The 72,089-nt window shown below is 43.0% G+C and overlaps 1 long non-coding RNA gene across 1 annotated transcript; it reads right to left on the bottom strand.

Moving 5' to 3' along the window:
• Positions 1–3,597: 3,597 nt before the first annotated feature.
• LOC138921224 (uncharacterized) lies at positions 3,598–41,153 on the bottom strand. Its single transcript, XR_011433636.1, has 3 exons — positions 41,012–41,153; positions 13,998–14,224; positions 3,598–7,660 (listed from the first exon to the last, which is right to left on the bottom strand). It is a non-coding gene; the product is annotated as an uncharacterized lncRNA (long non-coding RNA).
• Positions 41,154–72,089: the final 30,936 nt, after the last annotated feature.

Genomic DNA, 72,089 nt, shown 5'->3' on the forward strand with positions numbered 1-72,089 from the left:
ACCTAGACATTAATTTTTGTTATTTAATTTTTTAACGATGAAGCACTCAAGAAAAAGTTGCATGTAAAGTAAGTGTTTGGCTCTTTATCTGTAGGCACCTAATGACTTCTTTTTTAATTTCAGAAATATTTGCATAAAAAATTTTGACCTTTCATATGCAATAAAATGTCTACTCGGGAAGCCACAGATACTCTTGCAGGAGAATTTTAACATCACTGCGCTTATCTGTTGTATTAATTTTCTAGGGCTGCCATAACAAAATACTACAGACTGGGTGTCTTAACCGCCAGAAATTTATTTTATTTTCTCACAGTACTGGAGGCTAGAAGTCTAAGATCAAGGTATTGGCGGTTTTGATTTCTTCTGGGCCTTTCTCCTTGGCTTGAGGATGGCTGCCTTCTCACTGTGTCCCCGAACGGCCTCCCCTCTTCCTTCCTGCATCCCCGTGTCTTTTTGTGTCCAAATTTCCTCTTCTTATAGAGACACTGTCAGATTGGATTAAGGCCCATCCTAGTGACCTCCTTTGACCTTAGGTACCTCTTTAAAGACCTCATCTCCAAATACAGTCACATTCCGAGGTTCTGGGGTTAGGGCTTTAACATGTGAATTTGCAGAACACAATTCAGCCTGTAACCCCTGTGTACTCTACGTACTGTCTTCTTTTCTATAAGCCTTAAGTACTTGTGTAAAACCACATGTGAGGCAAGTGTCACATCACTGACCACCAAGGCCAATGGGACCCGTGCTGCCGGTGGGACAGGTGTCCTCATCTACCCCACCTTCTCCACGAGAGGAGTTTAAATTCCTCCTCTGGTGAAGGGCTTACTAACGACTGTTTCCCACAGTTCAAGCCTCCAAGTAAGTTTTCGAGGGTAAGTCTGGCCCAGCATAGGTTAGTCATTTAAATATTTTCAGCACACTACGTATGTTTAAAAATGAGTGGCAGGAGAAGATAGGGGGACCACTAACCTCGATGTTCAACCATGGGGGATTGATTAAGCCCATTATCGTAAAGTCATTGTGTGGAATGTGATGTAGTCTTAAAATATGGTTTGCCAAAGAATATTTAGTGACCCTGAAGGTTCTGGACAACATTGTGAAAGGGAAAAAAAAAATGCAAGCTACAAAAAATATTTATTCACTCATTTAATAAATATTTATTGAGCACCTATTATGCACCAGGCAGTGTTCTAGGTTGTGGGGATTCAGTGGTGGATAAAACAAAACACCTGCCTTCTTGTCACTTAAATTGCCATGGGGAACACCCATAATCACCAAATGCTGTATAATGTGGCATCAAGTAGTGCGGAAGTGCATTGAAGGAAAATAAAGCGGAGCAAGGAAATAGAAGAATGACAAAGGGAAGCAATGATTTCAGCTGGTGGGATCAGGAGATCCTCTTGGAGGAGGCGACATTTTAGCAGTGAACTGAAGAAGGGGAGGGAGCTGGTCACTGGAGTCTCCAGAGGAAGAACATTCTGTGATGACAGATCAGCAAGTGCAGAGGCCGTGGGGTACGCATGCTGGAGTATCTGGAGAATCTCAAGGGGGCCTGTGTGGCCGGAGTGGAATGAAGCAAAAGCTTTTGCACCAGGAACAGCCTAATTGCAACTCTGTAGAGCTAAAAAGCAAATGCAGAGACAAAGAGTTTAGAAGGACATATATTAGATTTGTGGCATTCTGGGTGATTTTGCTCCCTTCCTTTGGATTATCTATAGTATTCTAGGTTTTCAACTACATGTGTGTGTTATTTTAGAAAGAAAACAATGGAAATGTTTTGGTGTAAAGCTCTCCATGGGGCTCGTTGCCTTTGCCCTGGAAGAGCTCACTGATCTCCCAGCGCCTGGGTGTTTAGACAGCCATTTGGGCTGGGCATCCTCCCAGAAACAGAGGAGAACCCCCAGCTGGAAAAGCCAGCGGGAGGTGTTTGTGCAGATGCTCCCAGACAACCAGAGCAGCCCCTGATTTACAGTTAGCGGTAAAGGTGTTAATGTCTTCTCTCGATGGCATCTCTGCCGTCAATGTGGTGGCTGAGTCTAATGACGACCTAATTGGCAACAGAGACCAGAACAGATGTCTCACCTAATAAAAAGGCTTCATGTCATGGGCCGACCCCTTTCGGGCTTTGCTGGGCTTCAGTACTGTGCGTGATCCCTTTTAGCAATTGCCGTTCATCACACACGTTCATTGATAGTTGCTTGCCGTGTACCAAGTCTACCGGATAAACCTGTGCCAACTGAGCATGCTCAGACAGGCTTTCCTTGAACTCTGACCTAGGCTTTGTCCTCCAGCATCTCATTTAATACACACATAGGTTAGACTATTCACCCATCCATTTACCCTGTGAGTCCTTGATGGATTTACCATGGACCCTCCATCCCCAGATGGAGGCAAGGGAAGACATTGTTATGGGTTCTTAGCATTCTCTTTAACAAAGGGTGGCTGTGTGCGATGTGAAGTGAACTGGCCTGAGTTTCCATCCTGGGGCAGAAGTGAGACCAAGGACCTCCTGTGCGGGGAGGGAAGGGAGGAAAGTGCTTCGGAGCATAGACAGCCCCTCTCCTTCCTCCTGAGTGTACCGTCAAGATGACGGTTATTGGCCTGCAAAGGCAAAGGCATTTAACCTTCCAAATTTCTGGTTGAATTAAGTATATCGATGAACAGAATATATGTTGTTCGGAGAATAGCCTCTTTATGGACTCCTGAACAACCAGCCAACAGAATTAAGGAGCACTATATTAAGGCTAAATACCCAGGAGGCAGCCTTCAGAACTCAAGTAGAGCCTTCCAGTGAGAACTAAAACCTTGAAAAGTTTGTACTCTGTAATCCTAATTCCAAAATTCATAAGTAATCACAGAAAAAAAGAGAAAAAAACTTCCATGGTCAAATAAATTTGGGCCTCACTAAGTTAGACAAATTTAGCCAGATTGCTTTTCTGCAGGACTTATCAGGGCCTTCAACGTAGAATATTGTCGGTGGAAATACATTATTTTGACTCTACCTTTCTTACAAAGAGTTGTACTAGGTATAATATAGGTCAGTCTTTATACAAAAACTGACATGCTTATCTTTTTTCTAGTTTTTGGTATTTGATGTTTCACAAAATTTCTGATATAAGAAGAAAAGTTGAATTTTTCAGGCTCCCTGTTAGTCTCATCACTTACAAACATAGTTTTCTGAATCAATTCATAGTTTTCTGGATCAATGAATGGATAGATAGATGGATGAGATGGGATGGGATGGGCTGCGGTGGAATGGAATGGGGAAGGAGAGCAGCAAAAATGTTCTCAAGAGTTTTGTTGTTTCCCCTCTGGCTCTATTTTTATTATAGTGTGATTCTGGGCCATTTCCTGTTATTATTACACTTGTTGTTGTCAGAGGAAGCCAATTCATTTTAATATTAGCCTGAGCAAAACATAATTAGGAAGAGAATCTGCTCCCAAAAAGGAAAGCTGTATCTACCGCTTTGCATTCCAAAGCCCGGTACTCAGATTAAAAAAACACAGAGGAGTGCTCGCCACACGGTCTCAAAACATCCTGTTAGGCCAACGAAAAATTCAGTCCCTTCGACGAAAAACAGCCTGAGAGACAGACAATTTGCCAAGCTTTTCACTAGTCCTATTTTTATTTTAGAACAAGAAAGAAAAGAGGCGATAGAGAAGAGGAGAGAAAAGGAGAGGGTCGGAAAGGAAAGAGCTTGGAGCCCTGAGAACGTCACCAGCCCCAGGCTGAAGATGCAGTGCTGGCCTTCTCTCCTTAGATCTTCCAGCACGTCCACGGCCACTACTGTCATTTTCCTCCCGTGAACTTGAATGTCTGTCATCTCCGCGTCTAAGGCTTTTTTTCTCCTTTCTCTCTCTCCTTCGCTTCCTCCCTGACTAACAGAAGTATTTCCTCTTAATGGTGTGTGACGTGTGCTAATCTTGGAAGGATTGCTCTTTCCTGCACATACACATTCCGGATGTGCTTCCGGAAAGGTACAGAGAAGAGGAGGAACAGGGACCTAGCTGGTGAGGAGTCCAACTTTGCCAGGCCGTGTCAAGTCTTTTTATTTCATACTCACAGTAATAGTCTGAGGTTGGTTCTGTTATCATCCCCATAAATCAAGGCTTGGGGACACTAAGGAACTTGCCCAAGCTTCCAAGGCTAGAAAGCGTTGGAGGCAGGATTTAAATATGACAGGTTTGTTGACTTTAAAAGCCAATGTTTTTAACCACAATCCCAGTGTTCTTCACTTAATTTCTTAAAGCTTCAGGGTTCTCATTTACAAGATAGAAATTATTCCTGTTTTTGCCCTTGTCCCCTTATGGTTTATTCTCTACACAGTGGCCTGAAAGATTGTACCAATTAGGACCAGGCTCAGCTACCAGAAACAGAGGCACAAAATAAATGTCTGGAGGTGGCCTCTGTGGACAGGTATGATCTGCTCCATAAAGTCCTTGGGGACTTAAGCTTCTTCCAAATCGTCACTATCCCATCCAGATGGATGGCCTTTCTCCTCATGATCCAATGTAGCAGCTGGAGATCCAACCATCACATCTGCCTTCCAGGCAGAAGATGAAGGACAAAGTAAAGAAGAAAAGGGTCAAAAGGTACATGATTTTTGGAAGCACCATGTTATACTTCCACTTTTTGCCCATTGGCCAGACTTTGTCATACAGCTATATAATCATGGGCCCTCTAGGACCAGTACAACTGACCCCATCTTATCAACAGAGTAATTAAGAGTAGTTTTTCAGGAACTGAGACTCCTTGTCCAGTTCAGGCCAGTTGAGACCACCAACCCATCAGCTGGGCCGTTGCAAGTGCCCAGTAAGTGACCTTTTTGATGTCAAGGGGCTGAAAACTGCACCCTCAGATCATGGGAACACCGCCATTTTGTGAACGGGCATCCGATGACGAGCCGTGAAACTTGACTATGCTTGAGAAGATCATCAATTACCTCCCTTCTCCTACCTCCACTCATCTATCTCCACCTTTAGACCGCCCTGCCCTTCATCCCATAAATTGTGCCCCAAGCCCTGGATCCGGGAGACTGAGGGCACATGCCTCCTGTCTCCTCGCAGATCCATCTCTCCATAAAACTGTTTTCTTTCCCCAAAGCCAATGCCATAATTAATTGTCTTTTAAATGCACGTCATGTAGGAGAACCCCATTTTCATGTGGTAACAGCTATACCTACAAGCAAGAGATGCTGGGAAATAGAGTCTTGATTCTAGGATGCCACGGGTCCAATTAAAAATTTGTGTTTTCCATTATTACGCAAGAAAGAGGCGGGGATGGCACGCAGTCTGTGCCAGAGTAACTGTCTCGAAATGTAAGTCAGATCATGTTCCTCTGCTTAAAATTGTGGGAAGACTTCCCGCTGGCTCAGGCTAGAAGCCCAAGCCCTTGCAGCGTCTGGCAGGGCCTTCCATGGCTCATCTCTCTTATCTCTCTGACCTCATTTCCTAGCGCTCTCTGCCTTGCTCACTCTGCTTCGGCCACGCTGGCCTCCTTGCTGGTTTTCTAACAAGCCGTATGCGTTCCCGTCTAAATGCTTCCTCCGAGCCCTTGGAAGCCTCTTGCCCCAGCATCTGCGATTCTCAGCCCTTAGGGCTCGCCGCAAGTACCCCTTCATCAGAGATCACCCTATAGAAAACAGTGCAGCCCTCCTCTATGACTCTCTATGCCCCTTACCTTGCTGTAATTTTTTCTGCTTTTACCCCCACTGTATCCCATCTGATATATTCTATATTTGTTCCCATTTGCTTACTGGGAACAGAGCAGAAGCTCCATGAGATCAGAAACTTCATCGGTTTTATTCAATGCTTTGTGTCTCCAGGACCTAAAAGAGTGCCAGGCATCCACTGGAGGCATTCAACAAACACGAGTTAAATAGATGAATGATGGATTGAATAAAGCCCGCTTTATCCATCTTCCAAAATTTAGGAGAGGATGAATTGAGGTATCCAATCTAAAAGGGCTTTGAAAATAGAAAGAGTCAAATATAAATTAGTATTTTGATCTTCTTTGATGTCCTCCCATTTGTAAAAGCTCTCTGTTGACTGTGAAGAATAATGCAAATGCTGTTGGCCATTATTATTTTGAAGGAAGGCGCAGTGGGAAAGAACTTCCAGTCGTTTCTTCCCAAAGCACCAGAACTATTAATTCTAAATCCATTTCTTCCCTGCCTTTAGTTTTGAATGAACGCGGCTTTGCTGTGCATAGTTTCCTAATATATCACTTTGATGGTTTATTTCACCTTAAGTAGCATGGAATTGAAGTCTGAGACTGTATCAGGCTGATTTCAGGTCTTCATTTCTTCCCTTTGTGCCATCGCAGTAGGGGAGAGTTGTCAAGCTGTGCTTGGCCAAGTTAGATGAGAAGACCAGATGGTCAGAAAAAAAGGAATTTTGGTGCAGGTTTAGGAGGAGAAAATCCGGGAGCAAAACTCTTGCATAGATTTTGACCAAGAGATCAGAATAGTCAGAGCTGGGGGTGCGTTGCTGAATGATGGGGTTCACCAGCAAATGTTTGCAAGATAAGACTTCCCTTTCATGTTAATCTCCTAGGATTTCCTGCCCAAACTTCAAAATCGTCTTGTGGTGCTGGGGTTTTGGTTATACGTTGCTTTTACTTTCTAGAGATGGAGAAATTCATTTATGTTAAAAGCAACAAAAAGAAAAAACAAACCAGGAAGTAAAGAAGTCACTTTGAGCTTTTCCTTTTAGCCAGCAATTTTAGGAAGAAAACCAAACAAAATCCAAAATTGGGGAAGAAAGGATGACAGGAAACAATGGAGTGACATTGAAAGGTGATTTTTAAGAAGATCTCTGCGCCTCAGAACAGAAAAGGCAGGTGGTGCAGAAACCCAGAAGCCACTCCAAGTTGAATTGAGGAGTGGCATCCTGAACCGTCTGGCGCTGAAGTGGGGTCAGGAGGCAAGAGATAGCAAGTCAGGCAGTGGGAGGTGGCAGGGATCCAGGCAGGAAACAGGCCGGGTGTGAACAAGTGTCTCGGTGGTAGGGACAGATGGAAAAAGGACATTACAGAAACACTGCTGAGAAAGGAAGAGGCTGACTCCTTAATGTCCTCTGAGGAAGTATTTCATCGCCGCCGGCCTTCAGCAGGCCTTGTTTTTATTGTGCTTATTGCTGTGCTTAAAATAAAATGGCAGCGTCTCTGCTCTGCGGCCTCATAGCTTAAATGTTCCCCCAAAGGCCTAAACACGAGACCCTGTCCCTGGAGAACTGGAGTGCCAGCGTCGCCCGGGCTGGCTGCCCTTGTCCACTTTCCGTGCGGATTGTCTCTGGCAGACCAGCGTGACCTAATAACCATGTGGCACGTCTATAGCTGAGACGATAAGTCGTTCCGTGTTGGCTCTCTCATTTGAGCACGACAACAACCCTATGGCATAAATAGGGACTGAATCAAGGCCACCTTTGCAAAGACAAGAGGGCTGAGGCTCGGTGAGGTTGAAAGGCTTGACTGTGCTCCCTCAGCCGGCGGACTGTGAAACGGACTTGGACATGCTGCTCTGTCTCCTGCGTTGCCTTTTCACCACATTATTTATGGAGTTGGTTACCAACGCCGATGACATGCGCTCTTTGCTAGACGCCGTGGGGAGAGGCAGAAGAACAAACCAGATGTGACCCTTCTCCTTGGGACTCTTCTCATCTAAAACGAGAGACAGGACAAAGGCAGATAAATGAATCTGTGTACAAATGCTCCCACGAGCGTCCATTTAACTAGATGTTCAGACATATTCATATATCCTAAGGGTGTTGTTGGAAGCTTCTGGAAATAAATCTCTGGGGATCTGAAGAGACTCAGAAAACTGACTCATTGGCTTGGCTGTGAGGCTATTCCAGATCTTAGGAGCTATCTAAGTGGGAGCCCGGATTGGGGCCAGGAGATGCATTTGACTGGACAAAAGGGATTTGGGATGGAGATTTGAGCAGTTGTTGGGCAGCAAAGAAATTAAACAGCCTTAGAAAACTTCCCTGGGGTGATTTCTCTGCCTAGATAATGGGACTTTTCAGACTCCTTGTAACTGGGATCTAGATATAAAGAGACGTCTGGAAAAATTTGTCCTAGTTGTCATTTGGCTTCCCTTTGGCAACTGTCTTGGTGTGGCGTATGTTAGACTTTAAATGGCTGGAGGCCTTGGAAATACAAATACCATCTGGGTCTGGATAATTCCAAAAATCTCAGGGATGCTGACTAGGGAAAGAGGAGATGGGAAGCATATCAGGAGGGGAAGGGTTTGTCCTTGGGCCACCCTGTATCTTGCCCTGGACAAGCTCGAATGACCTGTACAGAAAGTGTCAGTGGAGGATACTTCAAGACCCATCTTTTCATGACGTAGTGACCTTGTTACCTGGTAAGGACATCCTGACTTGTCTTTGGGAGATCATTCCTCTCCCAATGCGTAGACTTAAGGGTCTGACAACCACTTGCCTCTGGCCAGGGTAGCCTGAAACTTAAGCAGGAACAAGCCCTTCTCCCTGCATCTGAGTCTTGAGCAGAGTGACCTGGAAGACTGGAGCTGGCTGCAGTTCCATCAAGTAGACAGTGCTTCTCCGAAGAGACTGCCCGTTCATGTCTGTTCCCTCCATCCCCAACTCCTCCTTCTCCAGCTTTACCTCCTGTTCGCTCAACTGCTTCCTATTCTCCCTCCAAACTCCTCTTTCGCTCTGGACAAAGTTTGTTTCTGTTGCCCGCAAACAAACAACCCCAAGGCATGAAGAATTGAAATCCTAAACATAATTTCTGGTGTTCGGGATGCTTCTGCTTCTGTCTGTCCTCCAGCCCACCTGATAAGAAGCCCCCTTAGGGGACAAGAGCCCTTCTCATGAGCCAGGGTTCTCAAAAGTGGAATGTGTAACACCAGAGAGTTGAAATGATCGTTGGATACAGTATGAGGCAGGCTTCTACTTCAGAAAAAATTACTAATTAATTGTCCCTTGACCTCCATGTCCATCTTCAAGTATGACACTAATTACAAGGCTGATTTATGTCAGCAGTCAATTTGTATGCCATATGCTTAAGACTGTTTCCAACTCTACGTAGAATTTCTATTTCTATTTCCTTATGTTAAAAGCCAGAGCAGTAAAATGTATTCCCAATGTCACTATTACAACATTTACATCCTGAAAACTTATAATAAATGATCGATATGGTAATGGAATGTCTGGAAACCTATAAAGTCCTTTGCTAAAAAAGTTAGCTTTTTATTTCTATCACATGGAAGCCACATTCTTTGACAGTGATCAGCAGAATATGCCACAAAAATGTTGATGACACTTGACTAGGAAATTAAAAGTTATCCAGAAATGAAGGAGAACTTCATGGCTCTGGAATCGCAAACTAGACCAAGGTAGAATTCAAGCGCCATCTTCAAGGGTTGAGAATGGACAGAGACAGTCTTCAGATTCATGAGGCTCTGAGTCCACCTTCCATTTGTGTGTTTCCTTTGGGTACAATTCCAGGATGCCTGGCTCCAGAGTCTACGGCTTAACCATAGAATCACGCCTAGCACATGCTGGGCAGGGTTGACATGTTTTAATATACCAAAAAAATGTCAAGGAGCGTGTGGAAGATAAACAGTAATGGAAAACTTTAGTGAAAATAAGAATTGATATTTTTTAACTGGAGAACTCGAGGGAGTCTGTCTATTTCTAGCTACCTTTTTTAGCCTCCATGGAATGTTGCTCTTTTCTGCACTCCCGTAGCCAGCAGCTATGGTCTTGCACTGTTGTCTTCCAAACCTCAGTACTTCTTCTTGTATTGTGAGATAACTGTTTTCGTGGGAATATCTTTTGCAGCTCCTTCTAGATTACAGGTTGTGGCAGTCGGGATTCAGTCAGGGAGGCAGAGCAAAGATGAATATTTGGGGAATAAGGGAGTTATTATTAGACCTCTTCCAGGAGTGAGAGGAGCTGGGGAACTGAAGGTATGAAAGGAGGAATAAAAGGATCAAAGAAAGAGACACTGAGCAGTCCTCCTGAAGCATGGGTGCACGCGGACAAGCTGGCACTTGCAGGGAGCTATGAGAGGCCAAGTCCATCCAGCCTTGGCAGCGGACAGCAAAGAGGAGTTCTTCTAGGAGTCTATGGGAAGTTGATGGCTTTGTGCCACTGCATCTCTGAGCTCGTAGCTGAGAACTGGTCAGCAGGTCAACAACCAAGAATACGAACTGGACACAGAGGATTGAAGAGCTAGGACAGGCTGGCACTCACGGAGGACCTCGGCGTCTCTCCAGCACCATATCTGAATGCATGCCATGTATCTGTTGAGAGTAACAGTCATAGATTTACTTCCACCTTCAGAATCTTGAGCAAGTTTCTCCTTTGGCCAGCTCTAACCTGGAGCCATGCAGATTAGGAAAAGGAAGAGAAGGGAATTTTGAGAAAGTTTCTAGCTTAACCAAGTTGACAGTGAACGACTCAGAGCAGGGCAACTCGTATCAACTGAGGACATCTCTCTCTTTTTTTCTACAGTTAGCTTCCAAATAAAGATCATGGCAAAATCATGCTTTCTCTTAACATGATGCAACTGTCCTTCAAACAAAGGAAAGCAGGCTAATCCTCTCCAGGATAGTATACACTTTATTCATCTTTGAGCTACGCTCACCTTCACTACTAGCTGAATCATACTCCTTTTTCAATATCTTATTACTTAAATATCAAGATAAAAGGCTTACCACTTTTATCATATTTTATAGCACACAGTAAATGAATAGGATAAAAGGAAAAAGAAAGAAAAAGAATATATATGTATAAAAACACATACACAATGTACATATAGATACACACAAATACATCAAAGAAAAGAAGAAATGCTCATAACTATTATAGTCATCATGTCAGCAACTGGCTGCATTATCCTAGCTGATATTTATAATTCCTTCCTTCCACTATCCTTCCTATATTTGCTTTGCCCTCAGGAAGCCCTGCAGCTGGTCATAATTTCTTGTCCAGTGGAATGATCCAAATCCTAATTCAACCAGTAGTCTTGTCTCCACTGAGTTGTAGTTTTCCACTAATTTTCATCACAGGACATGGTATTACTAAGAGATGTCCCAAAGATTGCCTGCGTTCCAGACATACTCTTCTCTGCCCTCAGTGTGTAGTGGCAACTCCATTGCCCCTTGATGAGGTCAATCACCCCAGCCGGTACAGCAACCCCTTTCATTGCTTGTTGGTTCTCTAGCCTGAGGACCTCAAAATGGCCAGGTAGTAGTTTGAGTTTATAGTTAATAGAGCTATTGTTAGTCCCTGGTGGACAATCCCCTGTCAGGAGCACCCAAAACATACTCATGTTTTTGCAAAGCCACATATGTCTTCTTGGGCTCTCCTTTTGAGCAACTTCTCAGTTCTTTCTGAGACGTGAGTTTGGAATTCAAAGCATATTAGACCTTTCACAAAAAAAATGCCCCACTTAGAAACCAAAAAAAGGCCTTTCACACACACACACACACAAAATGTTCCACATAGAAACCAATACACAGAGGATGAAGAAGAGGAAGAGAAGGAGGAGGAGGAGGACGAGGAGAGAAAGATGCTATATTTCAGGGCAGGTAGGTGTTTCCAGAGAGGGTTATATCACAGTTGTCTCTTGTCATTGACCCTAGAGCCATCACCACACGTGTTGCTTGTGGATCTGAAGCTCTGTTTTCTGGTTTGACATATCATGAAAAATTTAATATGAGAAATCTATGTTTAAGAGCAATGAGATCAAGTGATTCTTGGGACCTGGAACTGTGTTAATTCAGAAACTTGAAATAATTCTAGAAACAAAAACAGAAAAACTACCTTCCAATCTTGGGCAAGGCTTTTTTTATTTCAATCATTTTTATAAGGCTAAAAATAACAAAAATTGTAGTTTGATAAAACGTTGAACATTTAGTTCAAGACAGAAATTGGTACGTTGGGCAAAGACTTGTATTGGCTGAGTTTTTACCAATAAATCAAGAGAAATCAACAGAGAATTTAATCCAAACACGTGCTGCACATAGTTTCCACTGGCTTTGTGTTACCAAGGTTAGAGTCACGGTTGGATTCACCAGTGAGAAAGTGAAAAATTGATGACATCTGCCCTCTGAGGCTTTTTGCTTTCCTGAGAGCTACTGCAGAGACCTTGGCATTCTGTGGTGAAAGCTTCAGATGTATGATGGGAAATGTCATGTGGGGGTTGAGCAATTTGAAACCAGAACTCTGTCCATACTCCCGGGACTCTTGTGAAGCATCTTCCTCTTGCTACTGACAAGATCAGACACCCTAGATGTTCTGTGGGAGAGGGTCCCGAAGGATGGAAAATCACTAAGATGGCAGCAAACCCTAAGAGTCGTACCAAACCAACAAAAATTAGGCTATCTTTCCCACTAACATCATCTCACTCATTCATTCATTCATTCATTCAACAAGTATCTACTAAACACTGTAGCAGATGCTGTTGGTGTCTACCCACATCCTTTGGACCTTACCACCTTGGTGTACTCCAGCCAACTGCCTCTGCCAGTCCCGGTGGCTCTTTACTGGAGGGATTTCTCCAAGGCTACTCTACCTGTCCTCACTGACAGATGAAGTGATGAGGAATTAATGCTCCCTGGGAGCAGTTCCCCACCAATGACCGATGAGAGTTTACTTATAAATACCTCAGCTCCCCCATTCCTGGAGTGGGATGACACTAAGGAACATTTTCTACATCATTTCCCGGGGTTCCCCTGTGGGATTGAGGTCCAGCGGCCCACAGTTTTAGCTGGGCAGATCACACACCCTTTTACAGCCTGCCTTCCCTTCCCTGCAGACCTCCCCACCTCCTACCACTGATTCCTGCCCGTCCCTTGCAAATGAACTACCTCCACTCCAATCTTTGTCTCAGACTTCTTCTGGGGAACCCTCACACCTACTACGTGCCAGGCACTGTAGTAGGGCTCCATTGATTGAAGAACCACTAGATTATAAGATTTCAGACCCCAGGGACAGGCCAGTGGGATGATGGAAGTTTGAGAGTCTATTCTAACAACTTATTTATAGGATTAGTGTGAGGTTTAACAAAGCACTTGAAATAGCGCCTGGCATATAGCAACGAAGTAATTATTAGTTATTAAATTTGTTATTCTGCTGAACTAAGGCATTGGGGGGTTAGCTGGTTAAAAAATATAAATTCCCACACAAAGGTGGTACATTAAGCTCTTAGAGGCCATCAACTCTTTAGAAGGAATAGATTTGTCAGAGAAGTTTTAGTCACTTTTCTAGGCCTTGACAAAAGGAGACAAAAGGCAAGGTAAGCTTTACAGTGGGAGAGGAAGGAGGGAAGCCGAGTGACAGGGCTGCAGGAGGGGGAGGCATGGGACAGTCCTGTGGGGCCTCCTGCCAGGCAAGGCCCAGCCTGGAGCTCCAGCCCTGTTGGATGGAGAGGGACCTTCCAGGGCAGGTGAAAGCAGGCTCTTCTGAGTCCAAAACTTCAATAGAAAAATGGCAGTGCCAAGATTTGAACCTAGATCACACTCATTCATTTATTCATTTATCGTTTGATACGTTTGTTCAACACATAATTATTGAAATTGGAGTTTCAAAGGTCATCCAAGGACTCCCAGTGAGAGAACACATATTTATTAAGCAACAGTGTGCAATAAAATATCTCAGGTGCTTCGTAGAGTGTGTGCATGGATCAGAAACAAGGAACGGCTCCTTCCCCCTTGGTCAGGAAGACGGAGGTCTGAATTTTGACAGGCGGCCGACCCTGCAGCTCCTCCTCTCTCCGCTTCACCCTCTCCAGCGTGGTCAAATCACTTCATTTCTCTGAACCTCACTCAGATTCTTCACCTGTAACGTGGGGGGATCCTGACCCCAGCCTCACAAGGCCACTCTGAGCAGTGCAGAAGAGCAGGAATGGGGAAGCACTGCAAATGTCAATTTCCTTCCATCTTTCCTCCAGCCTGAAAGGAGCAAAATGCAAATGGGCAAACCACTTCTCAACATAAGGACCGACAGGCTTGTTAACATACCGTTCTGAGAGCAGAAAAAGCTGCCCTGGGCCTGAGGGAGCCCTGACCCGGGCTGCGTAGGGACATCAGCAGGAGGGCACTGGGAGGGAGCAGCGAGCTCTTGAGTTGGACGGCCCAGGTCCAAATCCTGGCTTTATTCCTCATTGTGTGATCTTGGGCAAGTTCCTGGACTCTGTGAGCTTCAGTTGCTTCATCCATGCAACATGAGTGATAACAGTTCTCACCTCCTAGTGTTGTTATAAAAATGAAATGAGATGGTTTAAGTGCCTGGCACATCGTAACACTCAATAGGTGTAGTTACTATTTAGAAAGGATTCCTGGCAGTGGGAGAAATCATGGTTCCAAACTTCTGTATCTCGATGACCACGATTCAACAATTGCTAGGAGGAATGGGGTGGGGTCCGAATGGTCAATGCTTTAGATTTAGGGAGCTTTGCGTTTTGACTCACTGGCTGCAGACATGGCCCTGCCCTGCCCACCTGCTACAGATATTCTCTCCACATGCTGAGGACTATTTTCTGAGCCCACTTGCAACTCCCAATCCAAGACGATGATGCCTGTTCTGCATTCCTGGCAAGCTGAGTGTGCCCTCAACTCATAACAGAGGAGAGTTGATGGATAAACACACCAACTTCCTTGTCCTCTTGTTGGGGTGATCCTGAGGCATTTCTACAATGAACTATACAGTCACTCAGAAGGACTGAGTTCCAGTTGCCCAGAGTAGTAACTAGCTGAACAACACGCCCTTTATTAGCTTCTTTCCCTTCTTCATCTCGCTCCACACCCCCACTTCCCGATCAGTATACTGTAAGATTACACCCTAAGTAAATTATTTGAACTGAAATCTTTCATTCTGAATCCATTTCTGGGGGAGCTCAAAGGGAGACACTTATTGACAGGCACTTTGAGCAGGTTTAACACAGGCCAAATGAAGTGCAAGGTCATACCTGTGTGCAATCATGACCGTCTAGACAGCCAGCTCAGGTCCAAGCAAATTTTTTCTTGCCTAAATTATTTGAGTTGGCTTGCCTAGGCAGGCCTGGACTTCTTCCAAAATTCTTCCAGCCCCCGCTTCTCTTTAGTCTTGGAGACTTAACCTCTGAAGCTGGCAGGCCTCAGATAGGAGCAGCATATGATTCTGTGAAGAGCAAATGTGGGCCAATCCTAGGAGCAAGCCCAAGATAGAAACAGCTTTTCTCTTGTTCTCCAGCTGGAACACCAAGGCCCTCCCACCTCTTCTGAGCCCGGAGATGAAACCAAAACTGTTATTTCTCTGGAGTCAATGCCATTATCAAAGGTGAGATATTAACAAAGCATTGGAGGAATGCGTGGAAATGAGGCTAGTTGTCACCACTTGGAAGCACTAATAGCAGGCCTACTTTGGTCTATAATTCACATCTGGGTTCCTGAGTTACTCTCATGACTCTGTTCAATAGTCATTGTGTGATTCATGCATTTATAAAGGTGCCCAGGAGAAAGACCCTCAGGAGAAAGCTGCCAGCTAAGCAGAGAGAGAGCACCAAATCAATCCCAAATTCAGAGGTGGGGAACCAATCTCAAGTTCAATGATAGGAGCCTTCTCTCTCCTCTCTAGACCCCTGGAGAAGCGTGGGGGAGGAGAGGAACTGAGAACTCAACATTAGGGCATGAATTTCAAAATAAGACAGAAGCCGATGAGCCAGCAAATAAAGGCGAGCATTTATAGAGGACTTCACGTCGGCCAAGAATTGACCTACGTTATCATATTATACGCACAATTGTATTTAGGCCCGCCCTCTGTCTCTCTCTCTCTCTCATATGTTATCCCTCATTTAGTGATGGAGAAATTGAAGTTTGAAGAGAATAGCTTTCTGCCCAAGATCACCTGGCTACTAAGTAAGGAAGATGAGACGTGACCCAGGTTTATCTGATCCCAAATTCACATTCTTGCCCATTATGCTGAGAAAGCCTGATTCATTAGAGCAACTATGAATTGTGATCCTTCTGGTCTTCCTCATTACTGTGATCAGCAATAAATATTTGTGGTGTAGACACTATATGCTAAGAACAGTGCGAAAGATACAAAAATAAATAAAATATGGGCCCTCCCCCTTTGAAATCACTATTGTCCCTTTAATCACCATGTTCAATGATTCAACAAGCTTCTTTCACAAAGTCTCTCGACCTGGCCTTCCTCCCGACTTCCCCAATCACTAGGGGGATGAGTTCTCATCATGTCCTTCCTTGTGGTACCATAGCCTCAGCCTCCTGGCTGGCCTCTCTGCCTTCAGTTTATTGGGGTAAGCTTTTGAAGCATGATCTTTGTAATGTCACTTGGCAGGCAGAAGCTGACATCCATTTCTTCCACTCTGATTGGGGTGTGTATGGAGAGAGGCCAGGACTGGGAAAAGGGAGCCCCAGAATCTGGACCTTGCCCTGCCATTGACCACTAGGTGATCTTGGGCAAGTTACTTCTCTCTTTCTTTGGGTCTCAGGTTCTGATCTGTCAAATGGAAGAACTGTGGGTTTGGGGTTTCTTGGAAGTGATTCATCAGCCTCTTCACAGGATTTATTCATTCATTATTTTTTAGGCTCCTGCTGTATGCCAGGCATTGTTCTAAGCACCGCACATAGAGTGGAAAACAAAACCAGACAAAGGTCCTACTCTGGCTGAGCCCACTTTCTAATAAGGGGGCTGCTGCTCAACAGATAATATATATGTCAGATAATGGCTAAGAAGAAAGATAAACAGGTAAGGACACAGGGAGACAGAGGCCCTATGTTAAATATGATGGTCAGGGCCAAAATGGGGTGATAAATAGAAAGCGGCTTGAAGGAAGTGAGGGAGAGAACCAAGTGCATATTTGGGGTAGAATTCTCCAGGCAGAAGGAAGAGCCAGTGCAAAAACCCCGACGTGGGGATGAGGTTGGTGTATTTAAGTAACAAGAAAGGAGGCCGTAGGGCTGGAGTAGAGGAGTCACTGTAGACTGGCGGGAGGTGAAGTTAGAGAGTTGGTTGGGAACACAATCATGGGGGGCTTGTAAACCTAGGTGGGACTATCAGAGGTCACCGGTGGGTTTGGAGACAAGGAAGGACAATATCTGATTTATATTTTAAAGTATGGTGAACAGGCTATAGAATGTCAGGGAGCAGTAAGGAGTCCAGTGAGGAGATCTGGAAAAAATCTAAGTCAGAGCAAGGTGAGAACAGTGGAAAAGAAGCAATCAGATGTGGAGTAAGACTGACAGGATTTGCTGGTAGATTAAATGTGGGGTGAGAGAAAAAGGAGGCCAAGGCTTATGGCCCAAGAAGCTAGAAGAATTAATTGCCATTTCTGGAGATGTAGAATCCTGGGGAGAAGAGCAGGTTTGGGAGCGGAGGTAAGGAGCTTGACTTTGAACATGTTAAGTTCAATATCTAACGGAGATGTGATGTAAGACATTTGGTTAATGAGTCTAGAGTCAAGAGGAGAAGTCCGAGCTGGAGATACAAACTGGTGAGTCATCAGCATAGAGATGGTGTTTAAAGTCGTGACACTGAATGAGCTCAAGTAGGGAATGAGTGTACACAGAGGACAAGGACAGGGCCCTAGATATGTCGGCATTTAATAGTAGAAGAGAAGGGGAGAATTTCGTAAAGGAGGCTTGAAGGAGCAACCAGCAAGACAGAAGAAGGACTGAGAAAGTGGCATGTGGAAAACTAAGGGGAAAATTTTTCAAGGAAGAGGAAGTGATGAGGTGTGGCTAATGTTGCTGACAGGGCAAGAAAGAGGAGGACTGAGAATTGACCACTGGATTTGGTGACATGACGGTAACCTTTGTATGAGTGGTTCCAGTGGATTTGGTCGGTTGTGAATAAGGCTAGGTATGCAGGGCTCTGGACCCCTTAATGCCCCCAACCAGAACTTGTACACACACACATACCATCCAGAAGCATATGGAGAAAAAAATATCTTAAAGTAATTACCTTTGTTTTTTGTTTCAACACTTCTTTGTACGAATCCATGACTTTTTCCATAATTAGTCAAAAGTGCCCAAATTGCCTCATGGAGTATTTAGAATGTTACAGCAGAATTTAAAAGTAAAAGAACCTGTCAATGTCCAGTTTAACTTCAGGACGTCAAAGCCTGCATTAGAAATACAAATTTAGGAAGCCAAAACCTTTGCTTTGTGAAGCCAAGTTTTCTCAAAAGAAAAAAATATCCTTGATAATCAGGACAGTGGGAGCAGAATGGAGACTTTGTGTATGAACACAAGCTGTAGAGGATGGAGGCAGTCCCAGAGCAGCCATTCCATCACCCTCAGGGGACTATCTGAGGATCAGCTGGGCTAGAGCAGGGCTGAAGGAAGAGGATGGGGCATGATCTTGAAGGATGTCTCTGAAGTTTTAGACAAGAGGATCAAACCTTGACAGTAAGGGTGGAGAGCATATAGAAAGGACCAGAGGTCAATCTCCACAAGGTTGTCAGCACCAAGGAGATTCGTGGGGTCCAAGCCATAGCCTGAGAACCACTTGCCTCCCTTTCATGAGCAAGTGAACCACTATCACATGGAAAAAACCACATGAGCTCCCGTCTTCATTACCATCCTTTTCCCTTTACTGTTTGGTTTTTCCTTATCCCCCGTCTGGCCATTTATGTTGGATTTTCCAGCTGAAAAGACTCCTGCCTATGGCCTAAGACTTTGCTGATTCTCATCCTTACTTTGCCATATGAACACCTCACTTTTTAATGACCTAAGACAATTGAAAATAACCTGAAACACAGCATGGATGAGGAGGGAGTGCCCTAGATACTCAATGGGACTGTGGAAGTGTAGATGGGAAATACTCCAGCACTAGTACTTGAACTGGGCTGGACAGTGATGAGACGCATGCTAGTTACACAAGATTTCATTTGAAAAGAGTTTCTGTTCTTAAAAATGTTTGGAAAGAGGAATGACATCAGCATCATGGTGGAGTGAGTTGTTCCCTTTGTCTCTCCCTCTAGGTTACAACTAAATGGACGTCCATTAATCAATAGAGGATTGACTACACAACATGACAGGATGCCTGAGAGATCAATGCAGCTGTAAATCTGAAGGTGGGTGGACTGGATCCCTGGAAAGCAGTGGAACTAGGGGAGAAGACCCCTCCTCTTCCCAGCAGTAGCAATCCAGGTCACAGATCCTCATACAGCAGCCAGTGCAACTGTGAGTGGAGATGTGGGCAGCCTGGCCCACAGGCAAACACTTTGGGAGTGGTAGCCAGGCCCACAGGTGCACCCACCTACCATGGTGGCCCTGCCTGTGCAAATGCTCCCCACCGAGTGGCAGCAGTTCAGCCTGCATGAAGGTGTCCTGTCTGCTGAGCACAGCAGGCTAGCCAGACCCACCTGCTGAATGCAGTGCCTGGCCCACATGAAGGCATGGCAGCCATGTGAGCACAACCTGCCCACTAAGTTCAGTGGCCCCACTCACAGTAGCACAATTCACCTACCCACTGAGTGCAGCAGCCCAGCCAGACCTCCTGCCAAACACAGCAACCCAGCATGTGTGAAGGCACCCTGCCTGTGCAACATGACCTTCCCACCAAGCACAGCAAACTGGCTGCAACCAGACAGTCCAGCACAGTGGCCCCACCTGCATAAGTGCAACCTACTGAGAGGTGGTGGAAGGTCTTTGCAAATGTAGAGTGGGCCGACAGGCAGAACTATGAGCAGACAGGGTGGGAACAGAAAACACAGCCCCTCCTCCCCTCAGTAGTGGCAGGTAGAATCTTTGACCAGATACTACCACAAATGCACCAGCAGAGCATCAATTCATCAAACATCATGAAGAATTACAATAACACTGCAGAATGGAAGGAAAATGACAACCCTTCAGAAACCAAACCTGAAGTCACAGAAGACTACAATCTAAATGGCAGATAATTCAAAATAGCTGTCATAAAGAAACTCAACAAGTTAAAAGGAAACACAGAAAGACAATTCAGTGAGCTCAGGAATAAAATTAATGAACAGAAGGAATACTTCACCAAAGAGATTGAAACCCTTAAAAAAACCATATAGAAATTCTAGATACGAAGAACACAATTAATGAGACAAAAACTAATGGAGAAAGCATAAAAATAGAGTATACATTACAGAGGGGAGAATAAGTGACATAGAAGATAGAAATTTAGACATGCTTCAGGTGCAGGAGGAGAGAGAACTAAGATTTTTAAAAAATGAAGAAATTCTTTGAGAAATATATGACTCAGTCCATAAAAGTAACATAAACATTATACATATCCCAGAGGGGGAAGAGAAGGAGAAAGGAGCAGAGAGCTTGTGCAAAGAAATAATAGTTGAGAACTTCCCAAACCTGGTGAAAGAACTGGGCATACAAATACATGAAACCAATAGAACTCCTAATTACATCAGTGCATAAAGACCTTCTCCAAGGCATATAATATTAAAATTGTCAAAAGTAAATGATGAAGAAAAAATACTAATGGCAGCAAGGAAGAAGAAAATAACCTACAAGGAACCCCTATCAGGCTTTCAGTGGATTTCTCAGAAGAAACCTTACAGACTAGAAGAGAATGGAATGATATATCCAAAATACTGAAAGACCAAAACTATCATCCAAGAATACTCTATCCAGCAAAATTATCCTTCAGATATGAGAGAGAAATAAAAGCTTTCCCAGATAAACAAAAGCTGAGGGAGTTCATCGTCACTAGACCTGCCTTACAAGAAATGATGGAGGGAGCCCTTCTACCTGAAACAACAAGGCAAAGATTTACAAAGCCTTGAGCAAGGAGATAAATAGACAGACAAAATCAGAAAATTGCACCTCCCTGTCAGAATAGGTTAACAAACAATTATAAGATAAAAGATAAAGGGAAAGAAAGCATCAAAAATAACCACAAACACTTAAATTTAGTCACAAACTCACAACACAAAAAAGAATAACTTGTAACAACACTAACACAGAAGGGGAAGAGGTAAGGGATGGAACCTGCTTAGGCTAATGGAGACAAGAGGCTATTAGAAAACAGACTATTGCATCTATGAGATCTTTTATACCAACGTCATGGTAACTGCTAAACCAAAAATTAGAGCAGAGTCACAAAGCATAAGTAAAGAGAAAACTCAGAAAACCATCACAGATGACCACCAAACTGAAATGGCAATCAGAAATACAAGGGAAAAGAAACAATGGAAATATAGAACAACCAGAAAATGAGAGATAAAATGGCAGTATTAAGCCCTCATATATCAATGATCACTCTAAATGTAAACGGATTGAATTTACCAATCAAAAGACACTGAGTGGCTGGATGGATTAAAAAACAAGACCCACCAATATGTTGCCTCCAGGAAATACATCTCAGCTCTAAAGATAAATATAGGCTCAGAGTGAAGGGATGGAAGATGATAATCCAAGCAAATGGCAAACAAAAGAAAGCATGTGTAGCCACACTTATATCAGACAAAGCAGACTTCAAGATAAAAAAGATAATGAGAGACACAGAGGGGCAGTATATAATGATAGAAGAGACATTCTGACAAGAGGACATAACACTTATTAACACATATACACCTAACAGAGGAGCACCAAAGTATATAAAGCAACTATTAGCAGACTTAAAGGGAGAAATTTACAGCAACACAATGATAATAGGAGACCTTAACATCCCACTTACATCAATGGATAGATCATTGAGACAGAAAGTCAACATGGAAACAGTGGCCTTAAGTGAAACACGAGACTAGATGGATTTAATAGACATATATAGAACATTCTACCTCAATACAGCAGAATACACATTCTTCTCAAGTACACATGGAACATTCTCTAACATAGACCATATGTTGTGAAACAAGGCAAGCCTCAATAAATTTAAGAAGATTGCAATCATATCAAACATTTTTCTGACTGCAATGCTATGAAGTTAGAAATCAACTGTAAGAAAAAGGCTTGGAAATTCACAAATATGAGGAAACTAAACAACATGCTACTGAACAACCACTGGATCAATGAAGAAATCAAAGGAGAAATCAAAAACTACCCAGAGACAAATGAAAATAAAAACATAACATATCAACTCTTATGGGACACAGCAAAAGCAGTACTAACAGGGAAATTTATAGCAATACAGGCCTACCTCAACAAAAAGGAAAAATCTCAAATAAGTAATTTTAAACTATACCTAAAAGAACTAGAAAAAGAAGAACAAACAAAACCCAAAGTCAGCATAAGGAGGGAAATAATAAAAATTAGAGCAGAAATAAATGATATAGAGACTAAAAAAATAGAAAGGATAAATGAAACTACGATCTGGTTCTTTGAGAAGATAAACAAAATTGACAAGCCCTTAGACTCACTAAGAAAAAAAGAGAGATGGCTCAAATAAATAAAATTAGAAATGAAAGAGGAGAAATTACAAGACACCACAGAAATGAAAAAGGATTATAAGAGAATACTATGAAAAACTATATGCCAACAAATTGGATAACCTAGAAGAAATGGATAAATTCTTAGACTCATACAACATCCAAAAACTGAACCAAGAAGAAATAGAGATTCTGAGTAGACCAATATATCAGTGATCACTCTAAATGTAAATGGATTGAATTTACCAATCAAAAGACACTGAGTGGCTGGATGGATTATAAAACAAGACCCACCAATATGTTGCCTCCAGGAAATACATCTCAGCTCTAAAGATAAACATAGGCTCAGAGTGATCACAATCACAAGTAAAGAAATTGGGACAGTAATAAAAAACCTCCTCAAAAATAAAAGTCCAGGACTAGACGGCTTCTCTGGAGAATTCTACCAAACATTTGAAGAAGATTTAATACCCATCCTTCCCAAACTATTCTGAAAAATCGAAGAAGATGGGACACTTCCTAACTCATTCTTTGAGGCCAACATTACCCTGACACAAAAACCAGAAAAGGACAACGTGAAAAAGGAAAATTACAGGCCAGTATAGCTGATGAACATAGATGCAAAAACCCTCAACAAAGTATTAGCAAATCAAATACAGCAATACATTAAAAGGATCATCCACCGTGATCACGTGGGATTTATTCCAAGGATGAAGGGATGGTTCAACATCTGCAAATCAACCAATGTGATACACCACATTAACAAAATGAGGAATAACAATCAAATGATCATCTCAATAGATACAGAGAAGGCATTTGACAACATCCAACATCCATTTATGATAAAAACTCTCATTAAAATGAGTATAGAAGGAAAGTACTTCAACATAATAAAGCCCGTATATGACAAACCCACAGCCAACATTATCCTTAATGAGGAAAAACTGAAAGTCATCCCTCTGAGACCAAGAACAAGATAGCGGTGTCCACTCTCATAATAATGGAAGTTTTGGCCAGAGCAATGGGGCAAGAAAGAGAAATAAAAGGTATCCAATTGGAAAGGAAGAAGTAAAACTCTCACTGTTTGTGGGTGACATGATTCTATATATAGAAAACCCTAAAGAATCCACCAGAAAACTATTAGAAATAATCAACAACTACAGAAAAATGCAGGGTACAAAAGCAACATACAAAAATCAGTTTCATTTTTATACACTAATAATGAGGTATCAGAAAGTGAAGTCAAGAATTCAATCCCACTTACGATTGCAACAAAAAGAATAAAATATCTAAGAATAAATTTAACCAAGGAGGTGAAAGACCTATACAGTGAAAACTATAAGACATTGTTGAAAGAAATCAAAGAAAACATAAAGAAATGGAAAGACATTCCATACACATGGATTTGAAGAATAAATATACTTAAAATGTCCATATTACCTAAAGCAATCTGCACATTTAATGCAATCCCAATAAGAATCCCAATGACATTCTTCACAGAAATAGAATGGAGAATCCCAAAATATATATGGAACAACAAAAGACCCTGAATAGCCAAAGCAATCCTGATAAAAAAGAACAAAGCTGGAGGGCCTGGCTTCCATCGCATAGTGTTTAAGTTTGGCATGCTCCACTTCAGCAACCTAGGTTTGCAGGTTCAGATCCTGGCACAGACCTATAGCACTCCTCAGCCATGCTGTGGCAGCAACCCACATATCAAATGGAGGAAGATTGTCACAGATGTTAATTCAGGGCTAATCTTCCTCAAGCAAAAAAAAAAAAAAAAAAAAAGCTGGAGGTATCACAATCCCTGACTTCAAAATATACTACAAAGCTATAGTAATCAAAACAGGATGATAACGGCACAAAAACAGACATATAGATCAATGGAACAGAATTGAAAGCCAGGAAATAAAACCAAACATCTATGGACAGCTAATCTTTGACAAAGGAGCCAAGAACATACAATGGAAAAATGAAAGTCTCTTCAATAAATTGTGTTGGGAAAACTGGACAGCAATGTGCAAAAGAATGAAAGTAGGCCATTTTCCTTACATGATACTTAACTCAAAATGTATTAAAGACTTGAATGTAAGACCTGAAACTGTAAAACTCCTGGAAGAAAATAGAGGCAGTATATTCTGACATTGGTCTTAGCAGTGTCTTTTCAAATACCATGTCTACTCAGGCAAGGGAAACAAAAGAAAAAATAAAGAAGTGGGATTATATCAGACTACAAAGCTTCTGCAAGGCAATGGAAACCATGAACAAAATGAAAAGACAACCCACCAACTGTGAGAAAATATTTGAAATTATACATCTGACAAGAGGTTAATTTCCAAAATATATAAAGATCTCATACAACTCAACAACAAAAACCAAACAACCTGATCAAAAAATGGGCAGAGGATATGAACAGACATCTTTCCAAAGAAGATATACAGATGGCCAACAGACACATGAAATGATGCTCAACATTACTAATTATTAGGGAAATGCAAATCAAAACTACAATGATATATCACCTTACACCCATCAGAATAACTATATTGAACAAGACAAAAAATAAGAAATGTCGGAGAGGATGTGGAGAAAAGGGAGCCCTCATACACTGTTGGTGGGAATGCAAATGGGTGCAGCCACAATGTAAAACAATAAGGAGACTTCTCAATAAATTAAAAATAGAAATGCCATATGATCCAGCTATCCCACTATTGGGTATTTATCCAAAGAACATGAAATCAACAATTCAAAGAGATTTGTGTATCCCTATGTTCATCACAGCATTATTCACAATAGCCAAGATGTGGAAGCAACTCAAGTGCCTATCAACAGATGAATGGATAAAGAAGATGTGGTATATATACACAATGAAATACTACTTGACCATAAAAAAAACAAAATTGCGCCATTTGCAACAACATGGATGGACCTTGAGGGTATCATGCTAAGCAAAACAAGCCAGACAGAGAAAGACAAACACTGTATGATTTCACTCAGAAGTAGAAGATAAACAAACACATGGATAAAGAGAACAGATTAGTGGTTACCAGAAGAGGAGGCATTGGGGGAGGATGCAAGGGATAAAGGGGCTCATATGTATGATGACAGATAAAAACTAGAAGTTTGGTGGTAAGCATGATGCAGTCTATACAGAAACTGATATATAATAACATACACTTGAAATTACACAATGTTATAAGCCAATATGACCTCAATAAAATAATTAAATAAAAAAATGTTTGGGAAGACTTCTGGTTTCAGTTCCAACACGTAAAGGGCTTAGAAGGTGTCACTCCTGTCCTTACATCAAGAAAAAAGCTGAACAAACTGAAACTCAATGACATTTCTTAGACGCATCAGAGAGCTTAGGTTGCAGGGGAAACCTAGAGAGTTCTGAGGGAAGCCCAATGCCAACAGGGGACACAAAACAAGGATAGCAGAGGAATTTGAAGCCTATGGCACCTACAGCCACAGTAAACATTAAACACATCCCAGCTTTTAGCCAGATTAACATGAATCCTCACACTAAGGGCCTATTTACCTCAGTTCCTATTACCTGATGCAACATATCCAGTTTTCTACCCAAAATTACAACACATGCCAAGAGGCAAGGCAACACATAGTCTAAAGAGTCAAAGTAAACATCAGAACCAGACTTAGATGTAACACAGATTTGGGAATTATCAGTCAGATGATCAAGGTCAACATCAACAATGATGAGTCAAGTTGATAGTACATACACTTGATATAATGTGACAAAAATGGCACTTTACCCCTGTAGTCTTCCTCCCAAAAGCACATAGTTCCAGTCTAATCTGAGAAAAACATCATATATAACCACTGAGGGACAGTCTACAAAATACTCTACAAAATGTTCTTCAAAACTGTCAAGGTCATCAAAAGAAGAAAAGGCTGAGAAACTTGCACAGTCAAGAGGAACCTAAGGAGACCTGACTATTAAATGTAAGGAAGCATTCAGGATGGGATCCTGGAACAGAAAACGGACATTAGCTAAAAACTAAGGAAATCTGAATAAAGCATGAATTTAGTTAATAATAATTATGAATATTAGTTCATTAATTGTATCAAATGTACAAAACTAATATAAGATGTTAAAAATAGGGAGACCCGGGTGTGGGGTATATGGGAACTCTCTGTACCATCTTTACAATTTTTCTGTAAACTTAAAGTTGTTCTAAAAATAAGATTTTTTAAAAGAAAAAAATTGTTTGGCAATGCTTAGGCTAATGATCACCAAGGTATTTTCAACTCAAGCTATGTTTTCTGCTTTATCTTTCCTGTTCTGTCCAGGAAACCCAGAGGCCCAACTTACCCCTGGGCCACCATAGAAAACCCCTGTGTGGAAAATGGTGGTAGGACATGAGCTATGGTACCAGGGATGGAAAGCCTGCCCAAGCTGCATTTCAGAAGGCAGAAAATTGTGGCAGTTAAGAATACAGTCCTTACTGTTTATTGGCTGAGTGACCTTGGGCAAGTTATTTAACCTCTCTAAGCCCCAGCTTTCTCATCTGTGAAATGAAGATAAAAAGAAGAGTACCTGGCTCATAAGATTATTATCAGGATTCATGAATTAGTATTCATATGATGCTTGTAACAGTGTCTAGGGCATGTTAAGTGCTATATACATCTATATTAAATAAATGAAAAGTAATCAGCAGAAATTAGCAGCTGTGTGGAAGAAGTAGGATCTGTGACTAGCATATGGCAGTTTATGTACTATTTGTTTTTCCATTAAAAACCAAACAAAAATACGACAAATCCTCATTATTTTCCTGATATGAATTGAGCCGGTTTTACTTGTTTGGCATTGTGCTAGTCATGTCACATGTATTAAATGTATTTAATCATTAATAGCTCACAGTTTCGAGTACTTATTTTTCTTTTCTTTTCCTTTTATAATGATCAAGAATGTCTGTTCAGCCCATACTGAACCTACCTTCCTCTGAACTTGGACTGCTCTAAAATACCCACCTTTCCCAAGTACAAGCAGACCTTGGAGATGAGCAATGAGTCGACTAAGGAAAACATGTTTTAAGGCTCATTCTGTTGAAAACCAGCAGTGGCGGTTTTTGAGGAAAGCTCGTTTCCAGGCTCCTGTGTCCTTTCCTATTCTCTTTGAATCTCTTTTGCTTCTTGCATCCCAGGAATGAAGTGTCACACCTGGGGAAGTTGCCCGATTACCTTCTGATGATGTGTGGGGCTCAGGAAGTTGGAGGTGAGGAGGCGGCCAAGATTGGCTCCAGCATCTCTTCACGACAAGTCTGTTGGCTGTGGCAGTTTTCCCAACCATAAGCCTCAGCTGAGGCTCTTCCATCCTTGTGTCTCAATTCATTTTCCTAAGTTAAAGGCTTAGTCTTGGTGTTTGGAAAGCAATTTGGATGTTCATGGTGGGTAAAGCTATCCAGAGGAAAAATAAAAAGTCACCATCAAGTAATGAGTTCAGACTATTGGGTGTCTCATATCCTGGCTGGAAATTCAGATGCCAAAGAGGAGTCCAGAAAGGATTTCAACAATAGCAGCATTGTTGGAATAAGTGACAGTTGTCCATGCTGACTTAGTGGCCAACACCTATTCGGATGTGTGAGATTTAGTATTTTCAAAAATCAGTCTCATAGTGTATTGTCATACCTGATACTTCCAAATGGCTGATGTGAGGAGTACAGAGGGTCACCATAGCAACATCTCAGTTAATTTCTTATCACACTGTTACTTCTCTTTTTAGGTCTGACTCAACAACTAGTGCCAAATCCTAATGAATCCTATGCTACTTGAGGGAGTAGCACAGCTATTTTTATTGAAGGTTATGGACTGGGTTAATGGCAAAGTCCACTTGATTCTACCTCCTAATTGCTATTATTATCTGCCCTCTACCTCCACCTCAACAGTGCCTGTCTCAGGCTCTCCATACGTTTTTCCTATGCTAATGCAATCCCTTCCTTAATCCCCAATCCAATCCATTCTTCATACTGCCCCCAAAGTGGGATTTCAGAGACACATCAGAAACGTATATTGACATTTTCTTTATATAATTAATATTCTCTGATGCTTTTCAAGGCGTAGGAAGATATTGGTATTGGCAGATCTTTGCTGACTGAGGCGATGGCAGTGGGAGTGTTAAGATAGCGCTCAACTGTTCTGCCTGAGAAAGAGGAAGAGATGGTGAGACATAGGAGGAGGGAAGCAGACTCCTGAATAAAGACCTAGAGTCAGAGGAAATTGAAGGCTTTGCAGGGAAAGGCTCCAGAGAGAGATGGGGACCCTGCTGACAGTCAAAGGAAGGCCTGGAGGAATTGGGGATTTTGGAGAGTAAGATTTTGTGCACCCTCATATGTGACTCCTTCTACAGTCTCACTAATAAAACCCTCAGTTTCTATAGAGATGCAGAAATCTCTACATTGCACAAACATAGAGAAAAATCTACATTTCTCCCTAACGTCTTGTGAAGGAGATTATTCTTTTGGGGGAATGTGCAGAAGCACTGAGTCATGCTACAAGAATGTCATGGAGCAAAAAAAAAAAAAAACAAAAACCCAAAACAGGATGCAGAGCTGGCCAGTCTGCACAGTGCACAAACCCAATCTCCCTGCTCCTCTGATGAAGTCTTCCGTGGATCCCCATCCTCCATGGGAGAGTCGTGGGGGCCTGGAACACTTTAACATGGAATACAGGATCCTTCCTGATCTGGCCTCCACGTACCTGTCCAACTTCATCTTCTAAGCACCAGTTCTCATGCACACACACACACTGTATACCCCAGAGCACTGAACTGTAATTCTAGCAAAGACTGCCATGATGGCATATGCTATTTTCCCCTCCCTAGACTGTTCTTCCCTGCTCTTGTTTAGCTGGAAAGAGCCTCCTTCTCCTCCCTCAAGCACACTTTGGAGCTCCCTTCTCTGGGCTCCCATTTCCCTTGAAGATAGACACTTTTATTATGTCATCACACTGTTTTGTAGTTGCGTATATGCTTACCTGTCTCCCTGACATGACCACAAGCTCCTTAGAGCCAGGTTTAGTTTTATTTCTGTAAGGCATTTCCAGCATCTAGCAAAGGGCTAGGCATTTAGTGTGATGTTTGATGAATAAGTTTGCCTTCTATGGCTTATAAGTGTTCTATAGAGAAGGTATCAAGATAACTAGCTGGTCAGAGAGGAAAATATGTTTCATTAGTTCTCTAGAACTTGCCCAAAACTTGTCATTTCTGTCTTGATAAAGCCTGTTACTTTGGTGGTCCTCAATAAACCACGACTCCCAGCATTAAAGTCTTTGTGTCAGCCTTTCTAATGTTGACCCTGGGCTTGGCCATATGACTAGCTCCGGCCAATAGAAAACTGGCAAGCATCATGCAAAAGTGGATACTTTATAAATGCTTGCACAACAAGTTTGTCGACTTGGAACCCAGGTACCATATTATGAGGAAGCTCAAGCAGTCATGTGGAAAGGCCAACGTAGAGAAGAACTTAAGCCCCTGGATGATGGTACCAGCTAAGCATCTAGCCAGTGACTACCACCAACTGCTAGCCATGTGAATGAGGACATTTAGATGTTCCAGTCCTCCCCGTGCCCCAGCTGTTACCACCTGAGGCAGAAGAACCACATGGCCAATCCACAGAATTGTGAGTAGTAGTACATTGTTGTTGTTTTAAGACACTAAACTTTTCAATGTTAGACATTTCATAGTTGGCCCTGGTGGTCTAGTGGTTAAGACTTGGCTCTCTCACCACTGCAGCCTGGGTGCATTTCCCAGTCAGGGAACCACACCACCCCTCTGTCTGTTGTCATACTGTGGTGGCTGCGGGTTGCTGTGTTGCTGAAACCTATGCCACCAGCATTTCAAATACCAGCAGGGTCACCCATGGTAGATAGGTTTCAGTGGAGCTGGCCGACTAAGACAGACTAGGAAGAACAACTTGACCACCCACTTCTGAAAAATTGGCCATGAAAATCCTAGAAGAGCAAGAGAGCATCGTCTGATATAGCGCCAGAAGATGAGAGAATGACATAAAAGGACCAGGCAGGGTTCTGCTCTGCTGTACACAGGGGCACTAGGAGTCAGAATCGACTAGATGTATGGCACTAACAACAACAAAGACATTTCATATAGTCAGAATCACATAATACGTAGTCCTTTGTGACTCACTTCATTCATGCTGTAGCATGTCTCAGTACACCATTTCTTTGTATGACTGAAAATATTCCATTGTATGAATATATCAGATTTTGTTTATCCATTCGTCAGTTGATGGGCATTTGTGTTGTTTCTACCTTTTGGCTATTATGAATCATGTTGCTATGAATAATTGTATACAAGTTTTTGTGTCCATACATGTTTTTCATTTCCCTTGGGTATCTGGGTCTAACACCTAGGAGTGAAAACACTAAGTCAAATGATAACTCCACGTTTAATATTTTGAGGAACTGCCGGACTGTTTTCCAAAGTGGCTGCCGTTTCACATTCCAGTCAGCAACATCACCCCCTTTTTTTTTTTTTTTTACAAGTGAAGAAACTCATATTATGGAAAAGTGAGGATGGAATTCTGTGATGGTCCTATATTTAAAGGGCAATTAAAGAAGAAGAGCTGATAATGGAAACTGAAAAAGAGTATTGGAAGTAGCAGGAGAAGGGGAAACCATTAAACAACTGGTGGAAAGAAAGAAGGGCAGAAGCATCAGCGTGAAAATAATTATAGGAGGCAGTAAGGTAAATTACAATAAGTACTGACGAGAGGTTTGTAGGATGTGACCAGTAAACGGTGCTTGGTGATTCTTTTCAGGGAGAGCAGTGGTGGAAGAAGCCAGATTGCAGGAGGTGAGAGATAAGGAGGGGCAGGCAGCACATTTTTGAAATTCAGCCGTGATGAAAGAAAAGAGAAGGATTCCTTCATCCTTAGGATGAGAGGGACTTGAGCATGCCTGTAGAGACAAGAAACTGGGGTGATTAAGATGCAAATACAGCTGAGAAGATGGTGAAGCTGAGGAAGGTATAGCTTCAGACAGAAACGAAGCCTAGTTCCTGTGACCATGGATGGAAGGGGAGACGGGTGGGTAGACATGAGAGTAATTTGAGGGATATGTTCAGGTCTGATGACTTCTTCTAGAGTTTTCTATGTTGATAGGCTCAGAAGTCCTAAGATGCTAGGACTTTCCCTCCCTCTCTCTCCTGTCTCCCCACGCCCAGTAAATCATCTTCAGGAGGAAGTTGAGCCCTTGGCAGACCGGTTCCCATGCCCTCACAGCAGTTTTCAACGCAAATGATAAGACACGGAGAGGCATTCACAGTCTTTTAGCCTACTGGACCATTCAAGAAAGATTTAAGCGCTGACCCAAATTCATAGAGTTTGAAATAAGTTTTTTTGTGTTTTCTGGGATTCTGAGTATTCATTATAGTTTTCATGGAAGTTATATTTTCAGAGGATGCCAGTAAATGCAGATTCCAGGGCTAGAAGCCATCAGCTTGAGGATTCTTCTAAATTGCCATTAATCATGCTTGTTCCTTAGTATATTTATTACACATTACACTTTTTCCTTCATAGCCCCAAAAAGCCTTCTAATTGAAAAGTCAGGAAATAGTTCATTGTTTCTTAAAAGCTGAAGTGATAGCGCTCGCTTACAGTAACTCTCCGCCATTCTGGTTAATAGCACTGATTTATAAAGCCTGCTGGGGCTTTCCTTGCAAGGAAAGGAAAAACTCCACTCATGTACCAGCAGCACACTTACCACAGCCTGTGGCTGATATCTGAGGCATTTTAATAAAATCCAGCATAGAAATGCAGGTTTTGTTACACTGACTCCAACTGATAATTAGCTGCAAAAGTTTGACAGTCTCAGGAAAAAATGATCGGCATGACTACATGTGGTTTCAAATCTAGATTACAAATTCTGGGGGTGGTGAGAGGTGGAGAAATCTGTGCTTTAAGTAAAATGAGAACCTTTACTGTGGAACGCTAGGACACCTCCTGGGCCCCAGTGAGCGACACTTCCTAGCAGCTGGAACCACTTATTTTGGCCTGTGTCCTCCCTCTGCAGAGAAGGGTGGCCTATCCCAGGGTCCCTTACAGTTCTGAATGTGGGCCCACAGAGTCCAGGGACAAGAAAATGGACCTTTGCATGAATAACTTCCTCCATTTCTACAGGGCCTTTTCCACTTTCCAAGGATGTTTGCGTCAAAGGATGCTTTTGTTGCTGTTGTGTGTTGCTTCCTTTCGTTTTAATCACAATTGATGGGAGAGGCAAGACAGGTGTTTGCACCTGCGAGGTTCAGGGGGGTGACAGGATCCTTCCTAAAGTCACATAACCACTGTGGGTGGAAGAAAGATGACTTCAGGGTTCTTGAAGACATCATCTGGAAATTTACTATCAGACCTCACCTAGTAGGTAAAGTTTAAAACCAGTGGCCCCATTTTGTGTGTGTCTCTCTAAGGAATGAAGGACTAACAGGATGGCTTGAGTATTTGTGGAGCAGGAGGGAATTTCATTTGAAAGACACATCGAATATGGTTGGTACCTACACCATAGATGTTGACTTTTTAGAGACCCCAATTCTCCAGCCTGCTGGGGTTATCACGTCCTATAATGTTTAAATAAAAACTGCTTGTGCACCCGTCTTACAAACAGTGGGAGCCCCAGTCTGCTTCCCCCAACCCCTCATGTCCACTGGGATTCTCTAGGTATTTATGATTTCCCTGGGGACTTTAGGCTTCCGAGTAGTTCTTGATCTCTTACCAATGGCTTTCCTACATAGCTCTTCCTTTCTAACCATCACTGACTGACCTTTTCCCTTGAGTTTTTCAAATTCCCACCCATTCAGGGAAATTCTGTATAGTATAATTGAAGCGAATATCTGGAGGTGATGCCCAAGAGAAGCAGGCTGGAAGGGATACAGCGCTGGAAGCAACATAAAAGTGAATAGCAATTTTCAAAACTCCCCCAGCCAACGTGCTCCTGCTGGTCCAAACGACGAGCTTGTGTGAATTAGAAAAAATGTTACATTTCTCAAGACATTTATTGTCATCTGCCAAGACGTTGTTTTAATAGCCATGTGAACTGGGAGGTGGATCTCTCTCCCTGGAGCTGTGCAATGCACAATTGACACAACTGGAAGCAGCAGCCGTTCCTGCCACTGGGAGCTTCTCACTGGCCGTTGCTCCTCCTTAGGGCCTGGTCTTCCTGCATCTTTATGCCTCGTTCTCTCTCTCTTTTCCCAATCCTGTTTCCTCCTTTAATCTCCTTCAGATTCTGTCTATTCTAGGTCACTTTACTCTCTTCCTTTTGAGGTTCCTTGGAGAAATCTATAATTCTTACTTATTACACACTAGCAGCACATAAATTCTTATTTTATTATAATATTTGATTTTCTACTTCTCTCCCCTATCCATCCCACCCCTGGCCCAAGGCCCAAGGGTTATCCTTCCTAACCGAAATGGGCCATAGTGGTACTTGGCTATTAATTCCCTGAGGATTTCTGCTTCAGCTTCCATTTACTTTCTCTTTCCCCCTTGTCACATTAAAAAAAAAAAAAAAAAAAAAGCAAAAAAGGACTTGGTTAGTCTCTCTGGTACCACAGCACTTTCTATTTCTCCTTTAAATCTTCATAGTTTAAATGTAGCATATAGTAGATGCCCATTAAATATCTGCTTATAGAATATTTATGAGAGAATGTATAATGCTATGTAGTTTTGACTTTTAGGTTACATTAGATTGAGACCTAATGTCGAATTCTTGATGTGTACTTAGGAAAATGCCCAGCTCATGGTGGATGCTCAAAAGATATTTGTTAAATGAATACCTATCATCAAAGTAACCTGTTTTCTACCTAACCCAGGGGAATCTGTGGAGCTAAGCCCTGTGATGTTAAAGAGAATTAGTTCAGGGGGTATAGCACCATTTTAGTTCTTGAGGTTATCATGGTTGACAGTCATTCATGGGATGAAATTATCGAGAATGAAAACAACTCTATAGCATGTTAGTCCTTTCTATGGATATATCACATCTTAAAAGTACTTTTAAGGGGCTGGCCCCATGGCTGAGGGGTTAAGTTCGTGCACTCTGCTTCGATGGCCCAGGGTTTTGCCGGTTCGGATCCTGGACGCAGACATGGCACTGCTCATCAGGCCATGCTGGGGCGGCGTCCCACATAGCACAACCAGAAGGACCTACAGCTAGAATATGCAACTATGTACTGGGGGGCTTCGAAGAGAAGAAGAAAGAAAAAAAAAGGAAGATTGGCAACAGATGTTAGCTCAGGTGCCAATCTCTGGGGGAAAAAAAGTACTTTCAAGAACATTATTTTCATAGCTTGTCTTCAGAACCCTAGAAATAGATACTTCCTATTTCTGCCCCCAATACGCCACTTTACAGATGACGAAACTAAGGCCCAGAGAGATTTAAGCAACTTGGTTAGGCTCATGCATCCAGTAAATGATGGAACAAGAACTTGAACATGAATCTGCTAATGCCAAGTCTTCACCATTTTCCGCTACATTACAGCTTCCCTGGTTCGGAAGAGAACGCTGGAGCTCCAAAGTTCTATTTCCAACATAGATGTTTAAAAAATATGTTCTTTTGCAAAAGCATAAAACACATTGCTCAATACCAATGCAAGTCTTCATCCTGGAATCCAGACCATCAAGTGCGCAGCACAGCGTACTTTGAGAGAGGCCTCATAAAAACACAAAGTCACAATTGTCTCTAAGGACGTCAGCTAAGTAGGCTGAACCTAATGGGAAAAATAAAATCTTTTCCCAGAGCTTCATGGGAGCGGAAACTGAAAGACTGAGAGCTTGTGAGAAATAACAGATACTTTAAAAAATGTTTGCTTAGAAATAGAAGAATGGTGGAAGTGTTTAAAAAACAAAACAAAAATAAAAATGGTACAACATTTGGAAGATTTTCTTGAAACATAATTTAAAGGCTTAAAGGGACCAGGAAAAGCATCTAAAACTCCCTTTCTTCAAGAGAAAGTAGCCACATTTTGAGTCACAATCAGGATCAGCTATATAATCTGTGTGGCCCAGAGCAAAATGAAATAAGGGGCCCCTGTTCAAAAATTATTAAGAATTTCAAGATGGCAACCACAGATCATTAAGCAAGTGTGAGACCCTTCTAAGCACAGAGCCCTGTATGACTGCACCGGTCACACACCTGTGAAGCTAACCCTGGCCACAACGTTGTTGGTCACAGTACTTTACATTTATATTCACTTTACAGTTTACAAAGCCGTCCCACAGATAACTCTTTTGAGTTTCAAATAGCTAAGTAGAGTAGAATGAGTGTTGCCTTCATTTAAGAATACTTCCCTACAAGAATGGACTTACCAACTGTGATGTTGACTGACTGAAATGACGTTATGCCCTTTGCATCATTCACATTTAGTATCATGATGTTAACAGCTTCTAATAGATTAAATAGGAAGCATTTAAGTTATTTTGCTCATGGATACTCACTCAACCAACTCTTGAGCACCCACTATGCGCTGAGCACTTCACTAAGCATTTTGTGCATCTAACTTGAACTTCACAAAAACTCGGTGAGGCGTATGAATTATCATTCCCAATGTACTGATGAGCATGCTGAGAATGAAAGAAGTGAAGTTAGGCCTTCAAGGTCGCAGATCAGTTAATGAAATAATCGGGATTAGAATATGGGTTGTCAATCTGTTCTGTGATGCTCTTTTAAAAGTATTAAAGTCTTGAAAATGAGATACGAATGTAAATTTCAAATTGTCTGCCAAGGAGATTAAAGCCAAATCAGAGAGTAAATCGCTACTCTCCCTCCCCCCTCCTTTTTCTCCTTCAGTTTCTAGAGTAGAAAGTACAGAAGTATAAATACGAAATTTTCATACATTTTAGGACATTGCTTAGTAAATGAATTGACCTGAGCTCTGATGCCCTGGCAGAGCGCTGATCGTCTACTGAATATGCATGAGCTCTTCCACACTTCGAAGCTGCCTTGCAAGTTGGGCAAAGCCATACAGCTATTTCTGGCTGATGGACTCTAAGCAATGGGCTCAGCCTCATTTCCAGGCTGAAGTGGTGGAAAGCTCCTCCATGAGTCACTTTCCCTGACTCAGGGACCCCAGAAGCCACGTGTCGAGATTTTGGAAGACAAAATAAAGAAGCATATTGGCTCCCTGAATCACCACTCGGAAGGGAGTTGGAAAGTCAGTGAAACTGCAGTGGACTTTGTGTGAGCAAAATAAATTTTCACGTGAAAGTCACTGAAATCTGCGCCATAACCCAGCATCGCTCTGACTAACACACAACATTCCTCTCATTCTGGCTTGGTTCCCCTTCCCTGTTTTTAACCCTTTGTGACTATAATTAACATATATTAAGGCCTTCAAAATTCCTCTTCAAGCTGCTTTTTGTTTTCCTAGAAGCTTCTGACAGCTGGCCACTTTCTGTTACTTTCAAGGTTGAGGCCACAAGCCACTTGATTTTTACATTAAGACCTAAAAGGCTGAGGGACTTAAGAGCATCCGTGAGTCAGAACCTTCAATAATTTCCAGGTCTTTCTAAAATAAATGACTTTAGGAAAAAAAGTGGTTAAACACTGAAATGATAAGCAGAGGACTGTCTATCTTACTAGCCCAGGTACTTGTTTTCAGGGAAATTTCAAAGGGAAAATGTTTTAGCTTGTTTTCTTTAGCCAGGGATGGTACAGGAAAAACCGGGAATCCCCAGGCGTGACCATAAATCTCACATTTAAATAGCAATACAAAATAGTTACTTCGGAAACAAGATCGTACGAGATGTGATCAACACATAAGTAATGAAGCTGGCTTATACCCAAGACATATAGACAGCATGAGTTTTCCTTAGCAAAGTGCTCATCCTCAGAGGCTAAGAGCTTCAACCAAAGATGTTCCTCCGAATGGTTAGCATCTATGACAATTGCTCTCGTGCCTTGCTCTATGATCATGGTAGGACATTTTGAGTGGGAAGCACGGGCTTTAGAATCTGAAGAACTGCCTGTTGCTAGTGATGTTCCCCAGGGTAAGTAAGGTAAGCTTTCTAAGCCACGTTTCTCAGCTGTCAGGCGAAGGAATAACTGTGTCTACCTCATAAGGTGATTGTGGGGAGTCAATGAGATAATGTGTGGCAGGCTCTTAGCCTGGCACAGAGAAAGTGCTCGCTAAACACTAGTTACTGTCCTGGAAGATTCTCAGGGATGGAAATTCTTTATCTTTTGAGGATGGCTTTAATGTTTGGAGACAATAAGATGCCATCTGGGGGCCGGCCTGGTGGCGCAGAGGTCAAGTGTGCACGTTCTGCTTCGGCGGCCTGGGGTTCACCGGTTCGGATCCCGGGTGCGGACATGGCACTGCTTGGCAAGCCATGCTGTGGTAGGCGTCCCACATATAAAGTAGAGGAAGATGGGCACGGATGTTAGCTCAGGGCCAGTCTTCCTCAGCAAAAAGAGGAGGATTGGCTGCAGATCTTAGCTCAGGGCTAATCTTCCTCAAAAACAAAACAAAACAAAGAAGATGCCATCTGGAGTCAAAGCTGGTAAAATGGCAGGATCTGCCATTGAACTCACTAAACTTGAGGCAACTGAAACCAACAAGAATATTTTCTTCATTTATCTGCTACTTCCGTGGTATCAAGGTGGCTGGAAGGGAGACAATCTCGACAGCATCTGAATTAGTCCTGGGAAAACGGCTGGGTTTCTAACAGGAAAGGAGGTATTCAAGGCAGAAGAAGCAGGAGAGCAAATGTGGGAGCTGATCAGGCGGGGGATAGGATGTCAAATAGTTTGGCTGGAACACAGTAAAGGCGAAGCCAGAGACTTGGCTTGGAGTTATTTTGCTGAGTGTCCTGAAGTCTGCAGCAAAATATTCTTACTTGATTCACTTGGCAGTGGAGAGCCACTAAAAGTGTTAGAGTGAGGGAGTAAAGGGCTGGACTGAATGGGGAAGAGATAGAGGGGAAGGAAGCAAATAGAGGATTCCCAAAATAACACAGGTGAAAGGCAAGTGGTCCTGAATTAGGACGAAGGCGCTAAAAGAGGAGGTGGATTTGAGATGGAATATTCCTGACTCAGGAACAAAGTGAAAGGAGTTTAACATGATTACCACGTTGGGGACCTGGTGCCTAGGACAATGTTGGTGCCATTTACCCAAACCAGAAAGCAAGAAGAAGGGACTGGTATGAGGAAAAGGAAGAGAAAGGAGTTTGCTTGGTGACATTCTCACCTTGGGATCACCACATGTTTGTGTGAGGATGCTCCGGAGTAGCTGCAGTATCCCTTAAAAAGTGCTGCTTGTTAAGTAGACAGCACCAGCCAGATGTGGGGGATGGGGGGAAAATGGAGTCTGCATGTGATTAATTTCACGAGTTGTCACTTTAACACCAAGCTAAAATTACCTTGGTTGGACCTAATTCTTGCTCTAGCAATTATTTCTGACCATTAAAGCTTTGGAATACTTGGAGCAACTAGCCACTTGTGGGCACAGTTGGCCGGTTGCCCCTTCCCTGGCAAGGACACATGAAATAGATCTTCTTTACTGCGCCACTGGGGCACAAAATTACTAATGACTATAATTTTTCACATCTACCAGGTACCCAAGTAAGAAAACTTACCTGCAGGAGCACTAGAGGAAATTGGCTGGAAACTTGGTCCAGGAAAGAAAGAAAATAGAAGAAAAGAAGGAAGAGAAACAAGCAGAGTCTATAATTAGATTCCTAAAAGAAGAGGGAAAATAGGAGTGAGTCAACAATTATTGAGCTCCTTTGTGTACCAGAGTAAGTGCTAAAAATACTAAGATGAGGGGCTGGCCCCGTGGCCGAGTGGTTGGGTTCGCGCGCTCCGCTGCAGGCGGCCCAGTGTTTCGTTGGTTCGGGTCCTGGGCGCGGACATGGCACTGCTCGTCGGGCCACGCTGAGGTGGCGTCCCACATGCCACAACTAGAAGGACCCACAACGAAGAATATACAACTATGTACTGGGGGGCTTTGGGGAGAAAAAGGAAAAAAATAAAAAAATCTTAAAAAAAAAATACTAAGATGAAGAGGACATATTTCTCACTCTCAGTCCAGTGGGAGAAAGGTCTAGTATAAAAAGGACACAAGAACTTGTGCTGAGTTTTAGAGTAGAGGGGAACATGTTTTGAATGCACGCCACTTAAACTGGAGGCACGAGGGTCAGGGAGTCCATTTTTCGGTGAGAAAACTGAGATTCCAAGAAGTTAAATGAGTTGCCTAAAGTCACACGATGTGATCATTAGGGCTGCATTGGTTACAAGTGACAGAAACCAAATTCAAGCCAGTTCAGGGGGAAAACAAAAAAAATCCCATAGTGGCTCATGTGATGGCCAAGCCCAGGGTGTACAGGTGGATATGACTCCTTTCCTGGATCCAGGTGCCCCATCCACCCTTTTCTTTGACTCTGCATCGTTCTATGTTGCTCAAACTGCCTCTCCTCTATGAGGAGGGAACATGGCTCCCAGAAGCCACAGGTTCCCACCCTCCTTCCTACTTGTACTCCCTACTGACCCCCAGAAGCATTCTGATTGGTCCTGCTTGATTGCCTTGGACCAATCACTGAGTCAAGCGGGATTGCATGCTCTGATCGCATGCCTGCCTCCGCGGTAGGGCAGGTGCCATTTGATTGACATCCCAACCAGAATCTGCAAAAGAGACATTTCTGCGTTCAAATAAATGGGTGCCATCCCCAAAGGAAGGGGACCACCACAATCGATGTCCATTGCGCACACGTTTTAGAAAGTCACGGAGTTGAGCTGAAAGACCAGGCTGCATTCCAAAGTCTGTCTCTTTCCACCGTACAGAGTGACCCACTCCTGATGAAGAAGTTCGGCTGACAGGGCAAGTGAAAGGAAAGGCAGAAATCATTTTGGGAGGCCAACGCATCAAAGAAGAAACGAGAAGAGGAAGCAAGAGAAATAGGATGGTGAGAGTCTGTCGGAAAAAAGAAAGCAAGGATTGGGGGGAAAAAGTACCAGGGGGCCATCCTGCAGCCTTCACCTCCCTCCTCTGGAGTTCCTGCTAGAAGCCGCTGCTGTGTTTTAGAAAGCTTTCCCTTCTCTCTTGTTAAGAAGCTGAGAGCCAAATGCTCCATTAAACTTTCAAAAGGCCACTTCGGCTTCTTGTGGCAGAGCCGTGCACATTTGGCTTGGCTCCCTTGCATTCGTTTTCCTTCCCAAAAGCAATGAGACTTGGCAGACCCACCCAATACCTGTTAGGATCACAGGGACCCATGGCTGTTACTGCAGTGGCTTGATGTTACCTGGGGAGATAGTTGTCAGCACTGCACTGCACCTGAAGGATTCTCCTACTCTTTGCCTCCAGGCTTTGCTATACCATATTCTTCTTTCTCAGGCTTGTTTACGGTGTGAGAAACTCAGAAGTCAAAAATAACCCAGGGGTTCCATTTGACCCCCTCCCGCCCCCCCCCCCCCCCCCCCAATTAGGCAGCTGCCGGGAGCCTGGTACAATGCAGGGTGTAGTCAGGGATACTAGGAAACCCTTTCTCCTGGCAGAACCAACAGTTGGGGTGGAGTAGGCAGAAAATAGACACATGGACTAAAGAGCAACATGACAAAACAGTGATGTAACCAAAACCAAAACCAAAACCAAAACCAAAACCAAAAAAAAAAAAAGCAAGAAATATCACAAAAGAGACTGTTTTGTCTTACCGAGCGTCTCTTCACCCGCATCTCTTCACCCATTCACCCACTCCACCCTTGGAGAGGTCGGGGGACAGGCAATTGGTCAATTTGGGAAGAATGCCACGTGAACAGGACACTTGCACAGTCTATACTGGGACATGCTTGTCTCAGCTCCACCCTTTTGGCTCTTTGGAGTTGCGTCATCAACTGAGAAGCCTACTGTTACAGGCTGAATTGTGAACCCCCCAGATGCCTATGTTGCAGTGCTAACTTCTAGTGCCTTGGAATGTGACTGTATTTGGAGATAAGAGCATTAAAGAGGGAATTAAGGTTAAATGAGGTCTTTGGGGGGTGAGTGCAATACGACTGGTGTCCTTATATGAAGAGGGGGTTGGGACACAGACACACACAGAGGGAAGACCACATAGAAATCCGGGCAGGAGAAGACAGCTATCTATTAGCCAAGGAGAGAAGTTTCAGAAGAAACTAACCCTGCTGACGCCTTAATCTCAGACTTCTGGCCTCCAGCATTGTGAGAAAATAATTTTTTTGTTTTTTAAGCCACATATCTGTGTATTTGTTATGGCAGCCGTAACAGACTAACCCAGCTACACTAGCGGGACTGGGACCCACGTCCAGAGAAAGCTGTGAGACTTAGCTGAGAGGTGGTCACCCCACCACCGTCACACACCTCATCACCTCATGGGAAAGATTGCTTCACTTCAGGCTTCTCTGGATTAAGTTAATAATAAAGCTAAGAGTTTGGCCTCCATTTGCCTTTCTTTGTGTCTTATTTTTTATTTTGTTCAGATGTTGGGTGAAGAAGTAGGCATCCTTTTTATTGGTTTTCCTCGAAAACTCTAGATTAGACAATAGTAGTCAAAATAAACCAGTTTATACTGTGGTGACAAATAACTGCCAAATCTCGGTGGCTTAACAAAACAATCAGTTATCCTGTGCTCACATTTTGTTATCAGCCTGCATAGGTGGAACTTGAATTCTACATGCCCAACACAGCTCAGCTGGGAGACTCAACTCCTCCTGGTCACTCAGTCACCCAAAGGCCCCATCTCATCACACGGACCCATGGTCACCACAGTGGGAGGAAACCAACCTGGTGACTTGCACATTGGCTCTTAAGCATCCCTCCAAAAATAACAACATCACCTGCAATCATATTTCATTGGCCAAATCAAGTCATTTGATGGTGGCCAACACCAGAGAGGGTGGGAAAGTATAATTCTATCGTATGCCCAGAAGGAGACGATGTGGAAACATTGGTGAATGGCCCTAACGACCACCATACGGACCATCATCCCTGCCCCCAAGAAGGTTATAGTTTAGAGAAGGAGAATGAGGAATTGAGCCCAGATTGTATAAGAAAATTGGCCTACTTGTGCATGACTCACTTGAAGGTCCTGAGATGAGAAAGTTACTCCTCTAAGAAGTAAGGCCTTAGAGAGGGAAACTATGGTCATGATTCTGCTCAGTCAACAAACAGATTTGTCAGGCACCTATTAATATGCCAGATACAGACACCATCCTGAATCTTGCAAGACTTGGGGGATCCTGACCTTCCACCCCCTAAATGCCTGTAATATCCCCAACCATTGTGACAACAAAAATATATCTACATATTTCCAGTCTAAAGCAGGCAGAACTATGGCAGAAGTGTCTTTTTTGTTAACTTTAAATGATACCAAAAAACCATGCTATTTGGAGGGAGAAACATTCATTTTACAGCAGGTTTGGTGGAGGGAAGCATTGGGACAAAGTAAAGCAGTAGGTTTCCATCTTGATGATCCAAAAGTAGTGTGGAATGTTCATGGAATGATCATCACCAGAGCTGCTAGGAACCTCAGAGAGCACTACAAGGTCAAGTCCGTTATTTTACAGACAAAAAACTGGGACCTGATTACTATGAAGACGATTTTTTTTTTTATCAGGACTTCAGGTGGAGAAAGAAAAAGGCATCCTGTCTTCTTCACTACCCCGATCGTGTCACCCGCCTTCTGTCACTGCCCTACAACTCCTGGACTACCCCTGCCTGGCCCCGACTGGATTTGGGGGTAGAGGCAGGAGGGAGTGAAGGGAAACAGAAGATTGAGAGAGAATAAGGAAAGGAGAAGCTGAAGGAATATTTGCAGAGCAGGTGGTTCTCTTCTAGATGTGGCAAAGGGGAATTCAAGCCACTGAAAAGAGGACCTGCAGTGTGGTTGACCTCCGGGCTGACCCAAGTGCTGAAAGGACAAATCAGGCAATTCGGAAAGCACCTGGCAATCGCTGATGAGGAGGAGCTCTGATGTAAATACCAAGCAGTATTATTCTTACTGTTCGTATTTATAGTGTAGTTTCTAAAACTAGCAGCCTAAGGGGTCAGCAGAACTATTTGAGATGGAGGGCAGGAAATTGACTTGTACGCATCATCAAAACTCTGTCGGTTTCCTCTTCCTCTTTCAGACTGACAACATAGCTTTCAAAAGGATGAGAAAGCACTTAGTTTGTGGTAGAGAGTAGGTCCTCCAGATGTTAGATCACCTGCTTCAAGATTTCAGCTGAGACTTGCAAATTTGTTTCATCTAAGTCCTTAAGCTAGTTTCAAGCCTTGGTCCCTGAAGCAAAATTGAAAGTTATAAAAATAACGCCCTGGTACAACTCCCAGGCTGAAAGACATGTGCTGCAGGCCTAAGCTGTTTTCATGGTTAGAGCTGCTTCTCCTTGGGGGCTGCCCCAGCAATTTTCAGAAAGGACCGGGAAGATCTGAGGGACCATGAGGTTCCTTAGGAGAAGTTTGTCTCACTTCCCTGCTGTATCTTACGGGGATGTTGGTGGATCACGGGAAGTGCTTACGAGATGGTTGCCAACAGCACCAGGAAGCAGGGAGTCAGTTCATAAGTCAGGGCCATCTGGGGTGAGAATATTCCTTGGCTCTCCTCTGTGCGGACAAGCTGTGGCTGGGTGGACATGCCAAGAGGCGAACGCCACTGCTCCCTCTCACCCTCTGCGAGCAGGTGCACACGTGTGGTCTAGGAAGGAAGTTGAGTGGATGTTTCCATGTTCCTCGGGTGACAAGTTTTCATGTCCCCCGTGCAGCTATAGTCGGCAAGTATGTCAAGAAGTGTGTGCGTGTGTAATGGGAGAGAGAGCTCATTTTGTCCGAGGACATTTTGTTCTAACTTGGGCCTAACTTTCTTGCTGTGCCAACATGGATTGTCTAGGACCCCAAAGCACCAGCTGGTGGAGATTCCTTCATTTCCTTTGGTCTAGGAAGCAGAAGATAGAGAATCAATACCCAAAATCAAATACAAACTCTCTGACAACCAGAAGCAAGACAGACTATCCTTTTCCTTTATCTCTACTCGCCAATAACTAGCAGAAAGACAAAATCGAGATTGTCTTCATTTGGACTATCTACTTCCCAAAGCCTTACCTGGGGGTCTTGCCAGTTCTCCAAGGTAGGAGGCAGCATGATATTGTGCTTCTGACAGAGATGAGCTTGAATTCTGGCTCTGCCACTTAATAGCCACCTGGCCTTGGGTAGGTTACTTTAGTCTTTTTCTTCATCTAAAAATGAGAATAAGACCCCCTGCTTACTTGACAGAGCTGCTGTGGAATGACATGAAATAATGTCCATGTGGCACATTTCCCTAGGTTCCATAAGGTTCCATGAGTGGTCTTGCTTCCACATTCTCCTGATTATGTGGGGACCTGAGCCCCATCCAACCGTGGACCCAATTTCAGAAGGCAGGGTAGGTTGCAGCTTTTGGGTGGGACTGGCCAAGGAGCTACATCTAAGGGAGGGCTGAGCACCAGTCCAGGGCCCTGGTCCAAGGAAAGGTTCAAGCCCAAAGGACCAGGAGGGAGATAGGACACAGTTATGAAGTAATGGGTCAGAAAAGAAATAAATAAATAGAGTCTGAGCAGGTGGACTGCAAGTGGTTGGTAGGAAGTAAGGCCTATAGACTAGCCTTTGAGGCCCAGAAATGCAGCAGAAAGGCTTTTTTCTGTTTTTTTTGGTGAGGAAGATTGGCTCTGAGCTAACATCTGTGCCAATCTTCTTCTATTCTGAATGTGGGATGCCACCACAGCAGGGCTTGACGAGTGGTATGTAGATCCACACCTGGGATCCCAACCGGTGAACCCCAGGCTGCTAAAGTGGAACATGCGAACTTAACCACTATGCCACTGGGCTGGCCCCAGAAAGGCTTTTCATAGGGTGTCTGCAGACTGGATTCCAGTGAAGAGGGCATTGTGGAGGACACTGAGTTAGTTTGGATAGTGACTCGGGCTCTGTTGTTAGTGCTCCTTCCCTTGTTCATTCATAGGATTCTGGAAAAATTGTTCAGAAAATCTGACCCTGTTTAGAGCCAAGGTTCTGATCATCTTGTCACAGAAGTCTAAGGCTTCTGTCAAGAGCCAACTCGGGAAGACCTTGTGAGGAGTCTGGTCCATCCATCTCACCAGGCTCTGGCCATATCCAGCTTCACATCTTTTCAACAGTGCAGAATGAGATGGTGGTGCGTCTGCCCCACGTGCCAGGACCTCTGCTGAGGATAGAAAACCACCATCCATCTGGAGAATTGCACAGGTAATACGAAGCCTGGCCCACCAAGCACAGCAGCTCCGAATTATGCTTAGGACACAGAGAGAGAAAAGCTTGGTGGACAGGCATTCACAGTGCTTGTAACCAGGGGAGGTGCTACACACATTGTTCGTGTGTTCCCTTACTCACGTACCTTGGTTGTTTCCATAGTGTGTCGCTCTTGAGTCTTTAAAAGGGCAGTAAAAGGGGATTTTCCAAGGAAATCCCCTAGAGCACAGTGCCAAGTTCAAAGTGGACTCTTGAATTTAGCCCAGTGCCTGTCTTACCCCCCAAGCAGCTGGGAGGATACTCAATTATTTCTGATGCTGACAGTGATAGTGCATTTGTAGAGCAAGAATGAGTCTTCTTTGATCCATCGTTTGTGATTGGACAGTTCCAAAATCATATTCCTCTCTTTGTTGACCCAAACAAGGAGTCCCCCAATTAGGGGGTCATAAGGACGGGCTGACAGATGACACCATCCCCTCTCTAGCCTCACGGCTCACCAGCTCCTGCCTTCAGGAGACCCAGTCTTCCCCTTCTCCACCCTGCTCCGGTTGACCGACACCAATGGGCTTCCTTGCTCCCTGGCTTCCTGTTGAATTCAGCCAATGAGAAGCACAAGCAGGAGATGGAAGAGAGGAGAAAGAGGTCAGGGCATTTTTCCCCAGCACCCTCCCCATCTAGTGACCTCAGGCTGGCCACATCTCCTTCTCCTCCCAACCTTTTCAGTTTCCCTGTTGAAGGAATCACACTTTCTCCTTACCTAGGAGTGATAGCAGAACCTTACTGTTACTAGTTTCTGGGAAAATTCGCTGTGCTTTGTGGTTTCCCCAGCCTGACTTTATTAAAAGTCCCTTTATTTGACCCCTCCTGGTTCTAATACCAAAACTGTCCCCTAACCTCAGGGGCCTTCAGGGAAGTAAAAAATTAGCAATTTGCTGAAAAATATTGTCTGCCTCTAGAGAGAATAGAGGTCCAACCAGTTCGTTGTTACTTCATCCTCTCTCTCCTCCAGTAGCTTGCTGCTGGCTCACTGATGTCACCCACCGGCAGGCTCTGGCCTACCCAGTGCCTGTCTGGGTCTTGTACATGGACCTGGGCACATCAGGCAGACTTGCTGCCCTCAGGGCTCTGTGCTGAAGTGTAAGATCACCAGGCTGACCCAGGGCAAATGAAAGAAATACAGCCAGGCAGGGAGTCTGAACTGTATTGACCAAGGAAGCAAAACTGGAAAGTGGCACTGGGCATCAAGACTGCAGGACGAGGTGAGGCCTCAACAGGGAGATGAGTTAGCAGGGAAGAAGGAAGGAGGAGTAGAACTCAAGGCAGCTTGAGGCAAGCTGATCAGAATAGAGGCCATGAAATGTGTGCAGGTGTCTGAGGCCCACTTCTACTTGATGGAGACAAACTTTAAAGAAGGTAGGTAGGAGCGGGTAGTTCATAAACCAATTCGTTTAGCAAGAGGCTGCATCAATAACCGCCATCTCGCCCTTTGTGGGGCTTGGAATTGAGTCAGGCCCCCTGTCCTAGGATTTGGGGTGTGACCATGACCACTCAGCTCCCATGGATACCCTGCGATTCTCCTTGTTGCTGAGTAGACCAAGGACGTCTCTGCTGGAGGTAGCCCTGTTGTCCAAATCTTAGCTCTCCCAGTCCCCAAGCGAGCCCAGGCCATAGGATTGTCTTCTGCTGAGACACCCTCACTAATCTTGAGCCTTTGCACTTCTTAGTTTCCCCTCCCTGGGGACTGGATTCTGCTTTGATGACCCCACTTCTGGTACGTGTCTTCCAGTCTAATTTCAGGTGGAGAGTCGGGCCTCATCTCTCTTACTCCTGAGTAAAGAACAGAGATTTACTTCAACTCCCTCACCCTTCTGTTGGGCAGTATCCACATTCACAGCCCCAGAATATGGATAAGATCATTAGACAGTAATCTGCAAGTGCCAAGTATCCTCCAGAGGTCGGCCTTTTGTTGAAGGGTTAGTATCCCCACTCCACACTGGATTTATGAAGTGGATTTTCCCCTCGTCTCCATCATCCCTGTGTTGCTGAAAGTTTAGGATGCTTTGGGCCCAAGCCCATCCAGGTGAAAACAATTTATAGCTTCCTTCCACCTACTCCTTTTTAAAGGCTCTCCAAGTCTCCCGAGAGCAATATGGCATGTTTTAAATGTTTCGTGGAGAGTAAAATGAGTAACATTCTAGCTCCTGAGGTGCCTTCTCTGCGGGATCTAGCTGTCCCGGGTGTGGAGTACAGGAAGGATATCGACTTGCATTAGATTTTAAGCACTATCCTCCTGTAGCACCTGGAGAATTTGCCAGCAGCTACTGTCTTGCCTTAAAATGTACAGCAATCATAGAAGGCCTATTATTCGAGCTATTCGACAAGTCCTTTTGCAGAACCCAGGAGCAAAGTCCATAGGACAGATAACACTCTCACCCCAAATCCAAAGACTCCTGCAGGAACCCCTGCAAAGAGAAAATTGTCCAAGGAATAAGGCACGTATGTATCTGCTTCTGCTCAGTGTGTGGAAGACTGCAGTAGGCTCTGAGGTTCCTTCTTGTGGCTGCCTCTTAGGCATGTTCTTATGGCTCATAAATTCACGTGATCTATTGTGGCAGAGTTTGAGGGATGGTTAAAGAGATAGCTCTGCTGGGACACTTGCCTCTCTCCCTGCTCACTCTATTACTGTATCAGTATCTATCTATATCTATCTATCAGTATATATCTATATCAGTAGAAATGGGCTACCCGGCAACCCCAAACATTCAGAACATGGCCCCAAACCAGGGACCACCAACAAAGATAGACGTGTAATCACTTTGTATGTATTCCATCTCCCCAGTGAGATTTCTTTTTCCTTCCGGGGTAGATAAGAATCTTATTTTTATTTACATCATCTAGAGACACACCTGCCATGTTGCCCAATACACAGCTGGCAGGAAATAGAGACTTTTCTGGATGACGATAGTGGAGGCAAAACCTGCCTTTTGGTAACATCCACTTCCCAGATGTCATGGGTCCACCAACTGGAGCCATCCGGAAAACGCTTTCCCCCTTCCACAGAACAGCCTTCACTTTTTAAAAGTAAAGCTTTCTTCCCTTCTTTATAGACATCATAATTGCTTTCGAACAATTTGAAAGCAGCAATCCTGCGGACTTTAGAATAAGACAGGCCGGGACTGAATCCCAGTTCCGCTTCTCTGTGGCCGGAGCCCCTGCAGTCCATTAGCCTTCCTTTAATTGTTTTTAAAACTGGGATAATAATCAGTAGGACATAAAGCTATTGAGGGGAGATCGCAGAGGTCATCTGGCCCTGAGGAAGCCTCAGTGGTCATTTGTCGAATTTAAGCAGAGTGAACCAGATCTTCATCCCAATGCATTTGAACTCCAAGTTTGGTTGGTTTTCACTCTCGTGAGTTACCACCAAGCCCAATCAAATGGATAGAAAATGCTCTTTGGTTACTTATTCCTCCAACTGGCTTTTTTTTCTCTCTTTAAAAAATATAATAACACATCTGGGATCCATTATATGGTGGTATATATTTCAGTATATGTTTCTGCTAATGCTTTAGTAAACAGAAACTGCATGAATGTTGACTGCTCAAATACGGTAGCCTCTAGTCTGCCTCGAGCGAGGCTCGATCTAAAGTTAAACATTGCAGGATTAAAAAAAGTGGGTCCATCAAAAGTAGATCACTTGCCCCAGTTGTGTCTGAATTACCTTTGATAGTTATAGTTAAGTGCTTCCTACTGCTTAGAATAAGGAAACTTTTGAAAGTCCTTATTTATATTGAAGACAAGTGTATCAGGAACACCTCTGGCTGTTAATATCAGTACACTTAACTAACAATGGATTAAACAAATAGAGGGATATTTTGTCATTGTTTTCATATTTTCTCAAACAGAAATCTTGGTTTAGGGCCAGTTACTCTGTGATTCTTTTGGTCTTTTCCTCATGGTCATAAGATGGCTGCCCTGACATCAGACATCAAGTCCACATCCAATTGGAAAGGTAGGAGTGAGGAGGTAGGACCAACCACATGCCACACGTGTCCTTTTTGTAAGAAAAGCAAGATATTTCCCAGAAGCACTGAACGGGCTTACATCTCATGGCCAGAGTTGCATCACAGGGCCACCGCTATCTGCAAGGGAGACAGGGAAAGTGAAGTTGTATACCTTCCAGCCTCTGTAGTGGTGGCAGACAAGAGAGAAAGAGATGGAGATGGGTGTTGGGTTAGCCAATCCCTAGCGTCTGTCATCATGAACCTTATGAAAGTGTTCATGGGCTGAGGCTTGTTGAAAATCTCCCTAGACTCTAAAACACAGCAGAGGTCTCAAGCCCTGGAGCAAAGAAGAACTTTGGAATTAGACTCACCAAGATTTAGGTCCTGGCTCTGTCACTTACTGAGTGGGATGGCCCTGGTCAAGTCCTACCTTTTATCTTTGAACTTCTATTTCCTCACCTATAATAATACCATGTTCTAGGATTATTGTGAAGATAAATGAAAGAATATGAAAGCACTTTATATGCTGATTAGTCCTCTTCACATGTACATTATTATGGTAAAGATAATAGCGGTGGTAAACAAATAAGCAAACGAGGAATGTGAGAGACTGTTCTGTACTACACAGAAAAGCCAGACCTAGAGATCTATGACGGCCCAGGTCTTTCTTCCTTTGGTCCTTCCTTCGTGCAGGTCATTATTTCACAGCCCCACATCCCTAGACTGTGACCTCATTGTGTTATGTTCAGTTTTGCATCTCCAGTGCCTAGTGCACAGTGGTAGGTTCTCAAGGAGCGTTTAATGAATGAATGAACTCCCCCGGAAGCATGGACTCATTGGAAAAAGAGGAAGCTGTAATTCAATCAAACATGTTCAATAAAGACAAAATTTCTCAGGGAATTATCCGGCAGCTATTTAAGAATAAATAGGCAAGGAATTCTGAGAAGAAAGTGATGGCAGACAAGTTATAGTTTTGAGATCTTCTCAGATTTCCACAATGCTATTAGATACAAGAACCAAAACCCACGGGTTATATCTGAAAAAAAAAAAAAAAAAGAAAACAAAAAACAAACCTGAGTGACAAGGTATACCTTCAAATTCGAAGACATAGTGGTGATGACAAAATGTCAAAAACCACCAGCTCTGCATTGTCTCAATATCTGGGAGCAAATGAAGCAGGAGGATGACTGAAGGACCCAAGAACAGGAGAACCACACACAGCCAACAGGTATTCATTGAGAAGCACAGAAGGGTAATTTGAGAATGGCAGCTGAAAGTGACAGGGGCCTTGCCCACTGGAATAGAGGTGAGTGCAAGAGGTCCATAGTAAGAACTAAAAATCCTGGGGTTGTCTTGAAATTGATCTTGAAACTGACAGCCAGATCTCCCTTTCAGAACAAGGGCCCAGACTGAGGAAAAAGTAGAATCAAGTTTAGCAGGTCAGAACAGTAGTGATGAGGCAAAAGAAGGTTCAGATAAAAGTAGAGGAGGGAAAAGAACCCAGGAGATTTCAGAAAGAAAACCTTCATATTTTTAGCATTACATGAAAACCATAGAACCATGATCTCTGTGACGTCAAAAATGTTATCTGAAGAAATCCATCTTCTTCTAAAAATTAACAGAAACCAATTGCACATAAGACTGAGCAATAGAAAACTATGAAGTCAAGTTCCATGAAAATTTATTTTAAGAAAAAGGAGACTAAGACATATGTAATATCCCTATGGAAAATGAAAACATGCCAGTAAGACACATTCATAACATAGATCAAAAGTGCAATCTATTATTTCAAAATGAATAAAAGAAATTAAGAAAATGAAACAAGACATGAAAGAACAAAAGAAATCATAATTAGAAAAAACTCAGGAATAGAACTGAAGAAATAATTCAAAATAAAAGAACAAATCATTTTAGAAATGAGAACTAAACTATAAGGAGCACAGAACAAATAAACACAACAAATGATGCTTTAAGAGAAGTAGAAGGTAAAAGGAGAAATGCATTCTTAATCAAAACTAAAGAGCTGAAAAATATTCAAAAGAACGTGACAAATATTGAAGATAGGTAAACAAGATCCAATATATGAGTAACCAGGGTTTCCTGAGGATAAAACCAAAACAAAGGAACAGAACAAATGCTAAAAATTGTAATTCAAGAAAACTTTCCTCAAATTAAACAACATTTGAAACTTCACATTGAAAGAGAACATTGTGTACCTGAGACTATTAACACAGACTGAGCCCTAACAAGAAATATTACTAGATTTGAAAGAAAAATAGCAAAATCCCTCAGGCATCCAGGCACGTACAGCGAGTATCTTATTAAGGAAAGAAAATAAGATTACCTTCAGACTTCTGGGCCACATTTTACAGCAGAATAAAATAAAGTAACATATTTTAAATGATAAGTTTAAATTCAATTATGTTTACAATTACATTAAATGTAAACAGTCTAAAAAAAGCGTTTTTTTTAAAGTACGTCCTCCTCAGTATCCTGCCACCCTCCCCCATGTTGCATTCAAACTCTGCCTTGTGATGGCAGAGAGTCTTGGAGGAAAATGAGCTTCCTGTCCATCCCCCAGTGGTGGCAGACCTCCGCTTTGTATCAATGCAGGATCCTGGGCATCACTGTGTTTCTTGCCCCTTCTCCTGCAGCAGAGGGGTTTTCCTAATTTCAGTGCAGCCTATGAGGGCCTTTTCTCCACCTCTTCCCTTGTCGCAGTCAACCTTTGCTTTGAGGTGGGGGAGAGGACTCACAGGCGAGTTTTCTGCTAGTGTCAGCTGCTCACCACCGTGCACTAATGCAGGGCCCAGCATGTGCAGAGGTTACTCCAAGTAGCCCTGTTCTACCTTCAAACTTCGGCAGATCCTGCTCACACTCACTGTGGAGGAGAGCACTGTCAGCTCTCCTTTCCTGGCCCCGATCTTTCTTATTAGCACTCAGTGGATGCCCATGGAAAAGAGCTGTTGAGTACACCTGGACTCCTCTGTGTCTAGGATCCCTACACCGTCACACCAGCTCACACTTGACATTTAAGTTGTTAAAATTTTCGTTGCTTTTACCCACTTTTATGGCTACCACCTCTTCCTCTCACATTCTGCCAATTGCAAAACACTTGTGTGTCCCAAATCTTCTCAGAGGAGTTTGTCAATCTTTGGAATTCAGTTTATTTGGTTGTGTTGAGACCTCAGATCTCTGATGGACTAAAAAGAAGTAGATTATGTAGGCTCTATGGCTTTTTGTTGTTGTTATAAGAGTCAGAGTGATGTTGTCTTGTGGTTTTCTACATCCTAAGTGAAAGTGAAGCTCCAATTTTTTAAAAAAGATCGCAGTAATCATAATTGGTAGTGGCAGTGCTGGTATTGTTATTCTGACTATTGTGTGCACAATTGTATAATGTGGGATGAAGCAGATGAGTAACGATGGGAACTTTTAATTCCCTCATTCACTGTGTCCTTGAGAACCAAGGTTTTCAGTATGGAAGAAAGGAGACACATATATGATATGAAAGGAATTGAGTAAAATCCTGCCACTCTGAATTTGAATTGAAACACTATTATGAAATTACAAGATATCTTATATTTAAATATATATTTATCTCCTAATTCCATCCACCAAAAATGTATAGAAAAATGGCTGATCTAGTTGAAATAAACATCTCTAGTGCCTAGATTGCAATCTTCAAATATCATTTCGTACTATGAGAAACTAAGGTTTCTTGGAGAAATAGCTCCAAGTGTGGGGTAAGAACCATGTAAGATGAGCCTAGAACATCTTGTCCTACGAAATGGAAAAGATGCAGTCAAAGACTGATAGGGTCACATCTAAAGGTCTCAGCTGCCGATATTAAGAAATTTATACTAGCCAAAAATGGGACAACTTGAGTTTGAATAAAGACAAGAAATGCAATGTATTTAAACCAATTAAATATGTTTAAATTCATGAGTTCATAATGATATATTTTTCAAAAATTGAATTAGTCACTTTTAGAGAGTCAAAGAGAACCAATTCATTATCTTGAAAACAGGTAAATAAAGGAAAGGAATCAAGAATTTGTCTTAATTTTTATATATAAACGATGCAATTGGTAACCAAACAATAGATAAGAGAAACATCTCTTTATAAACTATTCCAACTAAAAAGTAAAATAAGATGTAGAATTAGAATGTCACCATTTTTCAATCTCCAGTGAATTAATGGGCCTAGGCAATGAGCCTCAATGGCTGTTGACATCACAGAAAGAGACAACCAGACACATGCTATCTAATGAAATAACACGTCACTTCCTATGGTCTTGCCAAAATGACTGAGTCAAAGTTTTATCGGTCTCTGGATCCAGCTTCTGATTTGCAGATAATACAGAGGATGGAGAAACATGTGGAACAGCACCACGAGTACATGATCAGCAAAATCCAGACATGTGGGAAATTCCACAGGTCAAACCACCAAGGATCTTGAACAGATAAATTATACACAAAGGCAAGGGATGGAGGGAAAACCAGTACATGAAAAGAAAATTTAAAACTTATCAAGGTTGTAAGTCAGTGAGAATAAACTGTAGGGCTAAGAATGTACACTTGGGTAACAAAATCATAAAGAAACACAAGGAAGTGATTACTCTAAAAGTCAAGATAGTGGTTATTTTTGGAGAGAGGAAGGGGACACGTGAAGAGCTTCTGGAATATCTGGAAAATTTCTATTTCTTGATCTGAGCGAGCGTTAGCCTTGTAATTCACTAAGCTGTATGTTTATTTTGTATGATTTTCTGTATCTGTGTTTTATTTGACAATAAAAGTTTTTTAAAAAACCTGTTTAACTTCAGAACAGTCTCTTGATCTCATCTTCAAAAGAGTGAACTACCTATATCTATGTGTAAAAATGAAATACACTACAAATTTTTTAAAAAGAATAAATAGACGGGAAGCATATATTTAAGAACGTATTTTAGATGGGGTTATATTTCCCTAAGAGCCTTTATTAAAACCCATTTCACAAAATCCTTTCCTTCCTTAAAAAATCCTTTCAGAAGGTTCTGTGCACTTTTTTTCTGGACTTGCCAAGCTAAATAGCTAGAAAGTATTTCCTTTTCAAAGTCTGAGGAATACGCAATCCACTATATTAAAAAAAAGTATAAATTTTCCAATCTTCCACCCTTCCCTTCCATTTTAAAGGGAAAAATATATATGTGTGTAAATATACACACACATATTTTATGAAAGAAACGCGAAGTCTATAATGTAAGTCTAGAAGTGGCATTCAAAAGGGAAACTTTCTCCATGAAAAAGATAAATATCTTTTCCAGCAAGAGTTAGAGGGCGAAACAGTTTCATCAAAAGTTTAAACACGTTAAAGAATTTTATTTGCCATCCGAGCTGCAATTTCAAAGGCAAAATGTGGGCCCACGATGAGAATTTTAGCAAAAACTGAACTTGCTGACTTCTGAAAGGGGACTCTGGGCCTTCCCAAATCTTTTGAAGTTCCATTTTGCTTTGTCTTCAGATAGCTTGACATAATCAGCCCATTGATGCCTTGTGCTGTCTTGTGAACGCAAGCATTTGCTCACAATTCCATGTCTGGGCTGGAGACAAGGAGAGGTTCAGAACCCTTTGACACCAGGGCGGCTGGTCAGGAAGTTCTCAAATGTGCAGCAATGTGAACTTTTAGCTGAACCATCACCCAGTGGGACGCCCATCCTTTCAATCCTCATCAGCTCAGGTCTTCAAAGGCTGGGGGCATCTGTACCCAGTGACCTGCGTAGCTGGCCTGACCCATCTCTTTCCCATGGGGTGGTGGGGGTGGAGGGGCCGGATTGAAATGACTTATTCACCTTCATTTCTCAAATTTGAGCCAGAACATGTGTGAGACCCACCCAGATCGACAAGTTTACCCCTCAGTTGCATTGGTCACTGAAGAAGCATTTCTTAACCTTCTTTAAGAAGTTTGGGGGGCCAGCCTGGTGGCACAGCGGTTAAGTTTTCACGTTCCGCTTTGGTGGTCCGGGGTCGCCAGTTCGGATCCCAGGTGTGGACATGGCACTGCTTGGCACGCCATGCTGTGGTAGGCATCCCACATAGAAAGTAGAGGAAGATGGGCATGGATGTTAGCTCAGGGCCAGGCTTCCTCAACAAAAAGAGGAGGATTGGCAGCAGTTGGCTTAGGGCTAATCTTCCTCAAAAAAAGAAGAAGTTTGGTTCCCATACTTTGAGTTAGCACTGATTATGATAGTAATGCTGACACGCACTTGCATGAGTGTGAGCCTTGTCATACGTAAATACTATTTCCACTTTACAGATGAGGGCACTGAGTGAATTCACCCAAGATCACATTTATATTTCACATATCTGATTAGTCACAGAGCTGGGATTTGAACTCAGACAGCTCTGGCTCCTGAGTCCATTCTCTTAACCACCATGCTACAGTGCCTATGGCTAGGGAATAAACACAGTCATAGGCATAGCTATTTAGAGTACTGCTGATAAGAGCTCCCATTTTTCGAGCCCCTCCATGTATCAGGCATTACACCAAGCTTTACAAACACTTCATTTAATTGCATATAGATAGATATGGATGTAGATATATAGGTAAGAACATAGATATATGAGGGCCTGACAATTAAGAGCTAGCCTCTAGTCAGATGGCCTATATTGAATCCCAGCTTCACAGCTGTGTGACCTTGAGCAAATGAGTTAGCTCCCCTGGGCCTCAGACTCTTCATCCAAAAACATCCCCCTCCTAGGGATACTGCAAGAATTAAATGAATAATGTATGTAAGGCACGAAAACACATAATATAGTTCCTGGCACAGAATAGGTGCCCAATAAAATAGATTTATTATTATTATTATATATTTATATTATATATTATAGATCATATATTATTAACATTGTAAGAATTATATTTATATAATTAATAATATTAATAATATTACATAATAATATTATTTTTATTACTATTACATATACATAGATGGTCTATTTTCTCAAACAATTCAGAAAGCTTGGTAAGAGGAGTAGTGTTCTTCAAAATTTATCAGGGTCAAAGTTTACAAAAAAAAATTATGCCGAGCTGACTCATTTTCCCCAAGAAGATCAATATTTGAGAGATAAACCACCAAAGTAGATTGATGAGGCTACAGCTGAAAATAAGTCTTAGGACTGTAGCCCACCCACACTGCACCAAGGCACTGTTCTGAGCAAGACAGGCTCCCAACACTCCAGGCAGAGAACAGTTGGCATTCAATGCTTCTTGCCGTAGCAGGTGCTGTCCATCTGAGGACCCATCCAGGCCGGGTGACCCTCTGATCACAATCTCCACTTTACTGACCTTTCATCACCTGGACTCTGGTCCTGCTAAGATCAAATCTATTTCTGTCCTGATGGACCCTGCACAAGCTTGTAGGATCCAAATCCCATTTGATGTTTAAACAATACATTCCTATGCAAGATAGACACTGCGGAATGGCAATACAAGCACAAGGATTGCTACAGAGCAGGTGCTTTGAACTGGGTGCTGTTCTAAATGCAGTACTAGCCCTCTCTCTCTTGATGCTCGTGACTCCACATGGTAGCGTTACATCACCCTCAGGTGCCATACCTGCATCTACTGAATGGCGGCGGCATCCTCACGCCCAAATTCATGCATGTCCAGGGCTCATGTTGTTACATCCTGCGTTCTAAACTGTCCTTATTCCTTTCTAAACTCCTGTTCACTTTATCTTTCCCTTTACCACCATCTACATTCTACTTCAGGAAAGTTACCAAAGAAGTTCTTTCTCTGGGGATTAATTACTGGAAACTATAGCTTACGTGTCCATTTTTCTCCTCTGAGCCCCCAGAGTACTTGGTACAAAGCTTCAATATACCGGCATGCTGAGCATCGTCTTTCCCCCTCACCAGGCAGTGACTCTTTGAAGGCAAGAATCTTGTCTTATTCACCTTTCTGACCCTAGCACTTAGCACAGCACCTGATATACAGTAGGATCTCAATAAATATTTGCAGAGAGAATAAACGATTGGGTGGATGGTTAGATACATACACGAAGGGATGCCTCAAATGACCTCACTCTCCTCTGCTGAGAAGTCACTGCTGAGTCCCATGTCATGATCACCAAGAAGGGATGCAGTGGCGATAGCACTTAGCATGATGTCAGATGTATAGTGGGTGCCCAATAAGTTTTATTGAATAAGAAAATAACTACATAATTCAGTCCTTAAGGCAACAGAAATTGCCCAGGAGATGTATTAAACAGTTTGTTCTTCCAGTTCTGAAATCTGTCACAAATGAAGCCAGATTTGCAGGATGCTGGGGACCTGGGCTGCCCCCCACGAAAGCTACATCAGAGTTGGTTTACAGTCTCGTTTCAACACGAAGAATAGTTCTACTGCCGAGAAACTCGTGAGTTTTTCTCTCATATACTTGGTGAATTGTGTTATTGTCTTTATTTCCCCCCTTTCTGGCGCCCGCTGAAAATTTGGAGCTCAGTTTGTCGCCAGTCATAGCAATGGAAAGATCTTTTTGTAAAGCACTTTTTCAATGTCAGTTGTGGCTCCCTTTCATTTCCTTACTACAAATTCCTTCCTTCTTTTCCTTCTTCTTTCCTTCCTTCCATTTTCTTTTACTTATACTATGAATTTTATACCTTCTCATTTATTTATAAATAATGGCAAGCCATCAAGGATTATAAATGAAACGAACTAAATTTAAAATAGCTTATTTTATCGTCTAACTGCAGACGAAACAAATGCATTCAGCAAATATATTGTTACTTGGATCCACAGTGATTTTTAACTTCCCCTGGTGTATTTAATTTATCCAGGACTAAAATCTTCTCTGAAAGGAGACAGAGGATAAAGGTATAAAATCTTAAAGAAAATAGGATATTTTAACAAGTCTGCTGACATCAGTCCTGTGCATTGGGAGGTTGAATTACTGGGTGGATGGTCTTAGTTCTCTTCTGGCTCACGAACGTGAGTCACCAAATGTTCACTGAAGAAGGAAAAGAAAAGGAGACACGAGATATGCAGGAAGAGATGAAGGGTTAGATAGGAGACAAGGAAAGAGGGAAAAGGAGAGAGAAGGTGGGGGGACATGCAGAGACAGGGAGCTAAAGGACCTAAATTTTGAACTGACAACTGAGTTTACCTTATCCGCTAAGGCCCATGCGCAATGGTCTTCGAGAGGCTGCCTGGCGGCCAGAAATAAGAGGAAACATCAGAAGTTATTGCACTGCATGCACATACAGCCTTTTGCTAAAGCAGGTGATGGGTCTATCCTATTGAATTCTAATACTGAACTGAGAAGTCGCAACCAAATTTGAGAACCTCTGACTCAGACCTCCAGTTCGGAATCAACCCTCTCACCCCACAATTCCCTAACCTGAGAAATACAAGCCAAAGATTTTCTCTTCTATTTCTCCTTGTGTTATAAGTCTCACCAAGTTTTCTAAAAAGTAGCCTTAAATCGTCACCATTTTTTAACATTTTTACTATATCAATTTTTTTGAGAATAATAGTAAACAAATCCATTGTAAAAAATGTGGGGACGAAATTGTATTAAAATAGTATAAAATGGCCCTTAATCTTTCACCAAGTGTTTTTTGTTGTTAGTGCCATCGAATTGACTCCTAGCGCCCCTGTGTACAGCAGAGCGGAACTCTGCCCAGTCTTTCTGCGCCATCCTCTCACCCTCTGGCGCTATGTCAGACAATGCTCTGCTGCTAATCATAGGGTTTTCATGGCCATTTTTTTCTGAAGTGGGTGGCCAGATCCTTCTGCCTAAGTCTGTCTTAGTCTGGAAGTTCTGGTGAAATCTGTCCACCATGGGTGACCCTGCTGGCATTTGAAACACCCGTGGCATAGCTTTCAGCATCACAGTAACACCTAGCCACCACAGTATGACAACCTACAGATGGGTGGTGTGGTTCCCTGACCAGGAAATGAACCCGGGCTGCTGCAGTCAAAGCACAAAACTTAATCACTACACCACCAGGGCTGGCTCACCATTGTAAGCATTTTCAATATTTCCTTCTGGTCATTTATTTTCATATACATAGGGTGGACATACGTAGCTGTATGGACACTCAGTCCTGTATCCTTTTAATATTTTAACTTAATATGTCCCTGTGTCAAGAAATGTTCTTCAAGGGGCCAGCCCCATGGCCAAGAGGTTAGGTTCACGCACTCCATGTCGGCAGCCCAGGTTTTCACAGGTTCGGATCCCAGGCACGGACCTAGCACCACTCATCACACCATGCTGAGGTGGCATCCCACATAGCAAAACTAAAAGGACCTACAACTAGAATATACAACTATGTACTAGGGGGCTTTTGGGAGAATTAAGAAAAAAAAAAGAGGAAGATTGGCAGCAGATGTTAGCTCAGGTCCAATCTTTAAAAAAAAAAAAATGAAATGTTCTTCAAAATTTGATTTTTTAATGTATGCATTATATTATATTTATGGAAATATCTTTATTTTATCTTGTTGTTGAATCTTTAGATAGCTTCCAAGGAATGGACGTTCTATATTTTATTTAAGTTCCTCTAATTGCAAGGAAGCCTTTCATGAGAATCAAAATTCAAGTGAGAATCCAAAACAGCAGGCACCACAGTATGGTCGGGATTTAGAAACCAGAAGGATTCAGGATAACTCTTGTGATAGAGATTAGAGCTGCTTGTCAATATTTGTGGTTCTTCTCCTTCCAAAGATCCATGTAGATTATACTTCTGTACTTTCCTACTTAAGTTTAGGTGTAGCCAATGTGACTTGTTTCGGCCAAAGAAACATGAGAGGAAGTGAAATGTGCCATGTCCATGTCAGAGTGTGATTCTCCACGTGCTCCTCCCACGCTATGGTGGATGCTGTTGGTGCCATGCCCCATTTTCTCCCACCAGGCAGCTACAGCCTCCCCCTGGTGCTATAAGTGTTAATTACTGAGTCGTAGCTCCACTCTTCTCCAGAAAATTGCCCTAAATCCCAGAGGGATTACAAAATCTCTCCACCCTGAGGGACAGCCAGTTGGGAATGACCAACTCCATGGTGCAATTCATGCTCACGAGCTCCTCATGGGACCAGGCTGAAGCTAGTCTCCAGCAGAGTCCACGTCCTTGCTTAATTTGCTTTCTCTGCCTTATCCTGTTTTCCTCATTCGCCTTTACTAGAGAGAACTTCCTCCATAAATCACTTTCACAAGAATTCACATCTCAGGCTCAACTTCTAGGGATCCACCCTGAGATACCTTCCCAGGTGACACAGTAGGGCAGTGTTGAAACCTCAGTTGGAGGACAGTACCATGGAGAGTAGCTGGACTTCCGTGGACACGTGTAAGAGAAGAGGAAGCTTTGTGGTGTTAACACATCAGGATTTGGGAAATTATGAGTCTCTCCTGGCTAACAGAGCATTAGAGATTAACCTCAGTAGCAGGAGTTTCTAGATCTTTCTCCTGGAGCTTATCAACTGATATGACCCATATACTCTCAATTTCTGCTATTATTTGTGTGTCTGATGTTACCCACTGCAAACTAGCTACCTGTTCCTCTTCTCTTCCTTCTTCTTCCTCAACCTTGATCTTAGTATTGAATGCCTCTGAGACTCAGCTTGGTTATGACTCCTTATGCTTCCTAGTCTACCTTATGGATGCAATCTATTGCATCAACTTCAGCTCGATTTCCAACCTAATTTTCTCTGTGTTTTCCAATTTCAATTCTCAAAAGTGAGACTCTGATTGGCCAACCTCATTCCTGGGCTTATGGTGAGTCTCTGTCCCGGCTACCATTGGGTGGGGTCACCCTTAGCCCAGGCATGAGGCACATGACATGGTTGTTTAGTGTTATCCCAGATTTCCCTGAAATGGAGGCCTTCTGACATGGGTCTATGACTCAGAACTGGGCTATGGCTCCAATAGGAAGAGCTAAATGATTTTTGATCTTACATGGATGCACTCTCCTCTTTGGATTACTTCTGTGTCATGGAAGTCATCCATGAATTGGCAGGTAGAGTTGGACTCCTCTCACACCTGGGGGAGTTTCCTTCTCCCACAAAAGTTCAGTTGGGAACCAGCGTACTAAGATCCTTAAGCATGCCATGCCACAGACAGAGGCATGTGTACTGTGCAAGCAAAAGAAGTCCTCACAGCTCACGTGATAACATGAGCCCAGATAAGCATTTAGGAATAATGCCCAAGTGTCCAAATTATGCTTCGAGCATCTCTTCTTGGCAGTGGATGCCTGAGAAAGCATTGCAAGGTAAGGGACCCTGTCCAGGTGACTTTTACCAGAGATATCACTAACAATCATGGTCATGTACACACCTGCACCCATCCATCCATCCAATTGTTCATTAAACAAATATTTATTGAGCATTAACCATGTGCCAGGGGCTATTCTAGTTCCTGGGGAGATAGCAGTTGACAAGGCAGACAAACTCTCTGCCTTCATAGAGCTTACCTTCTAGATCAGGAGACAATCAATAAGCAAACATGTAAATGCTATGTCAATTTCTGATAATGACTTCATGAAAAATCTTGCAAGGTGAGGGGACTCAGAGCAATGGAGTTAGGGGTGATGTTTTAGACAGGTCAGGGAAGGCCTCACTGAGAAAGTGATATGTGAGCAGGCCCGAATGAAGTGAGGCAGGGATCCACCGGAAGACCTGGGAATAGAAGGATGGAGGTAGAGAAACAGAAGGTATAAATGCCCTGAAGCAGGAGCATGCCTGGAAAAACAATGGAGGAAAAGCATACAAGGCAGAGCAAACAGTATGTGCAAAGGCCCTGAGGCAGGAAAGTACTTGGCATATTCAAGGATCCCAAGCCAGCTCCTCCGGGTGTGGCTCAGAGAGTCAAAGGAACAGTGAGTAAGTTGCTTATCTCATATTAGGCAGGACCAGAAGACTTTGTATGCCCTTTGCAGTCCATGCTATAGATTTTATATTTTATCTTACATGAAATGGAAACTGGTAAGATACACCAAAAATTGCTTTTTTATAGTTGAGTTGAGGATTAATGGCATCTAGGAGGGGATGGGAGGAGCAATAGAAATGGAGAGAAGTGTGCAGGGCCAAGGCACGTTTTTGAAGTAAGATGGACAGGATATGGTGATGACTGGATATAGGAAGTGAGAGAGAAAGGGAGGTGACAAAAATGGCTCTCAGGGGTCTTTGGACAGCTGTTTGGGTAGAGATGTCATTTACCAACAAGGGGGACTGTCAAGAGGAAATAGATTAGGGGGAGGAAAGGAAGCTTAGCCAAGTTTATAAACCACCACAATAGAGTATTGTTACTATGCATATTTGAGGAAAGTTATTTCATTTGCTCAAGATCACATATCCAGTAAGCAAAGGAGCCCGGTTTCATATCCAAGTTCATCTGATTGACACCAAAGCCTATGTTGTTTCCCCTAAAATTCCCACACAGCCTCTCCAATGGAGCATAACAGAAAGAGTGACACAGGGAGGCCAGCCAGAGAAGTGACCCAAGTGCCCCCTGCCTGGGCTGAAAGGGCCACACTGGGATGCAATGCAAACACCCAGATTGTGCATCGTGCCCTCCAAGCCCAGGATACAGGAAGTCAACCGCTGGTCACAGCGATTCTGGCCACAGTGGCTTCTTCTTTCAAAACTTTGTTAAGGACTAAAAACTGTTGCCTTAGAGCTGTGGTCCCCAAATATGGTCCCCGGACCAGCTGCAGCAGCGTCACTTGGGAACTTGTTAGAAATGCAAATTCTCAGGCACTACCTCAGACCTACTGACCAGAAACTGTGGTTGAGACCCAGCTATCTGTGTTTTAACCAGCCTTCCGGGAGATGCTGATGGACACTCAGGCCTGAGAGTCGCTGAATTAAAGCATCTGGTTTCAACTGGCCTAGGTTTTTGCCTCTGAGCCGTCCTCGCCTGAATGAATGCAGTAAATCCCAAGAACAGGCTGATTTTGGACCAATGGGAAAGTTCCAGCTGAAGCTGGATAGAAGCTCATTTTTTCCCCCTGTCCGATTCTTTTACATAAATCGCCATCCAAAAAGGAAATAGCCCTTTTTTTTTTTTTTTAAAGGGACTGTTGTTTTGGTGCAAAAGGAATGCTTTGCTAATTTTAGGAAGATGGCTTCAGTTATGGACAGGAAGTCTTGAGGGGAGGGGAAACTCTGACTTGAATTTTTTAGAATTGTGTTCCTTTATTTATTTCCTTTTCTATAGAAAAGAAAAACAAAAACACATTAGCAGAAAACACCATTAACAAATCTCAGCTGAGTGAAATCCCTGACGGAGAAAAGGAACCATATGGGAGCCATTTGCCGAGTCCCCTCAACCTCAGTTGAATAAGCCTGGAAGACAATGGCCTTCAAGATTTTCCTTAGAATAGAGAATCTTTGCAATGTCACTTGGCTTTAGGAGGAAACAAAGCATCTGGCTTCTTGGTGAAGACAGATCATCTAGAACATTCCTCATGCCTGGGACGAGTGTACCTCGGATTGGTCCCCTCAGAGGATCGTCCTGGTAACCAAGTGCTCGGGTGTGCCTCAGCCTTGACTGTTTACAAAAGGCTTCCACATTCTTTATCTTGTTTACTCTACAGCATATAAGGCAGATCAGATTATTTCCATTTAACGAGCGAGAAAACTGAGATGTACAGAGGAGGAAAGTGGGCCTCTCAGACGAATGAAAGCCGTGGGCTGTAGGAGTTTTAGATATTTTGTCACTGAGTGCTTGAAGTGAGAAGAAATCTTGTTTTCATTTCCCTTCTGAGGAAACTGATGGCTTAGAGAGGGAAGTAAATTACCTGAAATCGCAAAGGTGGGAGGTGGAGGAACACTCTTCAGGCTCAGGGCTTCTGACACCTAGCCCTCCTCTCTGGGTCAGAGACGAATACTTTAAAGTGGTTGGTCCAGGAACGTTCATGGACCTCATAACTGATCTCTTGAAAACTCAACATTTCAAAATAACTGCTTAGTTAAAATTCCGTTTGTCCCAACAGTGAGCCTGGCCACAAAAACATAACTGGGCAAGGCCTCGCCTTAGGAATATTTGCTAGAGTAAGTACAGCACTTGAAGCTCACTCTGATAGATGTGGCTGTGTAGGGAGCTGGCTGGGGCTTGGGGGAGGAGGGTAGGACCACGGAGGAGAAGCTTTTCCCCAGGGTCTGAATCCCCTTCACGGCCTCTGGCCTACCCTCGCCAAGATGAGCACTGTCAAACCCTACTTGGCTACTTGAAAATCCCACCACCAACACCCTGAAAAGTGTAAAAGAGAAGTGTTACTTTTCCTTTTGGCACAGGGACGTGACCTGTGGCCATCTCTTCCGTCACACTGTGTGAGTTGCTGATGGTGTGCAATCAGAGGTGGCTGCTGGGCCTGGGGAGAGGGTTACTGCTCGTGAGGGTGGCACCTTCAGGTCACCTTTGGCAAGCCTGGATCAGCCCACACTTCTGGTAGGCAGGCCTGTTCAAGATAGCTGGCCTCAGACAGATTAAACTGCTGCCCCATGAGGGTGTCTTAATTACTTTGGCTTTCCGTCAGGGATGACCCACGTGAGTCATTGGAAAACAAGTAAGAGCCTATCTATCACCTTCTGCTTAGAAACGTTTGATGACATCCCATTGCTTTCAGGATGAAGTCCAAAACGGAATGGAAGTGAGAAATTTCAAAATTTACCAGAAGCGAGAAATTTACCACTCAAGTGTCATAGATTCACTCAACCTCTCCTTCGTAATTGATTTGTTTAAAACATCCACCTTCTGAATCATGATGATGACGACGATGATAATGATGATAAAGAGGGTTGGGGAAGGCATCAATTAAATCAACAATGTCCTGGCAAAAATCTGAAAATGAAAATGGCTTTTGCTAGCAAGTTCTGGCTTTTTCTGGTTGCAAGGAAAATAAATCTTTTTTTTTTTTTTAAGGAAATCAGGTCTGAGTCAATCATCTTACGCTATCTCCCAGCCTCTGAGATTGGCTCAGAAACGGACATGTATCCTAAGTCGGGCCAATGAGACCTGAGGAAATATTTTGTTGAGGCTTCTGGAAAAGGAATTCTTTTTGTTTGTAAGGGAGAACGACTAAAGAGAGGCTCTCTCATCCCTTGGGGTTTGTCACGTGTGAATTGAGGCCGTTGTCTTTCTTCTAGCCAGAGGGCCATCCCAGGCCACAGACAGGGATAAAGTCGGGTGAATCAGAAGGAAATGACCCAAGACCACGGTGGGTTTCATGATGTGACTCCTTCCTCCACTCAACGGGGAAGCTCCCACAGGCAGGGGCTGGGTGTTACTCACGTGTGCCCGGCACGAGAAGGGGCTCAGCTCAGGAAGCACAGAACGAGCAAACAGCAACTGAACCTGGGGTTTTCTCAATGCTTTCAGCTGAATTGCAAGCTTAGCGTCCGGCACGTAATATATTTCCTAGGCTAAAATTCAGGGCCATACGAATCAAATTTTGGATGAAGAGACTTGGGTAGTATGATGGGGAAGAAAGCGGCAGGAGAGGACAGGGGCAGGTAAATGCAAAGGGTCCCAGCTTTGCTGCAGTGCCCCAGCCATGAATCACGTGTGTGAGGCTGTCCAAGCCACGGACCCAGCGTTCTCCTGTGGGTTTGCGCACGCTGAGCCAGGAGGCGCTTGTGAGGAGTCTGGAAGAAGTTTTAGACCTTTATTAGCTTAAGTACTTTACCAGAGTCTAGATTACATCCAAACCTGGAAGTTTTCACTAGCAAACTTGCAGTGGCTTTCCAAAAGCTTGAGGCTTGCCTTTCTTTCAGTTAAAAGGCAGGCTGTGCCAGTTAAAGCTGAGAACCAAGAAATAACTGTGTAGATCTTGAAACTCATATTGGGTGAGATTTTTCATGCCTTTCTGCTATGCAGACATCCAGCAATGCTGGAGAGACAGGTCAAATTTGACCCTCAGGCTCTGGCTCTTACTGAATTCATGGCTGCCTTATCTTAAAGGAACTTCAAGGTCCAATTGAAAACAACGCTGGGCGTGATTTAGCTTGAGTGCTAATTTAACTTGGCCAGAAAGCTTGGTCTCTCTGGGCCTACAGCCTCTCATCTCTAAAGGGAGATGTAGAGAAAACCGGCATTGAGTTTCTCTCTACTGAGAAATGTCCTTATATTAAATGAAAAGCCAAATAGCATTTAGAGAAAAAAGAGCATGGGATCTGGGGGCAGCCTGGGGTTCAAGTCTCGATTCTGCCACTCACTAAATGTCTGACCTCAGTGAACTCATTATTTGGCTCTGAATCTCAGTTTCGTTATCTACAAAATAGAAATAATCTCAGTTTCGTTATCTATGTTATGGGGATTTCAGAAGATTTCAGAGAGATGATGTAGGCAAAGCAATGGACACAGAGTAGTCACTTAATGAAAAATTCATTAAATAAATACTTTTTGAGCACATACTCTGTGCCAAGTACTGTGCTAGCTTCTGGAAAGAGGATGGTAAGCAAAATAGAGATTATCCTTACCCTCATGGGGTGGACAGGAAAAACTTAGAAATGACATTGATGAACGTATAATTGCCAAATGAGATAAGACCTACAAAGGAAAGTAATAGAGTTCTGTGACACGGACATAATACATGATAATTCTCATCCCAACTCCTCTTTTCATTCAGCAATGCCACCAAAGCTACCGTTCACCAAATGTTTCCCTCATAGTCCTTTTCACGGCTGACCAGGGAGAATGCATCACCCCAAACTAGATTTCCCACTAGGTGAGTTTTTCAGTCTCAGAGCTCTTTGGGAGATTAACTGATTTCACTCACAAACCATGCATAAAATAATGCAAGACTATGCCCAGGAGTGGGCGGCAAATCTTTGTCCTGATATTGCCAACCTTGGGTTCTTTCTCTCAAGTCTACTTCACTGCTTGTCTCTGCTGAGGTGGATTTGATGAATCAACACATCCTGCTATAGTCATCCTCTACAAAGCTAACTACAAAGAATGAGGGCTTTCTGCCAAGTCTGACACCCACCTGGCGCCAGGTAGATACGGGGGCCCCAGGAGAGCGAGCCAGCTGGTGTTGAACATGTCCAAGAGCCAAGGAATGAGAGAAACCCCATTCCAGTAGCCTGGGAGTTTTGTTTTGTTAGGCAGGTGATCTGAGGGAAACTTTGACATCTGAGAGAAATTGGGACATGTCACCTCTAATTTCTGTGCCACTATTTTCTCATTCACAAATGGGAACGATCGCAGCCCGCCTGTGCAGTGTGCAGAGTTCTCATTCACATCATGTGAGATGAATGTTCTATCACTTCTTTTAAATCCATCACTTCGTTGACACATCTATAATCATAGTCCTCATTCAAATCGTATCATCTCGTGTCTGGATTATTGTGGTAATCTGCTAACAAATCTTTCTCTCAGTCTTGCTCCCAAATCCCTTCTAATCCAGGATGATATTGCTTCCAAGTTTAGAATGTAAATGATAGCCTGTCACTTTCTGCTTAAAAATGTTTGATGACATCCCACTGCCTTCAGGATAAAGTCCAAAATCTTCAGCATGGCATTTGTGCCACATACTGCGAGTTGTCCATCCACAAGCCATTCCTCTCCTCTTCTACACCAGCAGAATCCAACTTAAGGTCTGGCCACCATGTGTCCAAACCAAGGGGATAAACTATGATTGTTCTAAGCCAACTATAGTGATCTCATTCCTCTTCGGACTAATAGCAGGCATGTGACCCAGTAAAGGTCAATGAGATATAAGGGAAAGTCCATTGGAGCTTTAGGGAAAGACTATTTTCTTCTTGATAAGAGAGAGTTATGTGAAAAGATGGTTCATTTTTTGCGTGATGCTTGGGGCTGCAGCAGCCATCTTGCGACTTCCCAATTTTAGTACTGAAAGTCCCATATCCTGGGAAACCCCTCACTCCCGGGATAACAGGGGCAGTTGGTCATTACTGGCGTTCTGAGCAAGAAAAAATAAAATGATGTGAACACCCTGATGACCATCACTAAGCTGCTGGACCAACTCTGAGGTTGCCTTTCTCAAGTCCTCTTGTTGTGCAAATCACCTAAATGCCTTCATGATATGTTTTGTGACCTGCAGCTGAACTTGCTGCTTGAATACAACATTCAAGGTCTTTCATCATATGGCCCAGCCTGCCTTTCAAATGCCGTCTCCTGCCATTCCCAGCTCTCCTCTCTGCACACCCAATGTAGATTACTCGCTATTCCCTGAATTTTATCTGCACACCCCGGTGCCTTTGTTAATGCAATTTCCTCTGCTTGAAATTCCTTCCATTGCTGAAAATTTCCTAAACTTCCTCCAAGTTCTAGTTTACCAAATTCCCTCCTTTTTATTTTTATTTTTTTGGAGGGAAAGATTCTCCCTGAGCTAACGTCTGTTGACAATCTTCCCCTAGTTGTAAGTCCTTCTAGTTCTTCTGTGTGAGCTGCCACCACAGCATGGCTATTGACAGACGAGTGGTGTGGTTCCACAACTGGGAACTGAAGATGAGCTGCTGAATTTTAACCACTAGGCCATCAGAGCTGGCTCCAAATTCCCTCCTTTTAGATGCCTTCCTCTCCCCCCTCCCTCCCCCTACTCTCCCATGGCTTTAGCAAGCAGAGAAACTCTTGGTTTATGTGTTTCTTGTCTTATACTTTGAGTGTTTCAAGGGCAGGGATTATAGCTTACTCATTTTGTATCTACAGTCCTTATCCCAGTACTGCCACCCATACCATGCTGATTTATGGAATGGATAATAGTGTTTATGGGATGGATAATTACATGGAATGAATATATTTGTTTTAGAAAAGCAGAGTCTCATGGAAAGTGCAAGGTATTGCCTTTGTTTTCTAAAGAAACCTGCCCAGGAGAACTCTTATTCATATTGAGATTCCCCTTCCTTTGAATTCACTCAACACCCACATTGTTATTGAGTCCACACTAGACGCCACACAGTTCTCAAAATATTGCTGACAATTAGAGATGACTTGTTCCTGTATAACTCTTATCTTCTAGTAAAACAGTAAGGAAAGTGGCTTCCAGCTACTGTGAAGGCCACCTGATTCCAAGCCCAGTATTCTGAATGAAGTTTGGGTGTCATAAGCATATGCTGGGTATATGCAGTAAATGCTGTATTCTGCCTTTACATCAAGAATGTCTCTGGCTGAAAATAATAGAAAAATCTACTAAGAGTAATTTGACAGAGTTAGCTAGCTGACCACTAAAAATTTGGGCTCCCTTTCCACACCATAGAATTGTTAAGAAGCTTTCTAGGCAGGGACTTCATTACTTGGCTTCCTTGCATGAAGATGGAGCCATATTTCTACTTACAAGTATGAACTAAACTGAATGATGTGTGTCACTTCCCAGCCAAGAAGGATAAGGAGGCTTTACCCTCACTCTCATCTCCTTCAGCAAAGACCTTGGAAGCCACAAGCTGAAGATGGCAGCATCCCAAGCTGGAAGGAGCCCGAATCCCTCAGTCACCAATTGAAGAACAGCCTCCTAGGAGAGCACTCAACTAAGAAAAGCTTTGTTGGACTTTGTTTGAGCAAGATGTCAACAATTATTGTGTTAAGACACTAAAATTTGGGGAGTTAATTTTATAGCATTTAGCCTATGCTGATAAATACTGTGGCCTAAACAAACGGGATATCATTTCTCACATAAGAGAATGTCTAAAGGTGCATACTTGCTGGTATTACTGTTTAACGAAGACTTCAAAGTCTCAAACACTTCGTATGCTTTTACTCTACCATCCTTAGTTCTTTGCTTTTCATCTTGTGACCATTGCCTCATGGTCACAAGATAGCTACTTCTGCTCCAGACTTTACATCCTCACACCAACAGAGGAAGAGTCAAAGGGCTAGACTTTATGATTTTAATCCAAGTGGAAACTCCTAGCCAACTTCCCTTCCTGTGTCATTTGCCAGAACTGGGTCATGTGTCAACCATAACTGCCGTGGAGGCTGGTAAAGGGACTATTTGCCTATGGCCCCGTCTCTAGATGAAGACAGCAGGGACGATAGTGCTTGGGAAGGGCTCTTCAGGCCAGTCAACCACCACTATCTGCCACAGCTTTTATTCCAATTTCCAACCACTTTATTTATAAAACTTGACTGTATCTTATAAGAACTCCTGTTAACAAAATAAGATTTATCGGCCAATCCTGTTAGTGGTTGTGGTTTTAAGTTACCAAGTCAATTCAGAATACAAATGGGTCCATTGCATTAATGTTTCCTAAGGGCAAATTCATCAGAGATGTATGACAGCCATCAGGAAATACCACGTTGTAAACCAAGCCCGAGCTACATCCAGCAAGTCCTTGGGTTCCTCAAACCCCAGTCAGTAAGGTTATTGCCCACTCTCTCTGTGCATTTTACCACCTTCGTACCTTTCCTTCTTCCTGCAGGCTCTCCACCTTGCAGTGCTATTCTACTGGGCTCTGAACCAGGGGATCCCAAATCAGTGTAGACAAGTCATTTCTCCTCTCTGGGCTTCAGTGTGCTCATCTATAAAATAAGCAATTGGGTTATCAAGATCTCCACCTTCTCTTCCATCTCAAACCTGTGATCCTAATATTTCTTGGAAAGATGCTCATCCTTCAGGACCAAATTCAAAGGCTGCCTCCTCCAAGAAGCAGTCCTTGATTCCCAGTAACCAAGTTATAATTCCTTCCTCTGCAGTGCTCCCTCAGTGCAATTAATTATGGCACTTACTCACCCATCATTTGATAATAGATGACTGTTCATAGGTCTGGCTTCCAAACTGTAGACTCTTTGAGAGAGCCTCTTTCTTTAATTCCCAGTACTGCCTAGCACAACGATTTCCAAGTAGCAGTGGCTGAGTAAAAGAAAACTGAATTAACTGACTGATTAACTAATCAATCAATTACAAAATAAGGGAAATAACATAGTAAAATGCATGATTCTCCAACGTTTCTTTAACCAATGAACCCTTTTCTCAAACAAATTAAGTTAAAACCTCCAAAAAGGAAGAAGTGGAGGAGCTGTTTGTTGGTTGAAGTGTGGATGAGAGTCTAGGAGCCCAGCTGGACCATTCTCCACCTCCTGGAGACCCCTGCCTCTGGAAAGCACCCATGGGCTTCATCAAGCGGCCTAGAAAAGATCTGGGTTCTGGTCTGAGTTCGGCTTCAATTTCATTGTCAAGTTACTGCTCTTGGTCTCAGTTTCCTTACCTATAAAACAATCAGGAATGGTAAATAGGTGATACCCGTGTCATTTCCCTCTTGCCTGTTTCCTGGTCTCTTTCTCTAAGATTCTTCAACAGCTTTCTCAACGCATCACTCCTGGGAGTGCCTAACAATCCGTTTGAGTTGGCTCTCCATGTGAAACTGATTTATCACCTTGTGTTAACTAGACGATGCCCAAGTTCTCTTTCAGCTCTAACATCCTCCAATTCTCATTAAAAAAAAATCAGTTGCTCTAGTGATGTTGCTGTTCTGCTATCAATGAAATTGTTAAGCAAATTAAGCCCTGAAGCTATGCGTCCTCCCTCCAAAAAATACATCCAGAATGGGTAATTTAAGCCAACAAAATAACTGCATCTTGTGATTTG

The sequence above is a fragment of the Equus caballus genome, chromosome 28 (genome assembly GCF_041296265.1).
Source record: "Equus caballus isolate H_3958 breed thoroughbred chromosome 28, TB-T2T, whole genome shotgun sequence".
In the NCBI taxonomy this organism is placed as follows: Eukaryota; Metazoa; Chordata; class Mammalia; order Perissodactyla; family Equidae; genus Equus; species Equus caballus.